General features: G+C 35.2%; 3 protein-coding genes across 4 annotated transcripts; all 3 read right to left on the bottom strand.

Annotated features, from left to right (window-relative positions):
- Positions 1–27,129: 27,129 nt before the first annotated feature.
- Positions 27,130–28,327, bottom strand: LOC107829019 (ethylene-responsive transcription factor RAP2-12-like). The gene has a single exon (XM_016656435.2). It carries the CDS (start codon positions 28,016–28,018, stop codon positions 27,263–27,265), a length of 756 nt encoding a protein of 251 aa, XP_016511921.2. The 5' UTR covers positions 28,019–28,327; the 3' UTR covers positions 27,130–27,262.
- A 1,204-nt stretch (positions 28,328–29,531) lies between these two features.
- LOC107829028 (putative GTP-binding protein OBGC2) lies at positions 29,532–38,863 on the bottom strand. Its single transcript, XM_016656443.2, has 10 exons — positions 38,641–38,863; positions 37,699–38,174; positions 37,373–37,464; positions 37,014–37,097; positions 36,115–36,192; positions 33,385–33,585; positions 33,151–33,258; positions 32,068–32,142; positions 31,699–31,919; positions 29,532–30,141 (listed from the first exon to the last, which is right to left on the bottom strand). Exons 1-10 carry the CDS (start codon positions 38,742–38,744, stop codon positions 30,078–30,080), a joined length of 1,503 nt encoding a protein of 500 aa, XP_016511929.2. The 5' UTR covers positions 38,745–38,863; the 3' UTR covers positions 29,532–30,077.
- An 8,256-nt stretch (positions 38,864–47,119) lies between these two features.
- On the bottom strand, positions 47,120–51,514 carry LOC107823188 (uncharacterized). Of its 2 annotated transcripts, XM_016649794.2 has the most exons (8): positions 51,225–51,514; positions 50,672–50,753; positions 49,749–49,890; positions 48,588–48,735; positions 48,431–48,506; positions 48,237–48,348; positions 48,056–48,147; positions 47,120–47,608 (listed from the first exon to the last, which is right to left on the bottom strand). In XM_016649794.2, the coding sequence occupies exons 3-8, from the start codon at positions 49,855–49,857 to the stop codon at positions 47,564–47,566; spliced, it is 582 nt and encodes a 193-aa protein (XP_016505280.1). In that variant the 5' UTR covers positions 49,858–49,890; positions 50,672–50,753; positions 51,225–51,514; the 3' UTR covers positions 47,120–47,563. The 2 variants fall into 2 exon arrangements, with proteins under 2 accessions (XP_016505280.1, XP_016505273.1); XM_016649787.2 differs by lacking the exon at positions 50,672–50,753 and having other exon boundaries at positions 51,225–51,513.
- Between the last annotated feature and the right edge of the window lie 20,575 nt (positions 51,515–72,089).

Consider the following 72,089-nt stretch of genomic DNA (forward strand, 5'->3'; position numbering starts at 1 on the left):
CCGGCCTTATCTTGACTCAATCATCATTGTGTTTATTGACGACATTCTGGTATACTCCCAGAGTTGGGAGGATCATCAACAGCACCTGAGGTCTGCACTTCAGACCTTGAGGGAAAAGAAGTTATATGCAAAATTTTCAAAGTGTGAGTTTTGGCTAGACTCAGTGGCATTCTTGGGCCATATAGTATCGAGTGAGGGGATCCAGGTGGATCCGAAGAAGATTGAAGCAGTACAGAGTTGGCCCAGACCGTCCTCATCTACATAGATCAGAAGTTTTCTTGGTTTGGCAGGGTATTACTGTCGCTTTGTAGAGGGATTCTCATATATTGCAGCACTTATGACCAGGCTAACCTAGAAGGGTACTCTGTTCAGGTGGACAGAGGAATGTGAGGAGAGCTTTCAGAAGCTCAAGACAACTTTGACTACAACCCCAGTATTGGTATTACCTACAGGTTCGGGGTCTTATACTGTATATTGTGATGCATCGCGGATTGGTCTCAGCGCGGTGTTGATGTAGGACGGTAGGGTGATTGCCTACACGTCCAGACAGCTGAAGGTGCACGAAAAGAACTATCATGTCCACGACCTTGAGCTAGCAACTATTGTTCATGCCTTGAAGATATGGAGGCATTATTTGTACGGTGTTCCTTGTGAGATGAGTTGATTCTCCAGGAGGCTCACAGTTCTTGGTACTTTATTCATCCGGGTGCCGCAAAGATGTATCAGGACTTGAAACAGCATTACTGGTGGAGGAGAATTAAGAAGAACATAGTAGAGTATGTGGATCGATGTCTGAATTGCCAGCAAGTAAAATATGAGCATCATCGACCAGGTGGATTGCTTCAAAGGTTAGATATTCCAGAGTGGAAATGGGAGAGGATCACTATGGATTTCATTGTTGGACTCCCACGGACTCAGCGGAGGTTTGATGCAGTTTGGGTGATTGTGGATAGGCTGACCAAGTGGGCTCATTTCATTCCTGTGATGACTACATACTCTTCCGAGCAGCTAGCTCGAATCTACATCCGTGAGATCGTCAGGCTTCATGGAGTACCAGTATCTATTATCTCCGACCGGGGTACGCAGTTTACATCACGGTTCTGGAGAGTTGTACAACATGAGTTGGGACCAGTTCTTGCCACTTCCTGAGTTTGCTCACAACAACAGTTATCAGTCCAGCATTCAGATGGCACCATATGAGGCTCTGCATGGTAGGCAGTGTCGGTCCCCAGTGGGTTGGTTCTAGCCCGGCGAGGCCAGATTATTGGGTACGGACTTGGTTCAAGATGCCTTGGAAAAGGTGAAGGTGATTCAGGATAGACTTCACTCAGCCCAGTCCAGACAGAAGAGTTATGCTGACCGGAAGGTTCATAATGTGGCATTCATGGTTCAAAAGTGAGTCTTGCTCCGGGTTTCGCCTATGAAGGGCGTTATGAGGTTTGGAAAGAAAGACAAGCTGAGCCCAAGGTTCATTGGTCCATTTGAGGTGTTGCGTCGAGTTGGGGAGGTTGCTTATGAGCTTGCCTTGCCTCCCGGTCTAGCAGGAGTTCATCCGGTATTCCATGTTTCTATGCTCCAGAAGTATCACGGCGATCCGTCTCATGTGTTGGATTTCAGCTCAGTCCAGTTGGACAAGGATCTATCTTATGTTGAGGAGTCAGTGGCTATTTTAGGCAGACAAGTCAGAAAGCTAAGGTTAAAGAACATTGCTTCTGTGAAGGTTCAATGGAGGGGACAACCGGTCGAGGAGGCGACTTGGGAGACCGAGCATGTTATGTGCAACCGTTACCCTCACCTTTTCACCACTTCAGGTGTGTCTTTATGCTCGTTCGATGACGAACGATTATTTTTAGAGGGGAAGGATGTAACGACCCGGCCGGTCGTTTTGAGAGTAATAACCCTGATCCCCTATTTACTGCTTCTCCCATATCTATTTCTGCTATTGTGACTTGCCGGGAGGATTCGTTTTGGCTTTTTTAGAGTGATTTGGGACACTTAGTCCCTAAACGAAAGCTTAAGTCTTAAGATTGTGATCGTAGTCGGAACTATCTGAAGACAACTCCGAAGTAGAATTTCATTAGTTCCGTTAGCTTCGTTGGGTAGTTTTGGACTTAGGAGCGTGTCCGGATTGTGTTTTGGAGGTCCGTGGCTCATTTAGGCTGGAAATGGCGAAAGTCGAATTTTTGGAGTTTTGGGCCGGTAGTGGAATTTTTGATATCGGGGTAGGTCTCCGATTCTGAAAGTTGGAGTAGGTTTGTAATGTTGAATATGACTTGTGTGCAAAATTTGAGGTCATTCGGACGTGGTTTGATAGGTTTCGGCATCGGTTGTAGGAATTTGAAGTTTCAAGTTCTTTAAGTTTGAATTGGAGTGTAATTCATAATTTTAGCATTAGTTGATGTGATTTGAGGGCTCGACTAAGTTCGTATGGTGTTTTAGAATTGGTTGGTATATTTGGTTGAGGTCCTGGGGGCCTCGGGTGTGTTTCGAGTGCTTCATAGCCTGTCCTGCTACTCTCTGCACATGTTTGGTTCAGGATAGCTCTTTTCGTGCACATAGCCTGCCCTGCTACTCTCTGCACATATTTTTCGTGTGCAGATCCAGGTGCACCTTATCAACTGCACTATCAGTGAGCCGGGACAGCTTTGGAGACTTCAAGGTATATCTGCCGCGTCCGCAGACCTCAGAGTCCCCTTCTACTCTTTCTCATGTCCATTATCTTCTGTATTTTTCCTTGTTAGACTCTGATGTATATAGACACTAGATTTTTCCTTCTGTAGTTTGTGATTCATGATGTTCCGGGTTTTGAGATTTTTGTATATTTTTGAATAGTTGGTTAAATTTATATTTTTATTTCATTATTCCGCAAAAATATTAGGCTAACCTAGTTGTAGAGACTAGGTGCCGTCACGACATCACACGAAGGGGAAATTGGGTCGTGACACAAGTGCTCAAATATTACAACATATCACAAATTGCACATCAAGTGCTCAAATTTTATAACATATCACAAATTGCACATCAAGTGCTCAAATATTACAACATATCACAAATTGCACATCAAGTGCTCAAATATTACAACATATCACAAATTGCACATCAAGTGCTCAAATATTTCAACTTGCCACAGAAATCAACAACACATTATTTTTCCACAATAAAGAGCCATGACTCGATCATAATGTGCACAACATCTTAACAAAATGTTCGGGAGTGAACAACTCAACCGACTAATATTTCACAATTTGTCACTTTGCCTCAATATGATTCATGGCCTTTATAATTCAATTCCAAATTTTCAACAACGTGAACAGAAAAGTAATTCATCTTATTAACTAAATTTTCCATTTAAATTATTTGTAGGTAAAATCAATAATGAAAGTGTTTTCCATAAAAATGGCAACTCAAACAAACACAAAGTTCACATAAAAGTCAAGTGACAATCACACCAAATTATCATATAAAAACAACCTCGGCAAACAAAGAATGAGGCATGATAAATAAGGGATTTAATAAGTTACAATAATTTTCCAACTTAATACTTAAGGGTGTATACGAATTTCAACCAATATAATTTGCACGTACAAACCAAGTACGTACTCGTCATCTCGCGTACATTGTTTTAAATTATACAATTTCCACATAAGACTCAATGCCTAAGGGGTAATTCCCCCACTCGGGGTTAGGCAGGATACTTACCTCGTTTCACAACCAATTTCAAGATTTCAATAAACCTTTGCGTCGCGAATTTGTGTCCGAAAGCTTTAAATCTAGTTACAAACAATTCAATATACTCAACAAGAATCGTAGGAATTAATTCCATATGAAAATACAAATTTTTCAACAAAATCTGAAATTTAACTCAAAAATTACATGTGGGACCCACATCTCGGAATCTGACGAAAAGCACAAAATCCGGCAACCCATTCAATTACGAGTTCACCCATACCAATTTTATCAAATTCCGATATCGGATTGACCCTCAAATTTTTATTTTACATTTTTGGAAGATTTTACAAAAAATCTGATTTTTCTTCCATAAATTCACGGATTCATGATGTAAATGAGTATGGAATCATGAAATATAATCAATATAGGATAAGGAACACCTACCCCAATATTTACCCATGAAAATCGCCCAAATCGAGCTCCCCAACTCTATTTTTGTCAAAAATGGTAGAAAATCCCCGTTTATAGAGCCTCAGCTGTTTCGGGCGTCACGGGTAGCGTGGGACGCTGCCTGTGGCGCTATTTACAGTACCTTTAAACATCCCAGTGCTAGGGCTAGCGCCAGGTAAGAAACAGACAATTTATTTACTTGGATATCTTATAGTGATGTGTTTCTTATTGTTTTATTTCTCCAAAGCTTTGTGGTGCAGATACGGTTCCTAAAATGCGTTCTCGCGCGCTCAACTGCTTGTGGCCTCTATCATTCTATGTGAACTTTGACAAATTCAGTCCAACTTCTGGCGCTCTACAGTTAATTAAGAGTCTCCCCATATTGAGTGAACTTGATATTACGGTAAGTAAGGAAACATTATGTGGTCATACACTAGATACATGTGTGAGTTTGATTCATTTTTGCAACTTCATATATGTGAAACTCAGAAGCTCAAATATTTTACACCATTAGGTCCGTTCTACCAGCGACAATGCTGAAGCAGTTTCAAAATATTTGAACACACCAGCCTGCTTGGACCGATCGCTCAACAAGCTCAAACATGTGGTCATACGTTGTTTTAAGGGTTCAAAAACTGAACTGCTTTTTATAAAGTTATTCCTTGCTCGCACTCCATCTTTGGTAAGGATCATAATTAAGCCATTGAGAGACTTTTGTTCCTGCGAAGAAAGTAATATCACCACAAAGTTGACGAGTTTCCCGCGTGTATCTCCAAAGGCTGAGATTTTTTATTCGGATGCATGTCTTAACATACCAATCTCAAGTTCCAGCCAACAATTAGGGTAATGTTTTTGGACCCTTTTCTTTCCTAAAATATGGTCATATATGCAGGAAACTGTAAAAATAATTTATTTGCCTACATTGGTTATGAAAAGATTTCCAAATTGTTTATAATAGTCGTGAACTACTTTGCTTGTTACTGTAAAGTTTTAAGTTGTTTGCTTGAAGTCTTCCCCAGTACAAGTTTAGTCATTCATGCTTTGCTTCGATTATAGCCAAAGATTCAAAATTGTTGTAACCAAATTGAATCTATTTACATTTTTATGTAGAGGTTTGTCTTCCTTACTATGTCATCACTATGTTTAAGATTATGGCTTTACAATATGTAGCAAACTAGTAGAGCTTGACTAACATTGCCCATGATCTCAGTTATAGATTCTTGGTTTGATTCAAGATTTATTAAAAGCTTCCATGAGTAAATCTTGCCGAGTCAGTAAACATCATTATTAAGTTAAACTAATTTTCTGATTTACTATAAAATGCACTGGTTCTTTAGCAAAAAATAAATCATGTATCATTGCAAAAAGGTACCCCAAATATACAAATCTTATCTTTGATGGTGATTCTGCTATAGCTCTCCACCTGCATTGCACAAGAGGACCAATTTTATTAAGCTAACTTATTTTTAAGTATTCTTTATTAGCAAAAAAATGATTTTCTAGTATTCAAGTAATGGATTTGTTGTTACCTGAAGCTTCAGGTCTTCTTTTTCATTTTATGAGTTCATTGATCTACCATGTTATTACTTCTAGTAGAATAGTTCCCAACTGATAGATGTCTTCCTTCTCTACTTCTTTCTTGCTAAATAGAGTTCCCTCCATTACAATTTATGTGAACCTATTTGATTTGGGCACTGAGGTTATGAAATAGTGGAAGACTTTTGAAACTTGTAGTCTAAATAACTCATAGGTATTTGTGAAAATAAGTTCATATAAATTGGAAAGGACGAAGTAGTTTACATTATGAGTGTGTAATTCAGACCAAGGGATACGCTGCTAGTTTGTCTGACGGAGTGATGTTTTATACGTCAATGCCACACAAGAAGGGGGGTGATTTGTGTGGTGTCCAATTTTTCGCGTGCACAGATCATATAAGGACCTGGCTATGTGTTCCAACTGCTACCGTTGCGGAATAATAAGTATAAAAAATAAAGAACACATAGATTTTTACGTGGAAAATACCTGGCTCAAAAGGTGAAAAAACCACGACCTACTTTCCAATAGGATTTTTCCAAAACTCTTTACTAAATCAGTGAGCCAAAACATCATTTACAAAACTCTTTTGTAAACGTAGGATTACCTCTAACCCCTTGTAGCAAACTAGCCTCTAACTATTTGCGACAAACTTCAAGTTAACTCTAACTTGAAAACACAAAGAACCTATTACAGACGGTTCTAGAAAAAGCTAAAAAGGTACAAGTTAAACCACCTACTACAAATAACTAGACTAAAAGACAACAGTTAGAACTGGTTCTTCTAGCTAGTTCAAGTAACATCAGATTCGTACACTCAAATATCACTCGAACTGCTTGCAAAATTGCCTCGCTATTTTTCTCTCAATTCTTGCTTAACTTATGCTTTTGTGTTTTCCTGTACAATAAGAACATTCTGCAATATATAGGAGTTAGTAGATAAAGAGTTAACTAGACTCCTAATGCTACTCTTCCTTGGTGGAAGAGTTCTAGTTAAATTCAACTCCTAAATCCTTCCTTATCTTAGATACTGTTCTTACTGAATAAGGAGTCCTTCTCCTTATCGATTTTGCAATATTTTCGATCAGGAGATATCTCATTCTACCAGAATACGCTTATCTCCTGCATGTGCAACTCACGTGCCTTGACTCTGCCAGTGTCTATGTCTGCTAGTGATGGACCTGGTTCATATCTGAGTTCTTTTGTCAATCTTCAAAACTATTCTCTTTCTTGGGCCAACAAATTCCCAATTTTTGATGATGACAAACTTTGTGCATCCATAAGCTTAGGCCTGTTTCAACTTAATCCAATATTGACATATATTAGAGTATTAAGCACTTATCATAAAGAACCAGGGTCATTTAGATTATAAATATCACTTGTTCAGAGCACATCTTCCCCCTTTTGGCATCATCAAAAAGTTGCAAAAAGATGTGTGAGTCCCAGATTTCATAAAAATTACTCATGGCAACTGGGGCAACTGCAAATGTATTCATGGATCAATCATCAGTAATCAACTAAGAATTAAAACTATCAAAGAAATATAGATAGTGCATGAGAACAAGAGCAACAAATTTCATTGATAGAAAGTACGGTTCTTCCACAATCCACAAAATGAAACAAAAACATTTAAAGCATGAGCAACAAAAAGAAAAAGTCCCGAATCTGGGTCACTGAATTTCTAGGCAGGCTAGGCAACTAAGGCTTGGAAGAACTAGGGGCTTGGGTTTTGTCTTGGAGAAGATTCAACATATCGTGAAGAATTCCCTCATTCTTCTCCCTTTCCTTTGTAAGCTCAACTCTTAGAACATCCCTCTCAGATTCAACCTCAGCCAAATGAGTCTTCAGCTTTGCTATCTCAGCATCCTTTTCCCCACTCTCCTGCACTAGGGCTCTGACCTTGCTGTTTACATGTGTCCTTTTCGATGAACCAGGTTCATTAGGGACGGCATGGATCTCATAATCACAAGCAAGAAGAGTATTGATCCCAAAATGGTCTTTGCTTGTGGCCATCTCCGCCTTCTTCAATGGAACCTTATAATGAGCAAGAACAGAAGTGAGGATGAAACCATAAGGAATGGCATGGGCTTTGGAGCCATTGACAACTCTGTGCAAAAGTTGAATGATGAACCCAGGCCAGTTTATCTACCTCTCACTGTCCATACACTCTATCAAGACCAAGTCCATGTAATTTGCAATATGTCTCCTTTCCTGCCTTGGCAACACGCACTTGTTGATGAATTCAAAGATCGCCTTGTGGGGTGGCTTCATTTCACTCTTATAGACTGCTTTGGTCTCACTCTCTTCTTCATTATCACAAAATTTCCTTGTGATAGCCAGGGAAGTTGGAAGAGAATTCAGACTGGGCCATTTCTGTCTAGTATAGTCATCATAGCCTTCAGAGGATATGCCAAGGATTTCACCCAGTTCTTTAGCATCAAAAGAGATTTGGACCCCTTTCACTAGGCAGGTGACTCTTCCTTCCTTGACCTCAGCATTGGCCATGAATTCCACAATCTCATTCCTAGCCATTCTCCCATCCAACTGAAGGACCATGTCCTTCCATCCCTGTATCTCAAGCTTCTCCAGCAGCAAAATCATTCCTTCTTCTTCCAAGTCCTTCAACAATCTCCCCTTCAGAATTGTTCTTTTACCAAACTTTGACAGCTTGTCCTTCTCACCATCAGACACATCCTCCTCTTCACCACTCCAATCATCGTCTTCAGTAATTTTTACTTACTTGGCTTTCACTGCAGACCTGGTTCGCTTAGCCAAGATAGAGGGTTCAGTAGACTTAGAAACAGATGAAGACTTCTTTGAGGAAGTCTTGGCTTTCTTTGTCTTAGGGGTATGAACCTCTACCTCTGCCACCTTTTCACTTTGATGGACCAGGTCCATCTCATCCAACTCAACAGCCTCAACAGGCTCAACCACTTTTTCTTTCCCTTGATCCACTATTTTCTTCTTACTCTCCTCTAAAGCTCTCTGCAACTCCTCCTCACTCTGCTTTAGCTTGCTCCTTATAGTTCTTCCTCTTGGAAGAGGAATATCAGAGGTCTCAGAAGGAGCAGCTTTCCATTTCTGGTTGGATCTTACTGTCCCAGAGGTTGTAGCTTTAGGAGTTCTTTTCTTCTTGGGTTGGTAACTGTCACTTAACCTTTTCAAGAGATCAGCCAGGTTTCCTCAGCAGATGAACCAGGTTCTTCTGCTTGCTTGCCAAGATTTACTAGCCCTTTAGCGGTTTCTCCTGATCCACTTCCCCCTATGTGCCTGCCACCTTCTTCCTCCTTCTCTGGTTCAGCTCCACAAACATCCATTCTAACAGATTCAAAGGTGGGTGAAGAATCAACTACTTCTTTCCCTTTTCCCCTCTTTTCACTCTGTACTCCCTCTCTCTCTCTTTTTCTTTTTCAATTTTATTTTTACCACCTCTCCTTCTTGTCTCAGGCATTTCCACATCTTTTACAGACCCAACCAGGATGAACCTAGTTTCTAAATTTTTAGCATTCTCAGAAATAACCTCAGATGAAGGATTTGGGACATAAGTTACCTGTTCAGAATCGAAAGACCCGGTTTCTTCCCCCTCAGTCACTGATTTAAAGGAATCACTCAAATTTTGTGAGTGTTGGGCTTGGCTTGCTTGAAGCTGGACATTTAATTATCGAGATAAAGCACCGCTGGCCACTATTTTTCTAGCAAGCATTTTGACTCTCCTTTTTCTAGGTTGGGGGATAGAACTAGGTTGAGGGGTTATTGAGGAAGAGGAAGGAGTAGGGGGTGGAGGAGTACCAGGGTTATTCCAAGGGTTAGACATTTTTGTTATGGTTTTGTGATGAAGGAAAAAGCTTGGATCGAATTCGAAGGCAAGGAGAGATGAAAGGGTTTTGACGGTTTTTTCAGAAATAATGAAGAGTTTGCAGAGTTGATGAGGGATTTAAAGGAGAAGTGTATTTAATACACAACTTCAGCTTTTTGTGGCCAATTAGAAGTCTAATCACTCTGCAGTTTTTCAGTTTGGAATGACGGTTACAGCTCCCCTAGAATCTAGGTGTTTTAATTCAGTGAGGATTCTTTAGTTGAACCGGAACTGGTTCAAATTTTTATTGGATAAGCTTTGGAAGATTTTGGACTTGGGTAGAGTTATACTCATGATTTGAATATTAGTATTTAAAAATATGCATAGTGTAGAACACATACCTCATTTTTCAGATAACCAGCACTGATAAACCAGGTTCTTCACTAAGAATCCTCTCAACCATGTCTCAAATTGCAAAAATAGAGAAAATTTCATTAGAGACCAGTGATTCATATTAAAACATGGAATATGAGTATACTTTTTACAGTATGAGACTGAGCAACAATTAATCTGGTTATTTAAACAAGTTCCAGATTTTCTAACCAAATTTATTTTTTTTCATTTCTTTTTTTTTTTCATGTACAATCTGAACTGGTTCACTTAGGTGATCTTAATCATCTCTAATTCTAACATGTTCCTTTCAAAGTGCTCTCTACTTAGTTCTTTTGTAAAGATGTCAGTAATCTGTTTATCAATAGCACAAAACTCTATAGTGATCAATCCCTTCTCATAATTGTCCCTTAAAAAGTGATGTCTAACATCTATGTGCTTTGTTCTTTTATGATGAACGGGGCTCTTTGTCATACTAATAGCACTAGTGTTATCACAAAATATAGGGATACATCCCACATCGATTCCAAAATCCCTCAATTGTTGTTTAATCCACAATAGTTGAGCACAACATGAGGCAGCAACAACATACTCAGCTTCAACAGTAGATAAGGCCACTGAATTTTGCTTTTGGGTGGCCCAAGACATGAGCCAAGGAAGTGTGCCATACCTTAGGTGCTCTTTCTATCCACAAGACAAACTGCATAATCAGCATCATCATATCCCACAAGATTGAAATTACTACCTTTTGGATACCAAAGACAAAGATCAGTGGTGCCTTTTAGATATCTCAAAATTTTCTTGACAACCGTCAAGTGAGACTCCTTCGGATTTGCCTAAAATCTTGCACAAAGGCCTACACTGAAAACAATGCCAGGTCTACTAGGAGTGAGATACAACAATGAGACAATCATTCCCCTATACAACTTCTGATCAACAGATGAACCAGGTTCATCTATATCCAACTTTGTAGATGTTGCAATAGGAGTGTCGATTTCTTTGGAATCTTCCATTTTAAACCTTTTAAGCAACTCTTTTACATACTTCTGCTGATAAATCATAGTTCCATTTGAATTTTGTTTAATTTGTAAGACTAAAAAGAAATTAAGCTCACCCATCGTGCTCATTTCAAATTCACTCCCAATTAATTTAGCAAAATTTTTACTTAACTTATCAGTAGTTGCTCCAAAGATTATATCATCAACATATATCTGAACTACCAAGAGATCTTTACCTTTTTCTTTCAAGAACAAAGTATTGTCAATTTTACCTCTCTTGTAGTCATGCTCAAGCAAAAACTTTGATAATCTTTCATACCATGCTCTTGGCGCCTGCTTGAGCCCATAAATTGCTTTGTCAAGTTTGTACACATGATCAGGACTTTCCTTGCTTTCAAACCCCGGAGGTTGATTGACAAACACTTTTTCCTTTAGATAGCCATTAAGGAAAGCACTCTTGACATCCATCTGGTGAAGGGTGAATTCCATGTAAGCAGCAAAGGCTATGAGGAGTCTTATTGCTTCCAAACTTGTGACTGGAGCAAAGGTTTCATCATAGTCTATGCCCTCCTCTTGGCTATATCCTTGAACCACCAATCTTGCCTTGTTCCTTGTAACTGTTCCATCTTCACCAAGTTTATTTCTGAAGACCCATTTTGTATCAATTACTGATCTATCCTTGGGTCTTGGTACCAGATGCCAAAATTGACTCCTTTCAAATTGGTTGAGTTCATCTTGCATTGCATTTACCCACTCTGCATCCTGCAAAGCCTCAGCAACATTATTAGGTTCAATAAGAGATAAAAAGGCATCAAAAGCACAGAGATTCTTTAATGAAGATCTGGTTTTGATTCCAAAGGTTGGATCAGTAATTATGTTCTCAATGGGATGAGAACTTTGATACTTGTAAGGTTTCACAACCAACTGGTTTCCCCTTGATATTCCCTCAATGTTTTGTTGTTGTGGAATAGGTTCAGGTACAGGTTCCATTGAAGTTTGAGAATTGTTTTGTTCTATTCCCCCTGTCATGTTGCCGGGGATAGATGAACCCGTTCCATCACTTGTTCCTTCCTCCAGAGTTGCCTTAGTCTGGGCTGTGGTTTCATTTAAGTGTTTAACCAGTCCAATTGCTTCATCATCCTATTCATGTCTCTCAGAAAGAATGTTAGTTTCATCAAATACCACATGTACACTTTCTTCAACACACATAATTCTTTTGTTATACACTTTATAAGCTTTACTATGTGAAGAATACTCCCTCATCACTTCTGGGATCAAACTTACCTAGGGAGTCCTTACCATTGTTGTGCACAAAACACTTGCATCCAAATGCCCTAAGATGGGATATGTTTGGTTTTCTCCCTTTAAGTAACTCATAGGGATTCTTCTCTACTAGAGGTCTTATCATGCACCTATTTATTATATAGCATGCAGTATTTATAGCTTCTGCCCAGAAGCTATGGGACAACTTACTAGAAAGAAACATAGTCCTAGCCATATCTTCAAGAGTCCTATTCTTTCTTTCAACTACTCCATTTTGTTGTGGAGTTCTAGGGGCAGAAATATTATGATCTATACCATGCACATCACAAAATTCAGCAAATTTAGCATTTTCAAATTCAGTACCATGATCAGACCTAATTGATACAAGTTGATTTCCTTATTGTTTCTGAGTTTTTCTAACAAAGAAAGTGAACATGTCAAATGCTTCATATTTAGATGTTAAAAATAGTGTCTGGGTAAACCTAGAATAATCATCAACAAGCACCATTAAATATCTCTTACCACCTCTACTTAATGTTCTCATTGGACCACAGAGATCCATATGAACCAGTTCCATCGTTCTGGTGATACTTACCACTTTCTTGCATTTAAAAGAGGATCGTACCTGCTTCTCCCTTGGACAAGCCTCACAAACTTTGTCTTCCTTAACCTTAATGTTAGGCAGTCCTATCACCAAGTACTTGGAGACTAATTTGTTGAGTTGACTTAGACTTTCATGTCCAAGCCTCTTATGCCAAAGGAGAGGATCATTATCTAGCACACTTAAGCAAGTTAGTTCATTCTCTGAGAGTGTCGACATATCTATAATATATATATTATTCACTCTTTTACCCCTGCAAAACAATCTTTTCAGTGATAAGATTTATCACAAAATATTTAGTAGAGGTGAATGCTACCAAGTTACCTCTATCACACAATTGTGACACACTGATTAGGCTATACTTCAAGCCGTCTATCAAGTAGACATTCTCAATGGAATGAGAGTCATCCTTACCTACCTTACCAACCCCAATGATTTCACCTTTCTTTCCATTTCCAAAGGAGACATTTCCTCCTTTGAGGTCCTCAAGTGAAAGGAACTGGTCCTTGTTTCCTGTCATATGCTTTGAGCAGCCACTATCCATGTATCATATTTGGTTGCTTCCCTTCACTTGAACCTAAAAAAGGAAATCAAGGGTTAGTCTTAGGAATCCAAACTAGTTTGGGTCCCTTTCTATAAGCAAAATGATGAATTAAATTCTTTTTAGCCCAACTTGGTAACCAATTCTTCCCTTGAACAAAAATTTTGTTCTTTTGACTGGCCATTTCTTTTGCGTTACATTCACTTTTATAGTGACCAGTCTTACCACAATGAGTACAAATCTTGTTCTCAGGAAGAGTGAGGTACTTGCTTTTAGGATCCCACTTAGGTATCTGATTCCCAAAGCCAAGTCATCTTCTACTGCTACTGTGATATTCCTGTAGCCATGACAAAGCATCGGAGGACCTGTTCCATTTACTAGTTATGTCTAGTTCATGCTTGACCTTGACTAGATCCTCCTTTAGCACTCTTACATGCTCATCCTTCCTATACAACTCATCTTTTAGTTTGCCTACATTTTCTTCTAAAGTGAGTTGTGTGCAATCAGTTGTCTTCTTACTGGTTCCTAGTTTCAGTTTTAGATTTTTAGATTTTAACTCAAGAATATTTGCTTCAAGTGTATGAACCTGGTTCTTCAGAGCAGTATTTTCACTCATAGTCTCACTAACTTTGAGTTCCAGGTTCTTACACTTTGCTTTTAAAATCACACAATCCTTAGACAGTCGTTCTTTTTCTTTATTTATTACCTCAGATTCGTCAATGAAATCTAGCAATAACTCAGAGAGTGTTTCTTTAGACAAAAACTTAATCTTGTCTTTGAGATGAATTATACTTGCCTCAGATTCCTCATGAGATTCCCCATCTGATTCTCCAATTGCCATAAGTGCTTGTTCGTCTCCATCTTCATCATCTAATTCATCATCTGAACTTTCTCCCAAGAAGCAACCATAGCCTTTGTTGATCCTTTGTTCTTCTTGGGATGAACTTGTTCCTTCGTTAATATCCTTCCTTCTTCCATTAAATTTCCCATTGAGGGCAGTTCTTGATGTCATGATCAGTCTTCCCACACTTGTAGCAACCCTCATTGGTCATTTTTTCAGGAACCCTTGTTTTGTTGTAATTTTTACCTCTTGAAGAACCTTTTCCTCTCATAAGGTATTTCTTGAAGTCCTTGTTGATCATAGCCATTTCATCTTCCTCCAGATCAGCACCTTCAGTGATTCTGAGTGCCAGACTCATTTCCTTCTTGGGTACATTCATCTTCATGGTTTGCCTTCTAAGTTCATAAGCAGTGAGATTTCCAATTAAATTATCCAACCTAAGAATGAAAATGTTCTTTGATTCCTGAATGGCAGTGATTTTGCTCTCCCAAATAACTGGTAGAACCCTAGTCAGAATCTTCTCAACTTTGTCTTCTTCAAGAAGAGTCCTTCCAAGAGACTTCAGTTCATTAGTCAGTGTGGTGAACCTTGTATACATCTCTTGGATAGTCTCTCCTTCCTTAATAGAGAAATTCTCATATTGAGAATATAGTAAAGTACCTCTAGACCTCTTCACCTGAGCAGTTCCTTCATGAGCCACTTGCAAGGTGTCCCAAATTTTCTTAGTAGTAGTACAGCTTTGAATTCTGCTGTACTCGTCTAGACCAAGTCCACACACAAGTCATTTCCTGGCCTTAGCATTCTTCTCCCACTTTCTCAAGTCCTCAGCAGTGCAGTCAGCTCTTGTCTTTGGCGCCTCTTCTCCTTCGGCATTTATCTTCATGGTAGCCAATGGACCATCTGTGACAATATCCCATAACTCATAGTCTTCTCCTATGATATGGTCTCTCATTCTGTTTTTCCACCAGGAGTAGTACTGGCCATTGAAGATGTGGCCAAGCAGTGGATTGCTCTTCCCAGTTTCCAGGTGGTGCACTCATCTTGATCTTCTCTTAAGGTGTTAGCCTCTTCAAGGATAACCTGCTCTGATACCAATTGATGTTTTATACGTCAATTCCACACAAGAGGGGGGGAGGTGATTTGTGTGGTGTCTAATTTTTCGCGTGCACAGATTACAGAAGGACATGGTTCTTCTATGTGTTGCAACTGCTACTGTTATGGAATAATAAGTATAGAAAATAAAGAACACAGAGATTTTTACGTGGAAAACACATGGCTCAAAAGGTGAAAAAATCACGACTTACTTCCCAGTAGGATTTTTTCAAAACTTTTTACCAAATCAGTGAGCCAAAATAGCATTAACAAAACTCTTTTGTAAACCTAGGATTACCTCTAACCCCTTGTAGCAAACTAGCCTCTAGCTATTTGCGACAAACTTCAAGTTAACTCTAACTTGAAAGTACCTATTACAGACGCTTCTAGATAAAGCTAAAAAGGTATAAGTTAAAACCACCTACTACAAATAACTAGACTAAAAGACAATAGTTAGAACTGGTTCTTCTAGCTGGTTCAAGTAGCATCAGATTCTCACACTCAAATATCACTCGAACTGCTTGCAAAATTGCCTCGCTATTTTTCTCTCAATTCTTGCTTAACTTATGCTTTTGTGTGTCCCTGTACAATAAGAACATTCTGCAATATATAGGAGTTAGTAGATAAAGAGTTAACTAGAATCCTAATGCTACTCTTTCTTGGTGGAAGAGTTCTAGTTAAACTCAACTCATAAATCCTTCCTTATCTTAGATAGTGTTCTTACTGAATAAGGAGTCCTTCTCCTTATCGTTTTTTGCAATCTTTTCGATCAGGAGATATCTCAATCTGCCAGAATACTCTTATCTTCTGCATGTGCAACTCACGTGCCTTGACTCTGCCGGTGTCTATATTTGCCAGTGATGGGCCTGGTTCATATCTGAGTTCCTTTGTCAATCTTCAAAACTATTCACTTTCTTGGGCCAACACGGAGCAAGCTAGAAATTAAGAAGTTAAAAAATTAAACAAATTGTTCAATTTACTGTAGGTGATTACCAGGTTTAAAGCATGTGTATGATTAAGGCTTCCATTTTTTATAGCATATATACTTTACTTGCTGCTGCAAGTTTGCTTGGTCTGATATGATATCAAGTTTTTTTAAACCTTACAGGCTGATCTCCAGTACAAAGTTTGTATTTTGACGCCCCATGCATTGACGCTGTGGGAAAATAGTCAAGTAAATGCATCAGTGGTTGTTTTCATGAAAAACGACTGCCAAATATATATATGTTAGGATCGGAACCCGGGTAGTGCGGAATATAGCCAAACAACGGTATAATGGCAATAACAAAGACAATGAAAGTTGATAACAACGACAATTAAAGTAGATAAAGAAGACACAAATTTAACGTGGTTCGGTCAAAGTGACCTACGTCCACAAGCGGAGAGGAGCAATTTACTATAACAATAAGAGTACAAAAGAGAGTACAAAATTAGAGTAAACACTCTAATTAATCCCAAATACCCTAAGAGAATAACCTCACAAGATCACTCCAAAGAAAGGGTTCACACAAGTGCTTCCCAACACTAACTCTCATACAAAATACTCTATAATGAAATAAATGAGGAGAAAGAAAGACAAGAGTGAAAAGCTCTTGAATTGGTGTGTTTACAAATGAGGAGAAACTCCTCTATTTATAGCAAGAAATCCTTGGCCTAATAATGGATATTATGTCATGGCAAATATCATGATCCACAAATTTATTATAATGGATATTATGTCATGACAAATGTCATGAAAATTTGGCCATATTACAATATAGCTCATCAAAAGTAAGAGATTTTATCTATGTTACAAAGTGGAACTTACCTTTGATTTGGCTCTGCCACTTTAAGGTTCTGCTTGTCCGCTTTTTGGTAAATAGAATTTATCTCACTTTGACTTGGTAAGAAATGGAAGTCTGTATTGCTTAAGGTGAAACTGCTGCTTTTGAAGTCTAAGTGGAGTCACAAGTTACTTGCTGTATCTTTTTATTTTCTTATTTCTCTTTCATTATATTTACACTGATTATTAGCAGATTGTGTCATATATTTTGCACAGTATCAAAGTTTGATGTCATACTAAATTAATACGATCGGCCCTGTCAAATCAAGGCAAATATGGTGGAAGACAGACTAGTTTAGTTAATCAAAATTTTGGTATTATCAAATGGTTAGAGAAGAGTAATAACAGCCCCGCTTTGCGACGCTGAGCTGCCCGACAGAAGACACAGGACTACAAAATGGTACACTCTAATGCTAATAATCAGGTATGGGTAAGGTTTGCATAGATACTATCCTTCTCAGACCTCACTTGTGTGATTAAATTGGAGTTGTTGTTAATCTGCTAATAATTGTACAGTATTATTTTATAAATCTGTACAACTTCGAAGACTTCAGAAATTTGATTTGATATTCATATTTCAAGCTTTGATGATGTTTAAAGCTGCTGATGGTATATACCCACGCAATCACTTGTCATAGAACGAATCCATATTTTCTACTAATCAAATATGAAAACATAAAACATGCATAACGGCATAATTCAAATGCTTACTTGATAGGGTAAACCGTCTGTTGCTTAACTTTACTGTATTACCTCAATTCCTTGAATTTGACAATCACAAAATCGCGATAAGATAGTATTAATATGTGTGGGAATTAATTGATAACGAGGACCTGGAAATTGCTTGGGAGATTTTCTTGTGAAAATAGCACGGGCTAGCAGTTTTCGGACTGGTAATTGAAAAATAGTCAGCGTTTGTAAAGTCATTGAAAAATAGTCAGCGTTTGTAAAGTCATTGAAAAATAGCCACTATTTTGCTGCAACACGAAAAGTTCCAGCATAACATACTGGAGATTGATGCACTTGTGTATGAACTTCCAACATATTATGCTGGAACTTCAACACATAGAAAGTTCCAGCATAATATACTGGAGATTGGAGCACTTGTGTATAAGTCCAGTATATTATGCTGAAATATTTTATGAATTTTAAACAGTATTTTTGTTCAAATTTATCTTTACAGGCTAAATTTCGATTACTTTTGAAATTGTGACTATTTTTTAATTATCACTTGTAAATCTGACTATTTTTGAATTTCACAGTTGACCTTTTTTCCGCAGAAAGATGGACATTTTAGAAAATAGGACTGATTAATTTGAGAAAACAATTGAGTTTTACTTTGGTATGATTAAGAGGGAGTACTTTGTGAGAAGCATCATAATTCACAGATCTTTTCTACTTTGGTATAAGGAGATTGTAGAAAATTATGAATAATACTTCTCTGGAAAGTATGCATAAAAGATCTCCCAACTTGTAATGTAAAATATCTTTCGCAATGTGCGTTAGCTAGCAAATTGAATATATATTCTGATTGATGTTATAGAGATTGAGAACATTATTTATATCAAGAAAGCAAAAAAAACAAAAAAGAGAACTCTTTCTATAACGAGCAAGAAAACATGTTTATTAGAAAAGGCAAGTTATACAATAAACACTTGAATAAGAAATAAAAATGATGCCAATGGATGATGTCATAATGATTGACACATATGTTGTACGTACACATATCTTATTATTAATCAACTGCTATTGAGCAAGAAAATATGTTTTTTAGAAGAATCAGTTATACAATAAACACTAGAGCAAGAAATAAAAAAGATGTCAACACAAATGATGCCCTAAGTTATGTTATAACTGGTTGACATGTATGTCGCACGTACATTAAATAGTGTAAATGCTATATAATAAACTTCACGAACCAAAGATTAATGCATGTAAAATATTTTTTTAAACCCGTTTGAAAAGTAAATTGATGATATGTAATAAACGAAAATGGAACAAACTATAAAAAAGTAGAGTCATCCTTGAGGTATGGACACAATTATCAACTTACAATTTTTAAGATATGTTAACAAGAATTAAAAATCTAACTAATTTGTTTCTAAATTTTTCTGAGTCGAGATTCATTGAACACGTAAGTTGCACGTATATTACAGTTTGGTCAGTGGTTATGAAATTCATATTAGAAATAATAAAGAGTATGTAAATAAACAACAAAGTCGTTATGAAATTTATATTGGCTTATTTTCCTTAATTAGCATCCCTTGAATTTTGAACAAAGAAATAAAAGTGTAGGAAAAAGTGTAGGAAATTACATTAGAAACGAGAAAAACTAATGGTATAAATGACGTAATAAATAAGTAAGCGGTAGGTGAGTGAAAAAATGAGTAAAAGTATGATTTGTATCGATCAAAATAAATATATTAATGAAGAGGGGAGTTGGCGGTGTCGTCCGTGTCAGAAGAAGAACCACTACTAGAAATTCGGCAAAAATTCGACCGCGATCGACCAACCAAAAAACTGATGAAGTCGATCGATTTTAACTGATGAAGTCGACCCAAAAGCACTAATGGTCTAATGGTAGAATAGTATCTTGTCACAGCACAAACCCTAGTTCGATTCCCAAATAATGCATTTTTAATTTCATAACTTAAAAAAATCGGGTGAAGTCGGCCAGTTTGTTTTTGGCCGATTGTGGAATTTAATTGGCCAACCAAAATCGGTCGGTCACAACCTACCAAAGTCAATCGGTTGGCTCTACTGACTGCCATGAGCCGGTCGATTTTTGGTCGATTTTGCCAATTATCGACCAAGATATAAACTGGCTTGTCATGCCCACGAGAGATGATGTCACAAGTTATAAATTGAGTTTCTTTTTTTTTTATTAGAAAAGAAAATGAAAGTTAACGTTTCATGTCATTAATCATGATCATTTACGTCTCAATTTCAAATCAAGTTGGCATTAATTAATTGAGACCAAACTTTCATCAAATTGAATTTTCTACAACTTAATTTGTTACGGTCTTGCGTATAAAATGGATAGCATTGTAAATTCTATATAATAAACTACACGAACCAAAAATGTGGAAAAATATTTTACCCTTTTAATGAAAAGTGAATCGATAATATGCACGTAATAAGGGGGGGGGGGGTAGAGCAAACTATAAAAAATAAAATGACTATTGAGATAGGGACACAATTATCAACTTGTCATTTTTAAGATTTGCTAACAATATTACAAAATCCAACTACTTAGTCTCTCAATTTATCTGAGTCGAGATCATTGGACACGAAAGTTGTACGTGTATTACATTTAGGTTAGCCGTTATGAAATTCATATTAAAAATAATAATGAGTATATGAATAAACAATAAAGCTATTATGAAGTTCATATTGATTTATTAGCATCCCTTACGCAAGAAATCTTTCTATCTTATTAGTCAAAGTTCTAATGAACAAGATCAAGACGTATCATACGTTTTAGAAGACACATTTAGGTAGAAGATATTTACTGCGTTAGAAATAAGAAGACGACTTGTATAAATGACATAATAAATAAAAAGTCGATAACAAAATGATTAAAAAGAATAAGAGTATGATTTGCATTAGTCTTGATATCTATACCTTTTTTTTTTTACGTAACTAAGTAGTGTAAGGGCATGCATGTGAACACTGCACAAAAGGATTAGCCTTAAATGTCTTTAAAGATAATCCGAAAAGAAATAAATCAAACGTGACTCGTGTAACGCGTCTTGTAAAAAAAAAAAGGTAATGCGTCATGCCCACGAGAGATAATGTCACAAGCTAAAAATTGAGTTTCTATTTTTTCCTTTTTAGAAAAGAAAATAAAAGTTACCGCTTCATTTTATTGATCATGATCATTTTGTCTCAATTCCAAATCAAGGTAGCATCAGTTAACTGAGATCAAATTTTCATCAAATTAAATTTTCTGACTGTTATGGTCTTGTGTATAAAATGGTTAACATTGTAAATACTATATATTAAACTACACGAACCAAAGATTAATGCATGAAAAAATTTTCTTAACCCTTTTAGTGAAAAGTAAATGGATGATATGTAATAAAGGGGGGAAAAGAGCAAACTATAAAAAGCAAAGTGACTCTTGAGATAGGGACACAATTATCAACTTGCCACTTTTAAGATTTGCTAACAAGAATAAAAAAATCTAACTAATTACTTTCAATTTATCTGAGTCGAGATAATTGGACACGTAAGTTGCACGTATATTACATTATATTAAAAATAATAATAAGTATATGAATAAATAATAAAGTCATTATGAAGTTCATATTGGCTTATTAGCATCCCTCACGCAAGAAATCTTTCTAATCTTATTAGTGAAAAAGATTCTAATGAACAAGATCAAGATGTGTCGTACGTTTTAGAAGAGACATTTATGTAGAAGGCACTTACTGTATTAGAAATAAGAAAATGACATAATAAATAAGAAGTCGATAACAAAATGATAAAAAAGAATAAGAGTATGATTTGAATTAGTCTCGATATCTATACTATTTTTACGTAACTAAGTAGTGTGAGAGCATGCATGTGAACACTTCACAAAAGAATTAGCCTTAAATGTCTTTAAAGATAATCCTAAAAGAAATAAATCAAAAAACGTGACTCGTGTAACGCGTCTTGTAAAAAAAAAACGTGACTCGTGTAACGCGTTTTGTAAAAAAAAGGTGACATGTCATGCCCACGAGAGATGATGTCACAAGCTATAAATTGAGTTTTTTTTTTCCCTTCTTAGAAAAGAAAATGAAAGTTAGCACTTCATGTTTACGTCTCAATTTCAAATCAAGTTAGTATCAATTAACTGAGACCAAACTTCCATCAAATTAAATTTTCTGCAGCTTAATCTATTATAGTCTTGCGCTTAAAATGGTTAACATTGTAAATTCTATATAATAAACTGTACGAACCAAATATTAATGCATGAAAAATATGTTTTTAACCCTTTTAATGAAAAGTAAATCGTAGATATTTAATAAAGGAAAAAAGGAGCAAACTATAAAAAACTATAATGATTCTTGAGATAGGGACACAATTATCAACTTGCCACATTTAAGATTTGCTAACAAGAATAAAAAATCTAACTAATTAGTCTCTCAATTTATCTGAGTCGAGATCATTGGACACGTAAGTTGCACGTATAGTACATTCAGGTCAGTTGTTATGAAATTCAAATTAAAAATAATAATGAGTATATGAATAAACAATAAAGTCATTATGAAGTTCATATTGGCTTATTAGCATCCCTCGCGCAAGAATTCTTTCTATCTTATTATTCAAAGTTCTAACGAACAAGGCCAAGACGTGTCATACGTTTTAGAAGAGACATTTATATATGTAGAAGACACTTACTGCATTAGAAATAAGAAAACGACTTGTATAAATGACATAATAAATAATTAAGAAGTCGATAACAGAATGATAAAAAAGAATAAGAGTATGATTTGCATTAGTCTCGATATTTATACCATTTTTATGTAACTAATTAAGTAGTGTAAGAGCATGCATGCGAACACTTCACAAAAAGATTAGCCTAAAATGTCTTTAAAGATAATCCAAAAAGAAATAAATCAAAAGCGCGACTCATGTAATGTGTCTTGTAAAAAAAAAAAAATGTAATGCGTCATGCCCACGTGAGATGATGTTACAAGCTATAAAGTGAGTTTCTTTTTTTTTCTTTTTAGAAAAGAAAATGAAAGTTACCGCTTCATGTCATTGATCATGATCATTTATATTTCAATTCCAAATCAAGTTAGCATCAATTAACTGAGACCAAACTTCCATCAAATTAAATTTTGTGCAACTTAATCTGTTACGGTCTTGCGCAAAAATAATAATGAGTATATGAATAAACAATAAAGTCATTATGAAGTTCATATTGGCTTATTAGCATCCTTCGCACAAGAAATCTTTCTATCTTATTAATCAAAGTTCTAACGATTAAGGCCAAGACGTGTCGTACGTTTTAGAAGAGACATTTATATATGTAGAAGACACTTACTGTGTTAGAAATAAGAAAATGACTTGTATAAATGACATAGGAATAAATAAGAAGTCGATAACAGAATAATAAAAAAGAATAAGAGTATGATTTGCATTAGTCTCGATATTTATACCATTTTTACGTAACTAAGTAGTGTAAGAGCATGCATGCGAACGCTTTACAAAAAGATTAGCCTTAAATGTCTTTAAAGATAATCCGAAAAGAAATAAATCAAAAAACGCGACTCATGTAACACGTCTTTAAAAAAAAGGTAATGTGTCATGCCCACGTGAGATGATGTCACAAGCTATAAAGTAAGTTTCTTTTTTTTTTCCTTTTTAGAAAAGAAAATGAAAGTTACCGCTTCATGCATATGCATATGTCATTGATCATGATCATTTACGTTTCAATTCCAAATCAAGTTAGGATCAATTAACTGAGACCAAACTTCCATCAAATTAAATTTTGTGCAACTTAATCTGTTACGGTCATGCGCATAAAATGGTTAACATTGTAAATTCTATATAATAAACTACATGAACCAAAGATTAATGCATGAAAAATATTTTTTTAACCCTTTTAATGAAAAGTAAATCGATGATATGTAATAAAGAAAAAAAAAAGAGAGATAAAAAAGTAAAGTGACTCCTGAGATAGGGACGGAATTATCAACTTGCCACTTTTAAGATTTGCTAACAAGAATAAAAAATCTAACTAATTAGTCTCTCAATTTAATTATCTGATTATTGGACACGTAAGTTGCACGTATATTACATTCAGGTCGATCGTTATGAAATTCATATTAAAAATAATAATGAGTATATGAATAAACAATAAAGTCATTATGAAGTTCATATTTGCTTATTAGTATCCCTTAAATTTTTAATAAAGATTTAAAAATTTAGAAAAGGCGGTAATTATAGGAGGCGTCTATATATGAAACACTTACACGAAAAACAAAAGAAATTAATGATATAAATAACGTAATAAATGAGTAAGCGGTAGGTAAGTAGGAAAAAGAGTAAAAATATGATTTGTATTGTTAAAGACAAATACATTCATAGAGGAGAAATTGATGGCTTCCCACTACAAAAGAAAAAAAAACTAGAATTAGCAACGAACGTCGTCGCTAATCTGTCGCTAAAACGCTTGTAACTAGCAGAATTTCTCGATAATCCGTTGCTAGTTAAGATTAGCGACAGATTTTTCTGTTTAGCTACAGAATCTGTCCGTCGCTAAAACCTGATTTTTTAGTAGTGTCCAAATCTGAAGAAAAAAGGAGAATGTACTGTTAGTGATGGTCGGATTCGAAGAAGAAGAAGAAGAAAAAAGATGACATGATGGTATTAAAATGTATAATTTTAACTTTAGCTTATGCATTTTTTGATATTTTTTTCATGGTAAAAATTGCCATGTGGAATATCTTAGAGTATTTTATAAAGATTACGTAATAGACTTCACTTGTTCTTATTTAAGAATTTGTACTGTCCATTATGATAATGAACTTGTCATTTTGAAAACTTACTGTATATCGAATATGAGATTAATAGAGCTTCTCAATTTACCTAAGTCGCAAGTTACCATTTATACTTAATAGGAGAGAAAATTGAATATTTATTCTGAATGACGTTATAGAGATCGATAATATTTATATCGAGAACGCAAAGAAAGAAAACTCTTTCTATCTTATTATTAGTCAACTGCTATTGAGCAAGAAAATATGTTTGTCAGGAAGAAACAATTATATGTACAATAAATACTAGAACAAGAAATTAAAAAGATGCCAACACAAATGATGCCCTAAATTATGTTATGATAGTTGGCATGTGTGTTGCACGTACATTAAACAATGTAAATGCTACACAATAAACTTTACGAACCAAAGATTAATGCATGTAAAATGTATTTTTTAACCCTTTTGGAAACCAAATTGATGATATGTAATAAAGGAAAAGGGAGCAAACTATGAAAAAGTAGAGTTTCTTGAGATAGGGACAAAAATATCAACTTGCCACTTTTCAAATATGTTAACAAGAATAAAAAATCTAACTAAATAGTTTCTAAATTTATCTTCGACTCATTTAACACGTAAGTTGCACGTATATTACATTCTGGTTATTCGTTATCAAATTCATATTAACAAATAATAAAGAGTATGTAAATAAACAACAACGTCGTTATAAAGTTTATATTGGCTTGTTTTCCTTATTAGCATCCCTTGAATTATGATTAAAGTGTTGAAGTGTAGAAAAAAAATGTAGGAAATACTTATTAGACACGAGAAAAACCAATGGTATAAATGACGTAATAAATGAGTAAGCGGTAGGTGAATTAAAAAAGGAGTAAAAGTATGATTTGTATCGATCAAACATACATTAATGAATGGGGAAGCTGGTGGTGGTGTCTGTGTCAAAAGAAGAAGCACGACTAGAAATTCGGCCAAAATCGATAGCAATCGATCGGCCGAAAAACCGACCTAAGTCGGTCGGCTTAAAAAATATATTTTTTTATTATTTTTTTTACCAAACCGAGTGAATTCGGTCATGTTCTTTTGGCGCCAAATGCGAAAAATTATTTTTGCGTTCCAAAAAATTTAATTTTTAAGAATCGACCAACTTCGGTTAGTTTTTCATTATAAAATTATTATTCAAACAACCGACCAAAATTGGTCAGTTATTTTAGTTGGTAATTTTAAAAAAATCGATCGATTTCGGTCGGTAAATTCTTTTGTAAAAAATAGTCCGATTAATCGGTTATTTTCGCGCAAAAATATAATTAAATAGTATAAATAAAATAAAATAAAGTCTTAAACCACACTAATAGTCTAGTAGTAGAATAGTATTTTATCACGTCATTGACACCGGTTCAATTCCCAAATGGTACATTTTAATTACATAATAATTTAAAAAACGTTACCGAAGTCGGACCATTATATATACATATTTTTGGCCGATTGTGAAATTTAATTGACCGTCGGTCGGTCACAATCGGTTGTCTCTACCGACCGCCACGAATCGGTCAGTTTTTGATTGATTTTTGCCAATTATCGACCAACATCGGTTGATTTTGGTGGTCGGTTTTTGCCTTGTTTTTAGTAGTGAATGAGGAGGATGTACTAATGGTGGTGGCCGGATATCAAGAAGAATAAAGATGACGTGGTGGCGGACGAATCTGAAGAATAAAAATGAGGAGGAGGTGCTAGTGGTAATAGGCGACTTTGGAGAAGGAAATGGTGGTGATGATGGTTGAGGCTGAATCTAAAATAGGAGCAGGTGATAGCAGTGGCGGCTATGATAACGACGATGGAAATTGGATCTAATGAAGGAGGAGGAGGAGGAGGAGAGATGGTGGTTGCGGTCAAATCTGAGAAGAAGGAGAAGGTGCCAAAGATCAAGACGTGTCGTACGTTTCAGAAGAGACATTTATTAGAAGATACTTGCTGTATTAGAAATTTAAAAAAATGAATTGTATAAATGACATAATAAATAAGAAGTTGATAACTGAATGATAAAAAATAATAAGAGTATGATTTACATTAGTCTCGATATTTATACCATTTTAACTAAGTAGTACTTTTACTACGTAGTACGTAAAATAATCAATGTGATAATTCATAAGTTCCCGAACCCACCCCAGAAGAAGAAGAAAAGGAAAAGGAAAAGATAAAGATAAAAAGAAACAGTCAAAAACTCAAAATAGTGACATACTGACATGAAGGCTTTTAAAAGACACAGCTAGTGAATGCATGTCAATATTTTAGACTTCCAATCTCAACCAAAAGTTAAACTTAAAAAACAAAAATTCTAGTAACTAAGCACAAATCAATTTGTTTTCCGACATAGACATGCACACATATATATATATTAAGTAATAACATTCCACATATTAGCTTTGTGAATGTTAATACTTTTATTTAGGTTTTCTATGATTATTTTAAGAAAGAATGTGCTTAGCACATGCTTGAGCCAAATATTCCAAGAAAAAGGATGAAGAAAAAGACACAATGACAAACCACTAAGTTTATTTATACATAGAGAGCTATAAAAAAAAAAAAAAAATTGTTAATTTTGTTTAATACAATAACTGAACATTTTGCAGTCCATATACTCTATCAACACACCATAGTACACATTAGCTCTATACATGCTAATTATACCTTTACAAGTTTACATGCATGCATGTTTTCTATTTCTTTACCATATAAAAAGAGCTAATTAAACAACAACAAAATAATAATTAAGTAATTAATTAACCACACCATGGAGGATAATTAATCCCATCATCTAAGTTGCATGCATATATTCCTGGATCACTCACTGCTTCCTGAAATGAAGTTGTTGCTTTTGCTTCCTCCCATATTGAAGAATCATCAATTTCTGGCAAATTCATATTCAAATCTCTCCACATTTCTCCACCAATTCCTTCATTCTGATTAATATTGTTTTCATCAAACTCTTCAGCTGTTTGATTAATGTCCAGAAACTGAAACGAAACTAGATCTTGATCCCCAGTAGAAAAATTGTTGTTACCAAAATCATTGTTGAAATAGAAAGATGTGTGATCATTTCCCATACTCCAAGTTGAGGGTGATGCCACATCGTAAACAGCAGCTGGATTGCATGTGGGAGGAGCTGAAACTGGGCCTCCAGCATTGTCTAGGCCCATGGTATTGGGCCTAGAATTCTGGGCCTGGGATTGGGCCTGGGCCTGTTTGTTGTAGAGATGAGGTAAGTTGAGTTTAGCATCGGCTCCGTAGAGTTTACGGGCCGCGGCATCGTATGCCACGGCCGCGTCATAAGAATTCTCAAAAGTGCCGAGCCACAAGCGGGCTCCGCGATTGGGCTCGCGGATTTCCGCGACCCATTTACCCCAAGTACGCTGACGGACACCTTTATAAGTGCAGCTAGCATTTTCAGGCCCGCCTTTACCTCTCATACAGCCTTTTCTTGAAGTAGCTTGAGTTATTTTTTTGGTTTTTCTTTCAACAGAGTAAGTTGATGACATTGTAAGGGAAAATGGGACTGAGTTTTTCAGAAGAGAAAATGAGTTTTTGGGTAGATTGACATTGGTTTTAGATGAGAGTATTTATAGTTGAGGAAAGGTGAAAATGGGTTTGCTTTAATGGAGGAAACTGGTATAAGATACGTGTCTGTTTACATGGTTAGCTTGTTGATACTTGTCAAGTGAAACTTTTGATCATGTTTGAATTTTTTTGTATTTTTTTACGTTTTCAGAAGATCATGTTTTGTGTCTCTAGTTAATACAAATGCTTATGCGTTTTTTTTGTTCTGAAGCAAAGGTGTCGAAGAGAAGAGTGTTACACCTCAGAATGCTGTTTTAGGTTTTCTTCTTCTTATTCTTTTTCCTTTTAAAGTTTTCCCATTTCAACCTGCGTTTCATATTAAGAGTGTATGAGTAGACAGTGTTAAGTGAACTCCGAGTACAAGGAGAACAAAACTTTTAATTTGTTGCCTTCCAAAAGTATTATCGAAATTTATAATATTAAACATGCCTTAATATTTTTATAGTTGTGAAAATATCTAATCAAGGGCAAAAATAAGTTCTAATTTTTTTTTAAAATATATGAAAATGTTTCATGTTTTTTAAACAAATTAAAAATGAATGAGTATCATATAAAATTGAAGAAAAAGTGAGGTTTTTTTCCTTGTTTTGAAACTGGCAAGTAGAAAACCAAATTAAAAAATAGGATGAAGTAAATCCTTACGTCAAATCCGGGAAAAAATTGAGTGTGGATAAGTACGGAATCACTCCAAAAACATAGCAGGGGAGATATAGACAATTAAGAAGAGGTAGCTTTTTATATACGTGGCTGTTTAAAGTCTGATGGATAACAGTTGTGTAGAATTGGAAGTTAGTCCAGATTCATTTGTGGTATTCATGGCAAAGTAGAAAAGAGGAAAACTAATGAATGGGCCAAATAGAGAAGATTAGAAAGCTTTGAAGAATTAACAAACTGAAGTCTGTGGGTATAGTAAGTGCAGTTTTCCAAAGAGTTTCTTTTTATTCACACGAGTCTTGTGAGTCCGAGGAAAATATGTCCTCCTGTCGGAACCTTCCTGTCGCTAAGTACAAAATCTCGTACTACTGTCCCCCCCCCCCCCCCACCCCCCAAGCAAAATAACAGCACTGTGTGAATCATGGAAAATGTAGTATGAGATTGGCCACTAGTCATAATAGGAAAACACTGACTAATTCGGATTTGCATCGTGTAAGAATATGCATGTGAACACTATTCACAAAAGGAGCCTTAAATGGCTGTAAAGATCATCGGAAGAGGGAAAAAAACAAAAACGTAACGCGTCATTTAAAAAAAAAAAATTAATGCGTCATGCCTACGACATATGATGTCACAAGCTAAAAAATAAGTTTCTGTTTTCCTTTTTGAGAAAAGAAAATGAAAGTTACATACCGGGTCATGTCCTGATCATTTACGCTTCAATCCCTAACAAAGTTGGCATCAATTAACTGAGACTAAACTTTCATCAAACTAAATTGCTGAGACGTAATGTGTCACGCTCTTGCCTATAAAAATAGTTGACATCGTACAAGGTTTGCATGGTTTGAGGCTTTTCATACGCCTGAATTTTATCACAAGATAAAAGATGCATACACCTTCATAAGTCGTGAGAGAATCTAAAACGCAAAACTATGCATTCCTTTTACCTTTATAATACACTAGAGAAAAGATCATATCATAACAGACAACTTCTTCTTCTTCTTGCCTAAGGAGCTGGAGGTGTTTGAATATTAAACTGAACAAATGAGCGGCAAGGATCAAGGTGGGTCTCAAGAATATTCGCGCGCGCACAGCCGCTAATTTCCAGCATGAGATGGCCGAGGTACAGATCCCAAAGACTGCAGTGTAATAGTATAATCTTTGATAACTTGAAGAGTAGGCTGACAAATTTTGCCTCTATATAGTCCTTAATGCATCCAAAACCCAGGCAACAACAGCATATGATATGTCAAGGCAGCCAATCATTTTAACGGTTTAAAACTTCATCAATCCTGACAAAATACTTTGACAGTAGCAAATGCTGCATCACAGGGATTTGCGAAGCGCCGTCCGTATCTCCTTCAACATCTCATTGACTTTAATCCCTTTCCTACAAGCAACGACATAAGAGAACTTTCACCATTTGCCCCCCAAAGTAACATATAACTATATATAGGCTGAAGAGGTTTGGCTGAAACCAGCGCCGTTCTTTTGTCTTGGAGAATAACATAATTTATTTATCAAATATGGGATCCATAAAATATGCAAAGTATATGTGATGAGCACAAAATAAAATATAACAATGAAGTGTCTTTTTTTCTTTTTTCCTTCTTTTTCTTCTGTGTTATGGAGTAGATTAATTCCTGAAAACTTGGTTGTGACATGACATAATTACAGATATGACAGCGTCAACCATATAAATGGAAATAATGAACCTGACATATTATTTGGACAGTCAAGACTTCTCTTAAACACAGAAAGGTATGTAGGGATATCTAAAGTTCCAAACTGGAGGGTCATATTAGTGTCTTCCTAAATACTTCTCCTATGACAGCAACATCAGATATATCTTGGAATTAAGTGCCTGACAAATAATTTGGAGGAAGAAACTTATTTTACCGGCCAAAAGTCACACACGCATGTCTAAATTTCCAAAATGAAGGGACATCTGTGTGTCTGTTACAGACCATTCTAGTTACGCCGTATTCCAGGGGTTTATACTTTTTAGTAAGGCATATAAGATTCATACACTTCCTAGTTACATATTATGCAAGGGGTTTATAAGTATTAGGAAAGAAGCGAAAGCTTTACCATTACTCCATGAATTCTTTATGTGTTACTAGCTTTGACAACTGAGCTACCAAGCTCTTTTAAGGAACTGCAGACATTCTTTTTCTTCCTTTGCAAATGTAAAAACTAAAAAGAATATCTTTCAATTAGCAACATGAAGACCATTTATTCACGTCTCAACCAGGATTGAGAAAAGTCACAGGGCATATCAAAAACATCTTTCTCTGTGTTAAGAAGAAACACCAGAAATAAGCAGCACAAATCTGCGTTTCTAGATGTAATATTCCTAATACGTATTATCGCATAAAATTTCAAGGAAAAACATGAGGGAGTTTGAGAATAGCTTTAACAGTTTCCAAACGGGTTGCTATGCTAGATTTTAACTCTTAGTAAGAAAAACTACTTCGTAAAAATAAACAGGAAAACTAAAGTTATCATATGGGCTCTTTACAAGGATCTTTATCAACAGAAAAGACAATTCTTACCAGGATATGTTTGTAAAGACTACTTCATACATTTATACAGGAAAACCTCAGAATTTGGAGGACAGGTTTAGGTGAGCTCTCTACGAACTTTCCTTTAAAGTTAAAACCCAAGTAAGACACCAGTCACACCGCCTAAAAATCATACTGAGAGTGTATGATCTTTGAGGCTTGAATTTCTGAAAACCGCTACTGACTAAAAGGTGCTTAAAAGTTAAAACCAGCTTAACATACATCACGAGAAACAATACCACCTATTGCAATTCACTGATGCAGCATAGAAGTTGACTGAAATAATGTGTTACTCAAGGAAAGCCTGATGCATAGAAATACTGTAACATTGAGGTCATCGAGTACAGTAAACCTGGAAAAGGAGAGATAACAGAGGAACTTACAGTACACTAACACCAACAACAGCAAGAGGGCATGGATACTCTTCAAGTTCTTTAACCTTCTGATCCCTAGCAGATAACCCAGAAGAAAGCTCACTGTTTTGGCTCCCGTCAACAGAAATGGACTCAGCCACAGCTCCAGAGCTTGAGTCGGGCTCGGTAGATATTCTTTCACACCCAATTCTCCATATTTCTTCAGTCAAGGTAGGGAGCCTGTCTATTGCCTGTCAACAGCATAATCATATCCTTCATATGTAACCAACTTGATAATCCTCGACAAGATGCATATTAAGATACAACAATTTTTGCAGGTGAAAGTAAGTTGTTGAGAAGGAACCTGACAGCAAAACAGAGAAGATAAGAGCCAGATACCTCAGGTTTGTCAATCTTGTTAAGCACTACAAGGTATGGTCTGTCAAGGTACTCAGGATTGTACATCCGCAGTTCCTGCAAAATCAGAGGTCATTTTCCTCAGCAGAATGTTAAGGAAAGAAGACACCAGGGTATAGATAGGTCAGACGACTTATTCAGAAAGGTGACCCACCCCCCTACAGAAAAAAAAAACCTCCGGCATTTGGGAATTAACCATAAAACACAGAGACTGGATTAGCAGAGTAAGCAATTTTTGCTACAACAGAAGTAGCTTTGAAACAACTTATTCTCCAGCAAAATTATACTATAACAACTAGGCAAACTACAAAACGATCACGTGATACAAGCAACTTTATGGTGTTGTAAACAGACCAAGGTAAAAACTACTCAAGTGCTAAGCCCAAAGCAATTAGGCAAGACATTAATGAATGACATGAGTTAGAGAACATAAAAATTGGATCTCTCTATGATGAGGCATTAAATATTACCCAGTAAGACAAACACATCACATGGATCTATCTGTAAAGAAGGGAATTTAACAAAGAAAAAGGTTATTATACCTGCAATGTAAAATGTTTCTTAGTTGGAAAAACAGATAAAATAGCAGCTCGGTAACCAATACCAAGATGGACATATGAATTCATGTAACACGTAACTTCCACAGACTTTATTCGTTGTCCACCTTAGCGCTTAATCAGTCCAAAACGATTAACAAAAATCATGTTGCAATCCAAAAATGAAGATGAAGGAACTTGCATGGTGAAATAATTCTAAGGAAATAAGTAGGAAAAAGTTGCACATAAGGTAAGTTGATCTTTCAATCGTCCCACCTATGATCTTCGGAAGCCATAATACTACAATAGTAATCAAGAGTTGCTTTAGCCTTTAGATGCATCTGTGGTAAACTGGTCAAATTAAGAGATCCTTAAAAGTTATTATTTTCTTGTCAGACCAAACCGGGTCAATGAAGATGAAACTTACAACTGTGTGATTCCAGACTCATTTTCTTTTGTTAAGAAGCAATTAAGGTGTTATAACTATCTCGAGCAAAAAAATATGTTCGGTGATTGGGGTTAGACTTACTTCTTTCACAGTTCTGTAATCACTGACTGGGTCCTCGGAAGCTGCATCAACAACATGGACCAACAATCTTGTTCTCCTCAAGTGCCTCAAGAAATTACGCCCTAGACCCTGAAAGATAATTAGGACAACATGCATAGCTAGATTTCATTTTTGAGAGCGAAATAAGTAAAAGAGAAAACCACAAGGTTTGAGACCTCAAATTATTAGAGTGACTGCTGAATATAGTACAAGTACCTTCCCCAAATGTGCACCTTCTATGAGACCAGGCAGGTCCGCTAGAGTTGCTTCAGATGAATATTTGTCTGCCCCTAAACTTGGGTCGCCATCAAGACGTCCAAGGTTTGGCATCAACGTAGTGAATGGATAATCAGCAATATCGGGCTTTGCATGTGTAATGGCAGCCAATAGGGTCGATTTTCCAGCATTTGGAAGTCCCTGAGGAAAATTGAAAGAGCAAAGTCAAAGAAGGGTATCGGAAGGAGAAAGAAGAATCTGGGAGATCATTCCTTCTTGCACATGGTGGGAGATTTGGAAGGAAAGGAATCAACGATGTTCTGAAAGCAAATATGAAAGTATACATACATTGAAATATAGATGTATATCTTTTTTGGCTTTTTGGTGTAGACTAGATGATGTTAATAGGATGTTAGACTTTCTCAGCTTCCTACAGTGATTTAAAGGAACCAATTTGCGTGTATTTTGGCACAAACTGTGTGCTTATGTTATAAAATTTTACCATTCTCAAAATAAAACTCAAAGAGCCTAAAGATAACTGAAGAATAATAGACAGAATTGCATCGGTATTTGATCATTTAATGTGATGAACCAATCAGGTTATAGCATCTAGATCTATCACTACAGACAAATTCTACGATCGACCATTATAATCCACATATTACATAAAAAAAAGGGTAGCTCGGTGCACTAAGCTCCCGCTATGCACTGGTCTAGGAAAGAGCCGGACCACATTGGGTCTTATGAATGTAGCCTTACTTTGCATTTCTGCAAGAAATTGTTTCCACCGCTTGAACCCATGATCTCCTAGTCATACGGCGACAACTTTTACCATTGTGCCAAGGTTTTCCTTCATAATCCACATATTACATGTGAGTTTTTGACCAATATTGTCCCTTATCTTTGAGGGTAGGCGTATTTTGATCCCTCAAATATAACCCTGAGCATATTTAGTCCCTTGAGTATGCTAAAGTGGAGCACCTTTAGTCTCACTGATACAATATGTTCAAAAACTAACAGTGTTACCCAACTCCGATTCATGAATCAAAACGTTTCCTCTCCTTTTATTGGATAACGCAAATTTTCACTTTAATTCCTCATTTTTAGATAATGTCTTCTAAAATTTTGACGTTGAAAATATCTCCTTCTGTGCCAGTTTTCAATGAGAAAATGACACTGTATAGTTGCTGTAAAAATAATAGCCGAAAAAATGATAGCCAATTTTTGTATATATATACATTTAAAAATTTTGATTGATTTTTCCAAAAAGAAAAGTTAAAATTTGAAAAAAATAGAGTTGTCAGGATCACTTCTAGGCATATTATTGAAGCAAACGAATAACCAGGTTGTATTATCACTTTTAACCCGTGCCAGACACTATTTACATGAGGAAAAAGTATTTAAAATTTATATAATTTTTGTATATTAACATACGAAGTGTGTGTAAAATATAGAAATTTTATACATTTTTCGGCTATTATTTTTAGAGCGGCTATACAGTGTCATTTTCTCATTGAAAATTGGCACATAAAGGGATATTTTCAAGGTCAAAATTTTAGAAGACATTATCTAAAAATGAGGAATTAAAGTGATAATTTACGTTATCCAATAAAAGAAGAGAAAACGTTTTGCTTCAGAGCAGAAGATTTGCTCCATGAATCAGAGTTGGGTAACACCGTTAGTTTTTGAACACATTGTGTCAGTGAGACTAAAGGTGATCCACTTTAGCATACTTAAGGGACTAAATATGCTCAGGGCTATATTTGTAGGACCAAAATAGACCTACCTTCAAAGATAAGGGACAATATTGGCCAAAAACTCTATTACATGTTATTACTTATTTGTACTTGTCCCAATGACAATATATGTTGTTGGGGATCTAAAAGCTAAAAAGTCATCGAAAAAACTAACATCATGCCATCCTCGCACTTAAGCAAAACAGACATGCGTAATTAAGGAAATGAAGAAGGTCAAACGGGTAAGAGCTAAAAAGCAAAATGAGTGTTTTTCTTACAGCCTCCGTTTCAGAGATCATTTCACTTCTAAAAATAGCAAAGACGCATAGACATCTAAGCATACACAACATCCATGAATATAGTTCACAAATAGCAATAACGAATGCTTAAATTGATTAAGGGGTTAAGGTTTCTAGAATTACTCTCTTTTTTTCTCAAGATTTCTTTTCGATAGTGATGGGTGTCCGAGCTAACTTGTGGCACCTCGACTATGTCATTGGGTACCTGCTACCTCCCACCCAAACAGGTACCGGATATCATTTAGCATTTTCTACCTGTGTTGGGATTTGAACCATGGCCTCTTATGGTTTTCATTCCACTTCATCGATAGCTTAGCTACACCCTTAGGTGCTCTCAACAATTATTTAAAAGTTTCTAAAAGATATGCCACAAACATTGCAAAATCCCTTCCTTACAACAAAGAAGCCAATTTTGACTGAAAGCAGTTCAAATTCTGCCATACAGCATTCAGAAGGTACATAATTTCATTTTACAATGTGACGAACCAAGTTATAGGAGATTTCGCAGACTAATTGAGTAAACGACCTAGCTAAATGTGTAAATGGTTGAAATGAAATATCAATTTGAATATGCATCAGAGTATACCAGCATATATTAGTACATGTCAAGTGAATCATGGATATCAGAATGCTAGTAAAGCTTATGCACATATCTGCAAATCACAAAAAGTTTCAAGTTTAATAATGATACTCACAACAAGACCCACATCAGCAACAACTCTCAGTATCAACTGCAGGCTAACTTCCTCTCCAGGCTGGCCAATAGCTAAAACCTGCGAGAAAGTGAAACAAATCAATACATGCCAACTGCGAACATGCAGGAAGGCTGCTATTTGCTTAAGAAAGCTACAGCGTATTAAGACCAAAAACCACTACCAATATTCATACTGGGTTCTCAGCCCACTTCTTTCTGTTCACCAAGTAAGTTTAGCATGTTAGCTCATCCAGTGTTGTCAAAGGCGCGCTTAAGCCCTAAAGCGAGGCTCAAAACATGTTGAGCGCTTCGCCTTGCTTTGCGGGCACTTCAGTATCGCATCAAGGCTCTAAGGCATACTTTCCTTGCCCATGAGTGTAATCCTGAAAATGCGACACTGAACAATTGATATTTCACTTTATCGTTATTTTTTCTTCAACTTTTTTTGTCCATATATTTGTTATTCATGCTTATAATTATTGGTCTTGGACTACATATACATATTTTTACTTTTTCCTCCGGTTGCGCCTTTTTTTATTAAAGCCCATGCTTTATTTGCCCTTTGCGCTTAAAGCCCCAACGGGCCTTAGAGCTTTTTTGCGCTTTTCGCCTTTGATAACACTGAGCTCATCCAGATACAGTCACTTGAAAGGAGACCTTTTGCCAGCAAAACTGACACTAAGTGCAGTAAGCTGTCAGTAGCAGCAGCATAGCATATAGCATGACAGTCTACAGGATTCCCCTAGCGGGATTACATGAAACTAACACTAGAAAGCTAGTATCAGCTGAGTATATAAAATTAATTTTCCCTAATCTCCTCACCATGCATCATAAGGTTCAGACACGACGAAAGGATTATATCAAAATCAGATGTCTCTTAAAGATTAGGCTTACACAAACCTTATCGCTGTCATCTCTCATCATATTTGTGGTTAAACTCGTCATTTGTTTCTTTTTGTGCTCCGGAACTTCCAACAAGCTAATCTGCCACAACCACATAATACAGAATTAAAGACCAGGCATGCAGTTCCAAATAAGTGATACAGTATCTATTACTTGCAATGAAATACTTGAAGCACCAAAGAGCACATCCGAGAAAAAGTTAAATAATTCACTCCTTTTTTCTTTTCATTTTTTTTCCTTTTTCCTATATTTGATTGCGGACAATGTAGAAGTAAGATACCGACTACTAAAAAAAATAGATAGAAGCATGAAATGCCAAGCATGGTAATTATATTTAAGACCCAAAGATTTCTTACCCCTCCTTGTCCTCCCCTTGCAACAAGAACTTCATCACCTGGATTAGCTAGATCTGCCAAAAACTTTCCTCTTTTATGTTTCACAACAGTACCTGGAAAATATGGAAAAGCATGAGATGAAAACAGTTGGCATCACACAGCTATATGCCTTTCAAAGTACCAAAATCACCATTCTTAAACAGCTCCAAATGATGTGTCTAAGTAGAGAAAATAGATGATATCGATGCATAATCTCAGGGTAACCATCCATAAGTCTAAATTGTCGTTGGAGTTTCCCATGTGCGTTAGAGCTATTAAACTAGAGAAGAGCCAGAGAAAGAACAAACCTAGTGGAACAGGAATTCGCAATGTTGGTGCAGCAAGTCCATTTTGCAAGTAAGATGTTAACACACCCATGGCATCAACATTCCCCCCACGCTTCGCCTTGTGCTTGCTCTTGTTGTGAAACTCCAATAGTGTATCTTTGCTCTCATCTGCATAAATTACAACGTCGCCACCATGTCCCCCCATTGGAAGGATTAATGAGCCATCAAAGTCCCTTTTATAAGAGGGTTTCCTCTTAGTCTTTTCTCTGTCGAATTTTCCTTGTGACTTAGATGGAGCTTTAATGTTGGGCATATTAAGAACGGCACCATGCCCTCCATCTCCAGCACGAACTGTGATAACCACCTCATCGAAATATTTGTGGGGTTCTCTTATGAATGCATCAGAAGCGGGCGAAGGAGGCGTTCTGGCTTTTGCAAGTGCACAATTTACAGTATAGCTTCTATAATTTTCATAACTGTTCCATTTTCGAGAAGCGCTGTAGAAAAAGGACCAATATACATTATAGCAACAAGAACACAAAAAAATGTAAAAATATATCAGAACACGAGCTAACCAAAACAAATGACAAAAACAATCAAATCCATGAAATGATTGAGCGGTAATAGCAAAATGTCAAAAGAATATTCATATCTCAGCAGAAGTTCACGGTATAAATTAACAAAATTGAAGCATAATTTTTACTTTTCTTGACAAGTATTTCATTTATTTGCACAAAGAAGGTGCTAATATGTACAAAGGACTAAAGATTCCTTTTAAATATGGAGGGAATTCTAAAAATTCTCAAAGGTATTATTTACATCATGATTCAGCTTAAAATTACACGCTTACACCAAGAGTACAAAAGCGGCAAATCCTTAAATAAGCATTTAAATAAGCATCATTTATATTACACTTTTTTTTATCAAATGTGGAATAGTCCAAGATAAAGCTAAAAATCGTACCTTTTTGGGAGTTGTGGCAAAGGAGGGGAGAAGGAGAGCGATAAATCATTAGTAAAGTTAAGGTTCAGAAAGGAAGAAGAAGAGTGAGAGAGCATAGACGCCATAGTAGTGGTAAAATGGGTTGGGCGCCAGAATATAGAGGATAGAAGAAAGAGGATTAACTTCCGCTTTTTATTTTCGTGAGCTTCTACTCTACTTTTTCTTTTTCCCTTTCCGCGACTACTCAGCAATTTGTTTTTAAAAAAAAACATAAATATAGTTTGCAGTATCAATATTTTTTGCATTTATACAGCATCATTTGAACTTTAGACCGAATAAATTATAATTAGGCTATGTTATAAGAAAAATTAAATTATGGTGAATGTCTACTATTCTTCCATAATCTTCTCAAATGATTAATGACATATTTTTCTTCACTTTTCATGCCTATATAAATATCTTGTAATATAAATAGGAAAATACACACAATTGAAAAAGAAATAAGAATCTCTATCTCTTTCTCTATATATCTCTTAGCTTATTTTTCTTTATTCTATATTGTTACTTTGAGGCTTTGAGCTATATTTTATAACACGTTATCAGCACGAAGTTTCTAACCTCAAGGTTGAATTCCACTTCTTGTAAGGCATATATCGATGATCTATTGTCAAAATTATCCAGATTTTATTCAGAAAGGTATGTAGTGTTACAGACACGTCTTTCTGCTACAACTACAAGTCCGAGCTTTAAACCAAATAAATTTGTACCCCTATTTAGAATAAACAATGGTCTGGTTATTAGAAAATTAGTATTTATGTGGCTGTTAAGGATGTCACATTATTAAATTTTCATGAACTTATTAATAGGTGGCATGCGGTATACTAAATAATCTACAAAATTAAAGTTATACTTTATTATGTATGCTTATAGGTTTTACCTTATAATACGATTTTAGTATGCCTAGTATAATGATTATACATTAGTTTACTGTCAAATATAATATAATATAATATAATAATAATAATAATAATAATAATAATAATAATAATAATAATAATAATAATAATAATAATAATAATAATATTCGTAACTATTTTATTTTGATAAGATAAAATATTAGTACAAGAAGTATGTACTACACCAAATTTCTCTTTGATGATAGTTCTTATCAAATTAACATGTTGAATCATTTCTATATAGAAAGCATATAGTAGTAGATAGTAGATAGAGATTTGTCCACTATTTTTTTGATTCCCTGATTGACTTAAAGATTCTGCTATATCTTTTTAATTTTCTAGAGAGCATAATACTTAGTCCCCACAAAAGTGCATGGTAACTAGTAGTACTATTATTCTGTTTGATACATAATTTTTCCTTAATGTTCTGGTCATATCATTTTCATCTTGAAGTAAGCTTATTGCAGCAAAAACCACATGTGAATTTTCAATACTATTTTGTATTTTCATATATATGTTTGACACTAAGGTATGTAGTGTTACAGACACGTCTTTCTGCTACAACTACAAGTCCGAGCTTTAAACCAGATAAATTTGTACCCCTATTTAGAATAAGCAATGGTCTGGTTATTAAAAAATTAGTATTTATGTAGCTGCTAAGGATGTCACCTTATTAAATTTTCATGAACTTAATAATAGGTGGCATGCGGTATACTAAATAATCTACAAAATTAAAATTATACTTTATTATCTATGCTTATGGTTTTTACCTTATAATACGATTTTAGTATGCCTAGTATAATGATTATACATTAGTTTACTGTTAAATAATAATAATAATAATAATAATAATAATAATAATAATAATAATAATAATAATAATAATAATAATAATAATAATATTCGTAACTATTTTATTTTGATAAGATAAAATATTAGTACAAGAAGTATGTACTACACCAAATTTCTCTTTGATGATAGTTCTTATCAAATTAACATGTTGAATCATTTCTATATAGAAAGCATATAGTAGTAGATAGTAGATAGAGATTTGTCCACTATTTTTTTGATTCCCTGATTGACTTAAAGATTCTGCTATATCTTTTTAATTTTCTAGAGAGCATAATACTTAGTCCCCACAAAAGTGCATGGTAACTAGTAGTACTATTATTCTGTTTGATACATAATTTTTCCTTAATGTTCTGGTCATATCATTTTCATCTTGAAGTAAGCTTATTGCAGCAAAAACCACATGTGAATTTTCAATACTATTTTGTATTTTCATATATATGTTTGACACTAATTACTTAGCTGATTTGAGTAAACGAAAGTCTATTGTTGAGAATTATATCCAAATAATATTATGAAGAGTTTAACTCAAGAGGTAAGCATTTCCTTCGTATTTGAAATTATTTTTGTCCTTTGCTATTAATGATATCAACTTCAATGAGTTCAAGTCGCAATGCACCATGAGGTTAAGACATCAAGATCAAGTCTTGATGCTCCATGATGATAAGAGTTGGGTTTGAGTCCCGATTCATTATGGCCCAACATGCCTTTATATTGGTAAGACATTGGATTTGAGTCTCACTATACCATATTGATGATATAATGATAACTAAAGAAAAATAATATATTTTTCATGAAAAGGTATGAATATTGTCCCACTTGATTTGCTCCATTCTTGAAGTGAATATGGTAGCGGCGCATAATAAGTCTAAATGAAGACAAGTGGCTGAACAATGAACGTGGGCGTTCCAAAGATCAAAATAATAATAATAATCACTATGATTATAAAAGGAGAACAATAAGGGTTCTCAAAATAGTCCTTCAAAATGTGAAGGGAATGCTTAGCATCAAATTGGTATGAAAAATAATAAAGCACGCTGTTGATTATGATCCATTCCTTGAAGAGAATGTGACTTGTGATAAACATTGAGAATGCAGACCCATTCCTAAAGGTGAATGTGGCAATATGTGATAAAAGGAATGAATAAAGACATGCAATGCATGATTAGATGAATACTACACAACTCACCTCTAAGGGAGGTTTGAATGAAATAAAGAGAATAAATATTATTATGTAGTTACATGAATATGTCATTGGTCGCGCACATGTGATACGCCAAAAAAAATATTTTGTTGTACTTTATAAAAAGTTATTAAAGGCAAAATTAAAGCAAGAAATGATTTTGCTTATGATGATTTTGACAATGACAATTTATTATGATATAATTTCCTCCTTGAAGGAGACATTTATCATATGAATGGTGTGACAAAAGATCTTGTAGTACAAAAGTTATTAAGAGCTCCGGAAAAATTAATTTGTTACTATCCAGATGAATAAAATTATTCACGATATTGATATTGTAAAGTCTCAAAAGAAACTTTTTGAGTTTCAAATGTATAAGTCAAAGTGGTTGGCATATTGAGACTATAAATGAAAGGAATATTGAATATCTTCATATTTCTATAATCATACCAGGTAAATATGAAAGGTTACCCGATTTTCTTTCTATTTGTACTACACAAATATAAGTATGATGATGGAATCATATGGCACAAGTAAACTAGAGGTTTACTGAAACAAATATTAGTTGGCATGACCGGTTGACCATCCCGATTCAATTATGATGCAAAAAATTAATTGAGAATTACATTGGCATATATTGAAGAAATAGAAGATTTTTCAAGAATTCTCTTGTGCTGCTTATTCTCATGATATACCAGTTAAGGTTGGGATTGAATCCCTTAATTTCTGGAACAAATAAAAGGTGATAAATATATGGGGCCAGTTACATGTCATGTAGACCGTTTACTATTATATAATTTTAATAGATGCATCTATTCTATGGTCACATGTGCATTTGTTATCAACTTGCAGTTTAGCTTTTGCAAGATTAATTGCTCAAATTATTAGAGCACAGTTCCAGAATATAAATTATGATGATTTATCTTGATAATACTGGTTTAAATCTAAATTGGTTTAGCAGAAATTTTATGCCTCCAATTATATCTAAACCATTGGTTATGAGAACAAAACTGTCAAAATAAAATTTGGTACGTGATGTATTATTTAATATACAACAGCACTTGTACGCATCTAGCCAAGTTATAATAAGTTCTCCCTATCACAATCGGTTAAGGGTCAGGAACCGAATAATTTACATCTAGAAATATGAATGTGCTATATGATTTAATTGTTCCATCACAATGCACAAAGATGGATCCCCAAATAATGTTAGGGATATGTGTTGGTGATCCCAACAATAGGGGGAGAAAATGGACAGCTGAAAAAGTAATGCATGTAATAATTTATTATTATGAGTACATCTAGATCCTCGTACGAGAAAATGTGAATTTGAAGTTCAAGTGATAATTCATTTACAAAATATTGTCAGGCGTATTTGCTGACCCAAAGCTAAATGTCATATTCAGCTGCTAATGCTCCAAATAAAATAAAGTTCATAATGAATAGAGTTTATGGCATGCATGAAGCATAATAGACTAATCGGTTCTAAAGATAAAACTCTTTGAAGAAGGAGAGGAACAAATGTTCAAGATAGTCATAATAAGGAGGCAAGTGCTCTAGAAGAGCACCACTACATAACACTTCATAAGACCTCATGGGAGAGGTTCAGGTACCTGAAAATAATAAGATAAAGAGATCTCAATAAGTTAAGTCTTTATTGGGTAATAGTAGAACCGATATAAAATGATCGTCGACGATATTGTTTATATAATGTAGCGCTCAATATTATTAATATTGACGAGGATCTTGAGCTCAAATCTGTCATGAAATTTGGACAGATAAATGATTGGCCAAATGAAAAATACGCAATGAAAATTGATTTTACCTGAAAAATATGAAGTTGGACGGATAGTCCCAACACCTGAAAGTATAAAGCCAGTGGAGGTATAAATATGTTCTTGTGCGAAAAAAAAGTCAACTCGATAGACATAAAGAAGACTTGTGTCACAAGAAGATTTGTAAATATCATGGCATTGATTATATAGAGACATGTTCTCCTGTGGTGAATGTCGCCATTTTAGGTTTTAATCTGGCAATACAAGAAAAACGTGATATGCGTATAATGAAAATCATCGAAGGATTTAAATTGTTCTGAAGTATATTAAGGTTTCCAAGAAATTTATTAAATAAAGCTTCAAAAATCCTTATACGGATTGAAACAATCATGGCGCATGTGGTATAATCGCCTGAGTGAGTACCTGTTGAAAAAAGGGTACAAGAATGATTCAATTTGTCCTTGTGTCTTTATAAAAAGATCTGGATCTAAATTTGTTATAATCGCCGTGTATATTGATGATTTAAATCTCATTGGAACTCCTAAGGAGCTTTCTAAAGCAATAGACTATTTAAAAAAAGAATTTGAAATGAAAGATCTTGGAAATACAAAATTTTGTCTTGGTCTACAAATTGAGTATATGAAAGATGGAATTTTTGTCTATCAATCAGCATACACTAAAAATATTTTAAAGCGATTCTATATGGATAAAACACATCCATTGAGTACCCCGATGGTTGTGAGATCACTCGATATAAATAAAGATCTATTCCGACCTCATGAAAATAATGAAGAGTTTCTTGGTCCCGAAGTACCATATCTTAGTGCAATTGGTGCACTAATGTATCTTTCTAACATTACTAGGTCTGACATAACTTTTTCAGTTAATGTCTTAACAAGATATAGCTCTGCTCCTACAAGGAGACATTGGAATGAAATCAAACACATATTGCGGTATCTAAAAGGGACTACTGATATGAGATTATTTTATGAAAATTATTGCAGTCCCGATCTTGTTGGTTATGCCGATGCTGGGTATTTACCTGACCCACACAAGGCTCGATCTCAAACAAGCTATGTGTTTACATATGGAGGCACTGCCATATCTTGGCGATCGACTAAGCAATCAATCGTGGCTACTTCATCTAATCATGCTGAGATAATTGCTATTCATGAAGCAAGTCGAGAATGTGTATGGTTGAGATCTATAATACACCTTATTCGAGACAAATGTGGTTTGAAGTGTGACAAACTACCTACAATTTTGTATGAAGACAATGCAGCATGCATAGCCCAATTGAAAAGAGGATTCATAAAAGGGGATAGGACAAAGCACATTTCACCAAAGTTATTTTTCACACATGATCTTCAAAAGAATGGTGATATCAATGTGCAACAGATCTGTTCGAGTGATAATATGGTTGATTTGTTCACCAAATCTCTACCGACGTCAACCTTCAAGAAATTAGGGTACAAGATTGGGATGCGAAGGCTCAAGGATGTGAATTGTTACTCTCATCGGGGAGAGTTAATATGCGTTGTACTCTTTTTCCCTTATAAGGTTTTGTCCCACTGGGTTTTCCTTGCAAGGTTTTTAACGAGGCAACCAAAAGGCGTATTTCTAAACATGTGTACTCTTTTTCCTTCACTAGGATTTTTTTCCCATAGGGTTTTTTCCTAATAAGGTTTTAACGAGGCACATTATCTATGGACATCCAAGGGGGAGTGTTATAAGAAAAATCAAATTATGGTGGATGTCTACTCTTCCTCCATGATCTTCTCAAATGCTTAATGACATATTCAATGACATATTTCTATGCTTAATGACATATTCAATGACATATTTTTCTTCACTTTTCATGCCTATATAAAGGCCTTGTAATAGATAGGAAAATACACACAATTGAAGAAGAAAATCTCTTCCTTCTCTCTATCTCCATTTCTTGTTCATGTTTTACTAAATTGCTTTTATTTCATAACAACATGTCTTGTTCATGTTTTACTAAGTTGCTTTTATTTTATAACACGTTATCAGCACGAATTGCTCATTTCATAATCTTCTATGTCAAGACTATGTAAGTTATAAGCAGGCAATGAGATCAAGTACAATGAAAAATGTCTTGGATGATAATACAAAGATAAGTTTTACATCCATCTAAACCCATTCATATTTTCATATCTTTGCATTAACTTTATGTGCAGTGTTTAGTAAAAATATTTTTTTCAATTGTATCTAGTGAAATAAAGAACTGAATATATCTCATGTATGTAATATAAAAAATAATTATTTAAGATAAAAAAATATTTATAAAACATATTATATCTGCTTCAGAACTTTGCTTAATTATTTTATTCCAACATCATATATGTTTGAAAACCGTTTTTTTTCTTTTTTTCTTTATATAAAAAAATTATTTATTCTACATGTAAGTCCATAATATAGAGTAAAAAGTGAAAAAATTATAATATTAAAAAATATAAAACAGATAAAGGTTTATTATTTATAGCTTGTTTGGCCAAGCTTCTCATCATGCCAAAAGTGTTTTTTTCCTCAATTTGAGGTGTTTGGCCAAGCATTTTTTTGAAAAAAAAGTGCTTTTGGCTAGAAGCTAAAGCAGTTTTGAAGAAGCAGAAAAAAGTAGCTTCTCCCCAGAAGCAGAAGCAGTTTTGACTTTTCTTCCTACCAAAAATACCCTTTGCAAAATATTATATATATATATATATATATATATATATATATATATATATATATATATATATATATATATCAAAATAACCTTACTTAGTTTAAACTATTAAGTAATATAAAATGACTTTTGGGATGAACTTTCATATTTATTGGATGATTTTTGATATATTTAAATTATCTTGAAAGAATAAAGTACTTTTCAATTTTATTTTTATATTTTACTTAAATAAAATAAAAAACTTAATTATTATCTTTAATAATAAAAATTTATAATTATTTATCTACTTATATAATATTAACTATTAAGCAAATCTGTTCATGTCCTTATTTGTAATTTGACACATAAAAGCACTTTTTGAGAAAGCTTGGCCAAACACAAATTATTGTTCAAAAAGTATTTCTCAAATTGATTAGCCATGCTTTTCTCCAGAAGTACTTTTTTGAAAAGCACTTTTGAAAAAAATATTTATCAAAATAAGCTGATTTTTTCAGCTTGGCCAAATATGCTATTAGAGGGTAAAATTGATATTTAGTCGGTGAAAGTTTATGAAATCTAGTTGAATGACCGTGTTATAGAAATAGCTATATCACTTTTCTGTTACAAAAAAAAAAATAACTTTACTAGATAATTTTAAATAGTTGAGTGACCATTTAAATGATAGACTAAATTATATCATTTAAAAAGAATAGCCCGGTGCACAAAGCTCCCGCTATGCGCAGGGTCCCGGAAAGGGCCGCATCACAAGGGTCTATTGTACACAGTCTTACCCTGCATTTCGAGACTATTTCCACGGCTTGAACCCGTGACCTCCTGGTCACATGGCAGCAGCTTTACCAGTTACGCCAAGACTCCCCTTCATTACTCATGGTACTATGTACACACCCAAAACTTACTACAGCCTGAAAAAGGAAAGAAAATCTTCTCTAGAAAAGAGAGAGATCAGAGATGAAGGCTTGAGGAGCAGCCCCAAAAATGGAAAGTCGTGGAGACGGCAAACCACCAGTTAGCCACAATTTGGATTTTCTTGTGATTATTTGATGGTCAAGAGTTAGTGTCACTTCAGTTTGATTACGAGAAACAACTTGTTTTGATCACTCATGTAAAGAAGGAATGGCTAAAAGAAGTCACTAAAGACATACAGCTATCCTTCTATTTGATCAAAGACATTTTCTCCCTGATCTAATCTTCTTCTAATGTCGAGAGCATAAGAATTTTCATTTGAACAGAGAATTTGACTAACACATTCACTTATGACCTTTTAAGTAAATATAAACAAATGGCGTAACTGGTATCGTGGTATTTAGTAAAACTTAATGTCTCACAGTTGCCCTAAGGCTGACTCGCGAGGTCTTAAAAACGTCATAGAATCCATGATCCGCCGTTCCGTTTTTTGCTTTCTGAAAGTAGACAATGCGAATCTAGCTGCCAGTGGAATTCAAGATGCAGTAATTGCTCCTGTGAGTGGTGGAAACATGTTCCAAAATTGGCTCACCTAGCTCTTCATAAAGTCTTTCAAAGAAAATGGTGGATGCCCTTCCTGCAAACATTACGGTCATCAAAAAGTTAGTATAGCAACTCGATCAGACATCAAGAATCTTGGAACTGCTAAATTTTCAAGTGAGGCAGTTTGGAGCAAGTAGATGGTCCTTGTGGAAAAAAATGATTTAGCGTAAGTAACACGACAAAGAAGTGTTACTTCTTGATAATTGGAGGTTACTGTCCGAGAAGTGTACTGAGGCGGGGAAAAAAATCAAATTTCTACCAAGATAATTGGAGGCTCCAACTGATAAGAAGCCAAATGAACCTAAAGGACAAACAAAAAAGGGACCGGGGGGGGGGGGAGGGGAGAATGTAAGGCCCCAGGGATGGATCATCTGTTGCTATATCAAAATTTTCCCTTTTTAACACTTATTTTCACTCCTCTATACTCCCTGTCCGCAGAATGCTAAGCAACAGATCATGAAATAAAGTTCTAAGATCAAACCTTAGTGGATTCTTGACTTAAGCATTGTCTTACAACAGTTGTCTGCTGTATCAACCTTTCGACTGCAGAATAGCTGGGGAGGTTGGAATTTGCTGCCAGCAGCATGACATAGAAAATGAGTGAGAGGACAGAATGTAGCCATAAGAAATCATAACACCAAGAAAGACCCGTTAAAACACACCAAGTATTGCTCTATTCAAACTATCGGAAACTTGCTGCCTGTACTCCAAGCTTAATAGATGAAACATGGGCGACTTTTCTGGCTCATTGTAAGCTAATAAAGCCATGAAGTCCTGCCACAAAATTCCAATACTTAGACAAGTTCAAGGTAATAAAAAGAGAATATCTGAGAGATTCGCTACGGAAGAAACGTACTTCAAGTTTTTCAACATATTTCTGCACCTTTCCAAAAGGAGCCAACTTCCTCTGTGCAAATTCCAGAGCTTCTGTGCTGCCACAGGAAGATAGTAAAAAATTGTCAGAAAATGTAAGTTCATCTCTGCCAAAGAAGCCATTGGCCTACCGTGCTCACCATTTTCTTGAGCAGACAAGTCCAACAAAATGAAGGCTCAAGAGATCAAAATGCAGATCCTTATTTTTTTCCAATAAGTCAGGAGCGAGCTGCTCTGTAAGTTCAATGGCCTTCAGTACATTCCCCTCTAGTGCCAAATGATAAATCCCTGGAGATAACTCTATGGTTAGGACTATCAATCAAACACGTCTAAAAGACAAAAATTAATAAGTGGAAAACCAGAATCCAAACGACTTCATCTTACAGCATGCCAACGCTTACCGCGGACTGGATAAACTGAATTATAAAGAGGAAAAGGAAAAAAGGAAATAAAACAGCCTCTTGTTAACATATTCAAATCTGCCCCTTCTTTATTGAAATAGGTAAAACCATCTGCAATTCCTATACATTGAAGGTGAACACAACAACACTTCGTCTCAATCCCCAAGCTAGTAGGGTTGGTTATCTGAGTTCTATACATTCATTCTGCTCACTAGGGCTCATTTCATAATTAGGGCTTTTAAATCTCGCGCTTATCCTGATATTGACACATCATTCTTTAACCAAGGTGAAAATATACCTGGTACATACTAGACTTACCATACGTGTACCAACAAAGACCAAACCTTATTCCCGACTAACCAATATTGCCTATTTGGATATTTTCTTCTAATTTGTTCTATCGTTTGCTAAGCCAACATGGACTTTAGAGATTGTAGTTCTTTTGAGACAGCTTCCTTCCATGTTATTTTAGGTCTATCTCGTCCCCTTTTAACACCTTCAATTATTGTGTTAATACATTCAATCGTCAAGCATTGGAGGATAACGATGAAGTAAAATTTGTGCCCCAAGTTTACAGTCTTTTGACATATCAAAATGAGTATGATATGCACAAAAAACAGTAGGATGCAAAATTTGTGTTGGAAAATCAACAGAAAAGCAGCATGGGCATCAAAATGAAGCAAGCTATTACAAACAAGGCTATTTCTCAAATAAAAAATGCTCATTAGGAAAAAAAAGGGGGGTTTAATTATCAAGGAAAACTTTTATCAATGCTCAGAAGCAAACCAATACTATATGGGCTTACGGAAATGTTAATGCCATTACCTGTAACACAATGAAAAGAATGAGAATAAACAAGCTTCAAGAAGCAATCTGAGCCTGATGAAAACTATCACTTACTTTTTCTCTTCTCCATATCCTCCAGATGATTTGCATTCTGCTTCATGCCAGTGGAGGCATTAAATGATTCCAACGTGTCTGTGAAGCAATTATGCTCAAGGTATGACATGACAATGTTGTGAACATCACCATCATTGACAGCCTATTGACGAAGCACGCCAGCAAAAACTAAAAGTTAGACATGATACAAGATTCATCTAAATCATAGATCTTTAATTTTTGAAAGTTTTCCAAGACAGAACAATGAAAGAGAGTCCACAAACAAGAACAAACATCTCTGGCAATAGGTTATTTTCAAAAATTTTCTTAATATTGATCTTAAAGTCAACTTTTTAAAACTTTATCAATCAACTAACTATTATTCAATCCCAAACCAGTCGGAGTTGGCTATATCCCAAACCAGTCAATCCTCATTCAGATCGAGCACATTCCATTGTTAATACTAAATCATTTTTCTTTAAGGATGAACTAGAGGTCCTTTAAAACAACAAGTTCTTTAAATCTCCCACTTATCCCTATACTAACAAACAAACAACACTCCTAGTGAACACCACACCTAATATAAGTGCAACAATAACTAATTCTTAATCCTAACTAATATCGTCTATATATCATTCGATCCCATTGTATTCTTAAGTAAGTCTACATTGGTTATGAGAGACTATAGGTCTCCTGAGACAACACCTCGTGTTTTAGGTCTATCTTGCCCTCTTTTAGCATCTTCAAACATCATAATACCAAACATGTGGACTGGTGCATATTATACTCTCCCTTTACTCGCTTCTCAATTCAAATAGTCATACAAAACAATAGTGATATACGTTTTGTTACAGACTGTTATGATATATGCTTACCACTATAAGTATAATATAATAGTGGCTCATTATTTTGAAATTGGATAAAGGTAGCAACTTGTAGTTTACTTTTTTGCGTCATCTTTCTTTTATGATGGTAGTGTCCGAACCAGCTTACACGCACCTCGACTATTCCACCGAGTACCTGTTACTGCCCACAAGTACAGGTACTTAGTAACTCGCCCACTAAAACTTAGGCATATGGCAAAAAATCACCCAGTATTTTCTTTTTACAGAAACTCAATCTCTAATTTTCAACAAACACAATACCCATGCCTTGGATGACTTCAACAATTGGTCAAATTGATCCTCCAAAAGCAAAATATGATTAAGGAAGGGTAAAAGACGATAAGGTTTCCCCAATTTCCCTAATAAGAAAAAATTATATGAATAAAAAAAAACTAAACAACCCCATATATACATATGACCACAATGTCACATATACAAGTAGCCAATTATCAAAAAGAACTGTCGAAGTCAATTATTAACAAATTACAGATTCAAAAGATTTGAACAAAAGGTCAATTGTACTTATCAAATAACTAAAACTTCGAACGGTAATAGAACATGAAAACGAACCAACTTTATATTGAAATTGCGGAATAAGAGAAAATTAACTTACAATGTGTTCGTATTGTCGGGGATCAATATCCATTCGTCCACCACACCCTTAAAATTATTCGATTATTACTGCGTTGCTGGTACACAATTTTTGGTCGGTTGGAAGAAGAACAAATTTTTTTGCAAAGTAACCCTTGCACTGCTATGCAACGTTTTGATGGCTGCGTTCTCTCTCTGTGTGTGTGTGTGTTTAATAAGACTTTGAAGCAGAGGGAAAGACTGCGGATTTTCGTTGGATACGTTATTTTTCTTGGTTTAGGAATTAGGACACGGCGCCGGGCAGTGGGATCTATCTTTATACGGAAAACTTTATATTAGTGGATTAATTTGAATTTGATACTTTAGCATAAGTTAAAAAGTTTACTGAAATTATAATAAATAATTAGATATGAACCTATTAAGCTATTAGCAGTGGTTGCTTACATACGGACATGTAAGCCTTCTAACTTTAAATATATAATAAGTTTGGTATTAAGAATTTTAAATACTGAACCATAGATCTTAAATGCTAAATTCGTTTATCCAGTTTACTCTCGCACAATCTTTTTCCCTTAAATATGCTCCTTTCACTAAATATTTTCGATCTTTGAAAAATTAGTTTTGTAGGTTTTGATTGTTCCAGAGTATATTTGGATCTTTTCAGTTGTTTAAGGACATGTTACAATATAATCCTATCAGGTGGTGTATCAAGTTAACAAGCAATTTTTCTTTTATGAGGTAAGATAAATTTCACTAAAAATACATCAAGTACATAAAAAGGCTTTAGAAGTGAGCAAAAAGATGTCACCTCCTTCACATAAATTGAAAATAAATGTTGAGGAGGGGAAAGAGAGATGAAACTTGAAACACAAATGAGATGCTTGCCAATGCACTTGAAGTAAGAATTAACCTAAATAGTCGCTCACTCAACTGCTTAACTAAAAATAGTCCACGGATATATAATATATGTATAATCATTGTATAATCTATATACCGATTAAGAAAAGTAACATTAAATTTGACAAGCTATTTGTGTAAAAATTCAAAGTAAATTAAACTTAATATGATCCTCGAGCACATCTTACGCACGTAGGATCGCCATAAATTTAAAACTCAATAATCCAAAGTAAATAGTATTAAGAAACAAATGACAGAACCTAAGAAAATAATACTTTTTTCTATTTTAAAAATATTAATCTGTTAACGAATAAAATTTATTTCATAATATTTAACATTTTAGAAAAATAATACTATTAAGTCATTTAAGAAGTAACGGCCTTATGGAGTTGGAATTAGGAACATCTATAACCTCAAAACAAAATTAGATAAGTGCTTTTCGCCAAACATTACTGTAATCTTTAATACCTATATGAAACAGATTAAATAAATTGCCCAACCCTCTTTTTCTTTTTTTTTTTCTTGTTTAATCATATCTAACATAGTAATTCCATTGTGTAAAAAAGATACACTGTACAAGTATACACAGAAGTATACTAACTGATTATAAAACTAACTAATTACCACTCCACGTGTCGTTTCTTCATTGGTCATATACTAACTGATTATACAACTAACTGACAGAGAGTATTTTATGCAAAAGCTGAAGTATGTGTTTCCACGTGTGAGAATCTTCTGGATATAATATCGGCGAACAGCTGTTCCCATATCAAACGGACGTCCAGGATCGTAAGCTGCATCTCCAGTCTCCAGATATGGGGCTAGGATGATGCCACGCCGTATGTGCACATGGATCGAGATACATTCCAATTTCTCAACACTCGCGAGCCAAAATTCGTTGACTATTTACTTTTTGTTATAAAATAAAAACTATAAAGTAAATAAATCGAATACAAATATAGAGATTGATATATTATTCAAACTTCAAATTTATGTAAATAATGAACTGAAAATTCTTTTATTTATAAAAAAAGGAAGCAGATGCGAGGTTTTTCAGGAAGCAGCTGCAAGACTTTTCTTTAGCTGCTTGTAAGTTGTCTGCATGAGCTGCTTGCAACCTGCCTGTTTAATAAAAATCTACTGCAAATCATTTCATTGGGCTTCTTGCAACCTGCCTGCATCAGCTGCTTGTAGATAAATTTCAACAAAGTACTAAATGGATAATCTTTTTCAGGAAGATTATCTATAGCGGAATAATAAATGGACATTCACAATATAATTATTTTCATAACACTCCCCCTTGGATGTTCATTAAAAGGTATTGTGCCTCGTTAAAACCTTACTAGGAAAAACTCAGTGGGAAAAATTCTAGTGAAGGAAAAAGAGTACACATATTTAGTAATACGCATTTCTAGCTGCCTCATTAAAAACCTTATAAGGAAAACCCTGTGGGAAAAAATCTTAGTAAAGAAAAAAGAATACATCGTGTATTTTATTCCCCCTGATGAAAACCTTGTTTTAAATATTTGAGTCTCTGCATTCCAATCTTGTATACCATCTTCTCAAAAGTTGAAGTTGACAAAGATTTAGTGAATAAATCTGTCGGATTGTCACTTGAACGGATTTGTTGCACATCAATGTCACCATTTTTCTGAAGATCGCGTGTGTAGAATAATTTTGGTGAAATGTGCTTCGTTCTATCTCCTTTTATAAATCCTCCCTTCAATTGGGTTATGCATGCAGCATTGTCTTCGTATAAAATTGTGGGTCTTTTCTCACATTCCAAACCACATTTTTCTCGAATAAAATGAATTATTGATCTCAACATACGCATTCCCTACTTGCTTCATGAATAGCTATTATTTCAGCATGATTTGAAGAAGTAGCAACAATAGATTGCTTTGTGGAGCTTCATGATATGATAGTACCTCCACATATAAACACGTATCCGGTTTGAGATTTAGCTTTATGGGGATCAGATAAATAACTTGCATCTACATAACCAACAAGATCTGCACTATCTTTGTTAGCATAAAACAAACCCATATCAAGAGTTCCCTTTAAATATCGCAATATATGCTTAATCCTCTTCCAATGTCTCCATGTAGGAGAAGAATTATATCTTGCTAGTAAATTAACAGAAAATGCTATGTCAGGCCTTGTAGCATTAGCAAGATACATTAGTGCACCAATTGCACTGAGATAGGGTACTTCGGGACCAAGGAGTTCCCCATCCTCTTCTAGAGGTCGGAACAAATCTTTATTACTTTAAGTGATCGAACAACCATTGGTGTACTCAATGGGTGCGCTTTGTCCATGTAAAAGCGTTTTAAGACCCTTTATGTATAGGCAGATTGATGGATAGAGATCCTGTCTGTTAAATATTCAATTTGCAGGCCAAGACAAAGTTTTGTCTTTCCAAGATCTTTCATCTCAAATTCTTTCTTAAGATATTCAATTGCCTTTTGGAGCTCTTCTGGAGTTCCAACAATGTCACGACCCAAAATCCCACCACAGGCGTCGTGATGACACCTAGTCTCTAAGACTAGGTAAGCCGATTTCTATCACATTTTGAAGCCATTTTTTTTGAATTAAATAAGTAACCAAAACTAACAGCGGAATAAATATGAATATACAACCTCCCAAGACTGGTAGTACTGAGTCACGAACTCTAACTGAATACATGGAATGATCACGAGGACCGAATATACAATACTGTTTGATTAAAAATTAATAGTACAATGAAATGAAAAGACTCCAAGGGACTGCGATGACCAAGCAGCTCTACCTTGAATCCTTACGATCCCGCTTTAACTCTGCTCAAGTCCGATATCTCCAATACCTAGTTCTGCACAAAAATGTGCAGAAGTGTAGTATGAGTACACCACGGTCGGTACCCAGTAAGTATCAAGACTAACCTCAATGGAGTAGAGACGAGGTACAGTCAAGACATTCACTAGTCTAATAACCTATGCAATATAGCATGCAAAAATAATAGAAAACAAATAGCAGTAATAGCAACATCAATCAACTAGTGATTTAAACAGCAAGGTAACAGGAACACCATAAATATTGCTCAAACGAGTAATAAACACAGGTACGGCCAATTAATCGGGTCCTTCAGAATATACATCTTTTATCTAAGTTATTCAATAAAAATCTCTGGAATATAATAATTTTCAATAAATATATTTTCGAATATAATTCTTTCAAGTAAATATCTTTCGAATATAATTCTTTCAAGTAAATATCTTTCAAATATAATTCTTTCAAGTAAATGTCTTTCAAATATAATTCTTTCAAGTAAATACCTTTCGAATATAATTTTTTCAAGTAAATATCTTCAAAAATAATTCTTTCAAGTAAATACTTTTATCTAAGTTATTCAATAAAAATCTCTGGAATATAATCCTTTTCAATAAATATCTTTCGAATATAATTCTTTCAAGTAAATATCTTTCAAATATAATTCTTTCAAGTAAATACCTTTCGAATATAATTCTTTCAAGTAAATATCTTTCAAATATACTTCTTTCAAGTAAATATCTTTATAATATAATTATTTCAAATAAATATCTTTCTAATATAATTCTTTCGAATAAATATCTTTCAAATATACTTCTCTCAAGTAAATATCTTTATAATATCATTCTTTCAAATAAATATCTTTCTAATCTAATTCTTTCGAATAAAAGTCACCATGTGACGCCTCATTTAACTTTCCTGGCGTGAGGAATACAGTCAACATATCACATCAAATGGCACGGCAATACCTTCGTGCACTTAGCTCATTCTCACCCAATATATATATTTGATTCAAATCAATTGGCACGGCAACACCCTTCGTGCATTTATATCTTCCTCACTGTGCATACATATAATAATACCAACTAGGTGGGAGAAATGCCAACAACAATAAAAGAAATAAAGTGGAGGCACACATGAAACAACAACGACTACAAGTCACACAGAATACATATGTGCACAATAACATCTCAAGATAAAGGCATGAATGTATACACAACAAAACGGTATCATAATATAATGTATGTCTCTCGCCCTCGCCTGCACGGAAACACCCTTCGTGCCATGAATATATGATAATATAAAAATAATTGCACGACATCACCCTTCGTGCTTTTACTCTCGTCCTCATCTGATAATATAAATGAAATAGCACGACATCACCCTTCGTGTTTTACACTCTCAATGGCACGACATCATCCTTCGTGCTTTACACTCTCAAATGGCACGTTATCACCCTTCGTGCTTTACACTCTCAAATGACACGGCATCACCCTTCGTGCTTTACACTCTTCCTTACCAAGCACATGTATATCATTAACAAGCAAGGTAGGAAGCATAAATAATATCAAGGAGAGTGTTTAAACCACAACATGATACAATAATTCATATCATAGTTTTCCACTGACCACAACCAAATTCCAAATATGTAGCAGAATCAATAAATTTTTCAACAAATAGCTCAATGCTCCACACAACGTATATAAAACCTCAAAACAATCAACAGAGGTGAAAAATACTCAGTATAGGGCAATACCTTCATTAATCCAAATTCTTGATAATTATATTAACTCCTCAATTTAAACTTATTTAATAAATATTTGCAGATAAGGATTCCTTCATGAATTTAAATTCCATGAAAAATATCAAGTCAACAAACACACAGAATTCACATAAAATCCAAGTGAAAATAACACCAAATTATTATATAAAATACAAATTTGACAATTAAGGAACAAGGCGTGATAATTCAAGGATTTACTAATGCTAACAATTATCTAATTTAATACATAAGAATGCCTAAAACTTTAAACCAATAAAATTTGCACATATAAGCCCGAGTACGTACTCGTCACCTCGCGTACACGGCTTTTCACATTTCACAAATGGCACATAAGACTCGATGCATAAGGGGTAATTCCCTCGCTCGAGGTTAAGCAAGACACTTACCTTATTGAAATTATGCCGATATTCCAAAATCGCCTTCTTGCTTGAATTGACCTCCGGACAGCTCAAATCTATCCAAATTAATTGTACCACTTCATTAAAATTCATCGAAAATAATTTTGAATAATAAAATACCAAATTAAAATTTTATTCTAAAAAGTCAGCGCGGGGCCTGCCCCTCGGAACCCGACAAAATTTTTACGAAATCCGAACACCCATTCCGATAAGAGTTCAACCATACCAAAATTATTAAATTCCGATAACGGATCTCCCTTCAAATCTTAAATTAAAGTCTAGAGAATTTCTACCATTTTCAACCCAATTCACTAATTTAGTGATAAAAACAACAATAGATTCATGTAATTTAACCAAAATCAAGTTAGGATTCTTACCCCAATGTTTTTCTTGAAAAACTCTCGAAAAATCGCCTCACCCGAGCTTCCTTGGTCCAAAAATAGAAGAATAAGGCAAATTTGGACTTTATTCTGCTGCCCAGTTATTTGTTCTTCGCGTTCGCGACCCTTCCCTCGCGTTCGCGATGAACAAATTCTCCAACAACCATTTTCAAACTCTTCTCAAATAGCCTCTAGTATAATGGTCATAACTTTTTGTACAAAATTCCAAATGACAAATGGTTTAACTTTCTGGAAACTAGACTCAAAGAGCTATAACTTTTATTTGTTGATCATCTCCTCATTCCTTATAGATTGCGAGATATAATCTTCCAAAATCAGCCCTGTGCAACAGAGATTTCCAAACTCTTCCCAAATAGCCTGTAGTATATCTACCATAACTTTTGGTACACAACTCCAAATGATAAATGGTTTACTTTTCTGAAAATTAGACACAAAGGCTACAACTTTTATTTTTGGATCATCTCCAAATTCCTTATATATTGCGAGATATGAGCCTCCAAAGTCAGACCATTGCAACAGAGATTTCCTTCTTCGAGAATATGAGAGTCCCTTCGCGAACGCGAAGAACAAAATCCCAGAAGCCAAATCCTTCTTCGCGAACGCGAGAGTCTCCTCGCGAACGTGAAGAACAATACCAGATATCAGAAAATCAGCATCCAAAGTAGCCCAAAATGATCTGAAACACACCTGAAACACACCTGAGGCCCTCGGGACCTCAACCAAACATACCAATGCATCCCATAACATCATACGAACTTAGTCGAACTTTCAAATCACCTTCAACAACACCAAAAACACGAATTACACCTCAAGTTAAAATCTATGAACTTTGAACTTTCAAATTCTATATCTTGTGCCGAAGCACATCAAATCAATTCGGAATGACTTCAAATTTTGCACACAAGTCATAATTGACATAACGAAACTATTCAAATTTCCAGAATCGGATTCCGACTCCGATATCAGAAAGTCAACCCCCCGGTCAAACTTTCCAAAAATTAGATTTCACCATTTCAAGCTTAATTCCACTACAAACCTTCAAATAATTTTTCGGACACACTCCCAAGTCCAAAATCACCCAACGGAGCTAACAGAACTGACGAAACTTCATTCCGGAGTCGTTTTCATACATTTCCAACTATGGACAAAATTGTGATGACCCAACATATCATCTTTAAGTAATTCTATATTCTAAAACCTCAAAAAGTACCATTTATCCTTCCTCGACTTGCGTGCATAGTCCGTAAAATTTTCTGGAAAGTTTTCATGTGAAAAATGAATTAAAATATAAAATAGAGCTTTTAAATTTAAGTGAGTTAACTTTGGTCAATATTTTTAGCAAACTGACCCGGATCAGTGTTTTGACAGTTTCGGTAGCTCCGTATCATGATTTGGGACTTGGGCGTATGCTCGAAATTTAATTTGGAGGTCCCTAGCTCAAGTTATGACCATTTAACGGAACTAGCAATTTAAAGGCTAAATATTCCAAGTTTGACCACGGGGTTGACTTTTTGATATCGGAGCCAGAATCCGATTTTGAAAATTTGAACAGCTTCGTTATGTCATTTATGACTTGTGTGCCAAATTTGAAGTCATTCCGGATTCATTTAATATGTTTTGGCATGCGATTTGCAAATTGAAAGTTTAAAACTCAAAGTTCGAATCGGGGTATGAATTGTAATTTCAGTGTTGTTTTACGTGCCCGAGTCAGTCCGTATTATGTTACGGGACTTGTTGGTATATTCGAACGGGGTCCCGAATACCCCGAGAGTGAAACGGATCGAAATCGGAACAAGAATTGGACTTAAGCAAAAATCTGAAATTTGGGTTCTGGTATAATCGCACCTGCGGAATTTTGACCGCAGGTGCGAGCTCGCAGAAGCGAGACATCCATCACAGATGCGGCCTTTGCAGGTGCGGCCCTTTTGCGCAGAAGCGGACGTCGCAGGTGCGATATTTTGTCCGCAGATGCGGAACCTCGCCTGACAGCCCCTTTTCGCAGATGCGAGCCCAGGCACCGCAGATGCGAAAATGCTGGGTAGAATACATAAAATCGGGTCTTAGCTATTTTTACTCATTTTTGAGTTTTAAGTCTCGGATTTGGGCGATTTCAAGGGGGATTTTCACGACTTTGAACTGGGTAAGTGTTCTTTATCATAAAGTGATTATATTTCACAAATCCATGTCTATATTCATCATTTATTTCGGATTTAGATGGAAGAAATTGGAATTTTTCTAAAACTTTTCAAAAATAAAAATTTAAGATTTGAAGGTCCATTTGATATCGGAATTGGACAAATTTGGTATGGTTGAACTCGTATCGGAATGGGTATTCGAATTTCATGAGTTTTTCCGGGATTTGAGATGTGGGTCCCACTGCCGAATATTTTAATAAATTTTGGATTTTTATCCGGAAAATTTGTGAATAGATTTGAAGCTTTCGGAGGCAAATTTAAAAGAAAAAGCTATGGTTGAATAATTGATTGGAATTTGCAAAGCGAGGTAAGTGTCGGGGTTAACCTTGACTTGAGGGAATAGAACCCTTAAATTGTTTGTTATGTGAATTGCATGTAAACGACGTATAGGCGAGGTGACCAGTGTCTATACGTCGTCAAATTAATTGTTTGCCTGCATACTTGAAAAATCATAAATTATTTTTAATCATAAATTAATTATTATAATAATTATTTCTCTCTTATTCTTTGCAAATATAAATTCTTAAATTCCTGCATTAATTGTTACATGCTATTTGAATTATGTGCCTTAATTCTTATTTGACATTTAGTATAATAAATATTAAACTGCCTATTTGCTCCCTGATTTTCATAATAATTTGCTATTTGTCATTGTTTGCTTCATAATTAAACCATAATTATTGTATGCTTGTTGTCTCGTAATTTTATATTAATTGTTACCTTTATTGGAAAAATTTCTCCTATAAGAATTGGTAAATGAAAATGTTGGAGGAGCGAGTTGCACGCCGCAACATGATTGATTATACTTAATATATTGGAGGATCGAGTTGCACGCCGCAACGGACTTATTAAAAGTCAATGTTGGAGGATCGGGTTGCATGCCACAAAAGACTTATTAAAAGTCAATATTGGAGGATCGAGTTGCACGCCGCAACGGACTTATTAAAAGTCAATATTGGAGGATCGGGTTGCACGCTGCAACAGACTTATTAAAAGTCAATGTTGGAGGATCGGGTTGCACGCCGCAACAGACTTATTAAAAGTCAATATTGGAGGATCGGGTTGCACGCCGCAACAGAACTGAATGTGAATATATTGTGAGAGCGGGTTGCACGCTGCAACAGAATTGAATGTGAATATATTGTGAGAGCGGGTTGCACGCTGCAACAGAATTGGTTGAAATAATAATGGATTATGACTGTTGGGTTGGTTTCAATTATTATAAATGAGATACTTGTTTAATTTATATTATTTGTTGTTATTATCAATATTGCGTAGAGGTTAATGTAAGTGAACCGCCTTAGCCTCGTCACTACTTCGTCGAGGTTAGGCTCAGCACTTACCAGTACATGGGGTTGGTTGTACTGATACTATACTCTGCACTTCTTGTGCAAATTTTGGAGTTGGTCCCAGTGGCGTACCATAGACTTGCTCGGATTTCAGCTACTCGGAGGAGACTTGAGGTATAACTGCAAGGTGTCCGCAGTTCTGAAGTCTCCGTCTATTTTACTTTAGCTGTGTGTTTATTTTCAGACAGCCTTACTTTATTCAAACTTTTATTTGTATTTATTCTAGAAGCTCGTGCACCTGTGACACCAATTCTGGGATGGTATTTAGACATCGTTATTATTATGGATTATTTTAAAATTGCTTCCGCATTTGCTTCCTTGTTATTAATAAATTTAAAAATTATTTTAAAAATAGATAATGTTATTCTAACGTTGGCTTGCCTAGCAAGTGAAATGTTAGGCGCCATCACGGTCTAGAGGTGGGAATTTCGGGTCGTGACAAAAATCCTAAGACTTAAACTTCCGTTTTAGGGACCAAGTGTCTCAAATCACCCCAAATCATTCGGTAACTGAATTCAACTGCGCACGCAAGTCAATATACATAATACGAAGCTTCTCAAGACCTTAAGTCGTTGAACGGGGCGTTAATTCTTAAAACGACAAGTCAGGTCGTTACAAATAAGATTTATGTCATCAATATAAACAACAAGTATAACAAATTCTGAAACCATTTTCTTTATAAAAATACATGGACAAATACCATCATTTATGTAACCCTCTTTCAACAAATATTCACTGAGGCGATTATACCACATGCGCCCGGATTGCTTTAAACCGTACAAAGATCTTTGTAATCTGATTGAGTACATTTTCCGAGATTTTGAATATGCTTCAGGCATTTTAAATCCTTCAGGGATTTTCATATAAATTTCATTATCAAGTGACCCATATAGATAAGCTGTAACCACATCCATTAGATGTATTTCAAGCCTTTCACGTAAGGCTAAACTGATGAGATATCGAAATGTTATGGCATCCATAATGGGTGAATATGTTTCTTCATAATCGACTCCAGGTCGTTGTGAGAATCCTTGTGCAACAAGGCGATCCTTGTATCTTTCAACTTCATTTTTATCATTCCTTTTTCGCACAAAAATCCATTTATGACCAGTTGACTTTATACCAGCAAGTGTTTGGACTACTGGTCCAAAGACCTCTCTTTTAGCAAGTGACTTTAATTCCGATTGAATTGACTCTTGTCATTTTGGCCAATCAGATTTTTGTCGACATTCTTCGACAAATCGGGGTTCAAGATTCTCACTATCTTGCATAATATTAAGTGCAACATTATATGCAAAAATATTATCCACCACTATTTCAGATCGATTTAAATTAATCCCATCACTAGTAGAACTTATTAAAAGTTCCTCACTCACTTGAGTCTCGGGTTCATTGATTTCTTCAGGAATCTCAGAACTAATCAGATCTTGGGTCTCTTCAGGAGATCCCTTCATAATATCATTTTGATCATTTGTCGATTTTCTTTTTCTAGGATTTCGATCCTTAGAACCCAAAGGCCTACCACACTTCAGGCATGCTTTAGGTTCACTAGCTCTCATGCTAGTAGATGGTCCTGCTGGGACATCAATTCGGATAGGCACATTCTCTGCAGGGATATATGACTTAGTTATCCTTTTCAAATCAGTAAATGCGTCTGGCATTTGATTTGCTATATTCTATAAATGGATGATCTTCTGGACCTCCTGATTACATATAGGGGTACGTGGATCAAAGTGAGATAATGATGAAACTTTCCACACAATTTCTCTTTTGTTTTCCTTTTTCTCTCCCCCTAATTGTGGGAAATTTATTTCATCAAATCGACAATCTGCAAATCGAGCAGTAAATAAATCTTCCGTCAATGGTTCAAGATAGCGAATAATAGAAGGTGATTCAAACCCAACATATATTCCTAACCTTCTCTGCGGGCCCATCTTACTGCGCTGTGGTGGTACTACTGGCACATATACAACACAACCAAAAATTCGTAGATGGGCAATATTTGGTTCATGACCAAAAATTAATTGTGACGGAGAATATTTATTATAATGTGTCGATCTGAGACGGATAAGTGATGTTGCGTGCAAGATAGCATGGTCCCAAACAGTATTGGGCAATTTTGTTTTCATAAGTAATGGTCTTGCTATCAATTACAGGCATTTAATAAATGACTCTGCAAGGCCATTTTGAGTATGAACATAAGCTACAAGATGTTCAACTTTTATCCCAACTGATAGACAGTAATCATCAAAAGCTTGAGATGAGAATTCTCTAGCATTATCAAGGCGAATAGCCTTTATAGAATAATCTGAGAATTGTGCCCTTAATCGAATTATTTGGGCTAATAACTTTGCAAACGCCATGTTGCGAGATGATAGTAGGCACACATGAGACCATCTTAAAGATGTATCTATTAGGACCATAAAATATCTGAACAACCCACTTGGTGGGTAAATAAGTCCACATATATCCTCATGTATACGCTCTAGAAAGGCAGGGGACTCAATGCCAACCTTCATTGGTGATGGTCTAGTGATCATTTTTCCTTGATAACAAGCATCACAAGAAAATTTATCATTTGTAAGAATCTTCAGGTTCTTTAATGGATGCCCACTCGAATTTTCAGTAATTCGTCTCATCATTATTGATCCAGAATGACCCAAACGGCCATGCCAAAGCACAAAAGTATTTGAATCAGTAAACTTCTGGTTTATGATAGAGTGTGCTTCAACTGTACTAATCTTTGAATAATATAAGCCAGAAGATAAAGTTGGTAACTTTTCTACAATGCACTTCTGGCCAGAAACATTCTTTGTAATATAATGATATTCCATATTTATTTCATCTATCATCTCAACATGATACCCATTTCGGCGGATATCAATAAAACTCAACAAGTTTCTTCGGGACTTGGAGGAGAATAATGCATTGTCTATAATAAGTTTTGTTCCCTTAGACAGAAATACAATAGCTCTTCCGGAGCCTTCAATCTAACTTATATTACCAGAAATTGTAGAAACATTTGCTTTTTCCTTATGCAAATAAGAAAAGTATTTCTGATCTTTGAATATGGCATGAGTTGTTCCACTATCAATTACACAAATATCTTCATGATTGGTCTTTGATCTAAACATAATTTGAGGATTATCCATATTCTTCAAAATGACATAAACAAAATAAATATGATAGTAAACATCATTGTCAAAGCATAACTTTTATTTATGTACAACTATTACATAACCATACTATTTACTACAAACAACAAAAATTAACATATTTACATCTCTACAGATTCATCACCGATCACATGACTTGTTTCTCCTTCCGGGAGCGTAAAGTAATCAGCTACATCCAAATGCATGAAGTCTAAATTATCTTCAGAAATAAAATTTGCTTCAGCATTTTTCTCAGTTTTCTTCAGGGAGGCTTGATACAGCTCAACCAGGTGCTTTGGCGTATGACATGTACGTGACCGATGCCCTTTTCCTTCACATCTATAGCATGTATTTTCTGCATTTGCTGCTTGCACCGCTTCATACTTTTGTTCCTTCCTTTTCCACTGCTGGTGGTGAGGATGGTTCTTTGGTGCATTATTATTACCATGATTAGTGTTTCTTCCCCGACCACGGCCATGACCACGACTGGGGCCACGTCCTCTTCCACACTTAGCTTGGTGGAAATTCATCTCATTCACTTCAGGGAATGGACAAGAACCAGTAGGTCGGCTTTTATGATTTTTCATTAATAGCCCATTATGTTGCTCGGCTACAAGAAGATGTGAGATAAGTTCAGAATACTTTTTGAATCCCATCTCTCGATATTGCTGCTGCAGGAGCATGTTCGAGGCATGAAAAGTGGTGAAAATTTTCTCCAACATATCATGATCAGTAATATTATCACCACACAATTTTAATTGGGAAATAATTCTGAACATAGCAGAATTATACTCATTAATAGATTTAAAATCTTGTAGCCTTAAATGAGTCTAATCATATTATACCTGTGGAAGAACAACCATCTTCAGGTGGTTATATCCATCTTTCAAATTATCCCACAGTATGACTGGATCTTTAACAGTAAGATATTCCATTTTCAGGCCCTCATTTAGGTGATGGCGTAGGAATATCATTGTTTTGGCACGGTCTTGGTTTGATGCCTGATTTTTGTCCTTGATGGTGTCTGCCAGACCCATCACATCAAGTTGAATTTCGGCATCAAGCACCCAATACATGTAACTTTTGCCCGATATATCAAAGGCTACAAATTCAAGTTTAGAAAGATTTGACATTATTTAGAAAAATAAAGTTCGTACATGTGATACTTTCAAAGTATTTGTTCGAGATGACAGAGTCTCGTGCTGATAACGTGTTATAAAATAAAAACTGTAAAGTAAATAAATCAAAGACAAGTATAGAGAGATTGATATATTATTCAAATTTCAAACTTATGTATATAATGAACTGAAAACTCCTCTATTTATAGAAGAAAGGAAGCAACTGCAAGGCTTTTCTTTAGCTGCTTGTAAGTTGTCCGCATGAGCTGCTTGCAACCTGCCTGTTTAATAAGAAACAGCTGCAAATCATTTCATTGAGCTGCTTGCAACCTGCCTGTATCAGCTGCTTGTAGATAAACTTCAACAGAGTACTAAATGGATAATCTTCTTCAGGAAGATTATCTATGGCGGAGTAATAAATGGACATCCACAATATAATTATTTTCATAACACTTTTCACTGTAATTAATTTTTTTTTAAACTCTGTAATTTTTCCTTCCACTGACATATACAATTTTTTTTTTTTTGGCAATTCCTGTCACAAATCATTATATACACATGAGAATGTGTATTTAATATTTATACTATTAGTGTGTTTTGCTTGTAATAGATTAGGTTGTTTGCTTTGTATTTTAGGTTACTAATTATTGTAGAAGGTTATATATGTTGTTGTAAGTTATTTTAATGATATAAAAAGTGTTGCACTTTAACATCATTTTCTATCAAGAATGAAGGAAAAAACTAAAATTACATGAAATTAAAGGAAAAGTGATCCGACCGATAAATTCCCTTAAACAGTCACTTTGATCTCAAAGTACAAAAACTCTACTGATCATACGGGTGCTAGTATTGACAAAATGATTAAAAAAAATAGTTAACCACCCATATTATTCATCAAAAAATGAATTGGATAATAAATACTTTAAAAACGGGTTAAATATGGATAAGAACCATATTATCCATTTAGAAAATGGATAACTAATGAGTTTAACTTTTATATTTGTAAAGCCTCAAATTTGAGGTTTCTCAAATTTGGAAGACTAGAAATTCTCCCTAAAGTAATAATATTCAAGAAATCATAGATAATATGGTTACCCATATTATTCATCGGTTAATTCATTTTTTATCCGTATTAAATATGGATCGGGTCAAATAATTTATCTATTTTTTATTACCTGCTTTCGACTCGTCCCATATTCGACCCGACCCACGTATTGGACACCCATACGGTTACGTAAAGGTCCCTAAACCCCAGGTTCGTAAAGCGTGAAAAATAGCATGGAAACGGTTGTGTCAGCATAAAGTTGCAAAAATCAAAATTGACTTTTGTATCTGAGAAATCTTTATAACTGAATAACGGATGTAAATTGTTTTCTAAATTCTAACTCCATAAAAAAGTGTAATTAACCACTTATAAATGAAGTGTAGTTCTATGTATTAACGATAAAAATTAATTTACGCAATTATGCTAGTTACATGCACTAATAGTATAAAAATATTTAAACCATCAGGAGACAATTGCAAGTAATTTCTTTAATAAATATTGATTAATAAAAGTAGTTCTATTTAATAAATATTGTTAATAACCTAAAACAGATGATACATAACTAACTATAACAAATTAAATTATGTTGATGGTGTAAAAAATATATTACACCGCCAATTAATGGCCAATCTTCGATCTCAAAAACTCCAACTTTAACATTTACAGCTTGTTTGGATGGTTGTTACCTATTGTATTGTATCGTATTATTACTTTAAATGCGATATTTGTTTTGGTTGTTACTTCAATTTTATTGTATTATATCATTAAATCCGTTAACGACGAAGTGTGCCACTTTATGTAACGACTGATTAGGTGTGGTTGTGTCGTTATCTTGTCTTTTTCTCTCATCTCACCCTTCATTATTATTAAATAATTTTATTTTATTATTTACTCTACCCCTTTTATATAAAAATTTACCCCGTATCATAATTTTTCTTTATAATATTACAAGTTTATTCTTCATATTGCTAGTGTGTGATATCATGAAATAACATCAAACGATACAATTTATAAAAATATTATATTTATCAAACGATACAGTATAATACAATACAATATAATAAGATACATTATGAAACTAGGTGTAACAATCATCCAAACAAGCTGTTACCTAGCAACGAATTCACAAGAAACTCTAATTAAGAAAAAGAGAAAACAAAATGAGAAACGAAAAAGAGGAAACACATGCAATTAATCCTCATTGTTACATTCCACTGAATTCAAAATAACCGCCATTCCCTCCTAAATAAAATTCTGTACGCGATCTCTCTCCCTTCCATTTCCACTGCCATTTATGGAGGAAGCAAAGGAAGATGCAGAAGCTAAGGAGGATACAAAAGCAGAGGAAGATAAAGAAGAAAAGGTAGATACAAAAGCAAAGGAAAAACAATCATTATCGCCATCGCTCCTGCTATATCCCTGTGCAGAACTAGAGGAGGATAACCTATGAGGACTTGAAGTTGGATGCTGAAAGTCCTGCGGTGTACGAAGAAATGCAACGATTTCTCCCATACAAAGTACGAAGTACTGCTTCCCGTGAGGAAAAGGCGGAATACATGAATTCGGTTCTACGCAAGTATCTTCCCGATCAAGGCGACGTAAGTATTACTAGCTAGAATTAACTTTACTTTTAAGTTCAAGTAGATTAATTATCTGTAATATGCCGTCGGAGTAGTCAAGTCAATTAGATGATTTACCGCAAATTAAATTCCGAGTGGCGGCCATAGCTTCATTAGATTAATTTCTCTTAGCTTTATATGTTTCCGGTTCTCTTTTATACTATTCAATGAGTATAAGACCTCAAGAGGATGATTTTCCCAATTTGAGTTATGATAATATAAATACGTAATGAGTAAATGATGAATCTGATTTGGGGTGGGTGCACTAGATCTATGATGTATGTAGGTGCTGATGAATGTTGGTCAATGCTATCCTGATCTGTGTATGTGTTTGGGGTAAAGAATTTAGAGAAAGGCTATACTTAAAACCTAAGAACAGCTTGTAGCATTGGATTGAGTTTGTGATTTAATCAATACATTGATTATCTATGTCACGATCCAATTTCACATATAGGTCGTGATGGCGCCCAACACTACAGCTAGGCAAGTCAAGTTAATAAATTAAGCATAAATTGACAAAATTTAAAACCAAGAAAAATAATAAAATCCAAATTCTACCAATGTGTGTGCCAAGACCTGGTGTCACAAGTGTATGAGCATCTAATAGATTATACAAAACCTCAAATACTGTCTGAAATAAAATAGACAGAATAAAAAAAATATAAGGAGAGACACTAGTAGATGCAGAACGGCTCAGAAAGGCAGCTCACTACTATGCCCTTGGATAGCGTGGGTGTACGATGATAGCCCCCCACTAGTACTTGCCTCAGGTCCTGCACACAAAATGTAGCAAGTGTAGTATGGGTACGAAAACAACTTGTACCCTGTAAGTATCAAGCCTAATCTCGAAGTGGTAGAGACGAGATGACCGACTTTGACACTCACTATGGGTCGATAATAATAATTGAAATACAATTAGGATATTTAAATCAGCATGATTTACAGAATTTAAAATAATTTATTTAATCAGCGGAAATAATCAAATTCTTTCAAATGCAACAATTCTCAATATATTAATTAAATTCCTTCAATTCAAATAATTTCAAATTTATCAATTAAATATCATTTACAGGAATAATAATTAATTCTTTAACAAGCAAGAATAATAATTTATTAAATTCCAAGGATTTTTCAATTTATCAATTAGCTTCATTAAAGTATCGTGTAATTATTATTATTAAGCACGATTTCTACCGAGGACGTACGACCCGATCCAGAGTATCGTGTACACTGCCGAGGGACGTGCGACGCGATCCATAGATGCATCTATCCTGCCGAGGCGTTCGGCCCGCTCCACAAGAAAGGAGGACATTTTCTTATGTACCTCCGGAAGGAGAGTATATTTATTATAAGATAAATTCGGGAGGAAGAACAATTTCTTTTAACAATTAATTAATTTAAACAGAAAATCAAACATATAAATTTTTCATCCTTTAATATTTTTATCTAACAATTCACAACATATATATAAATATATCTAATAATATTAATTTAACAAGGAATACAATTTACACAAGTAATTCATGCTTTGAGTCCTAAACTATCCGAACTTTAGCATTTATAATAGCTACACACGGACTCTCATCACCTCGTGCGTACGTAGCCTCCGTAATTATCAACAATTATTCAATTTAATCCCTGTGGGGTAATTTCCCCTCACAAGATTAGACAAGAGACTTACCTCATCTCAAAGTCCACTTTCCGATTATCGCGTCGCGTAAAATTTTCGATTCAATGCCGAAAAATCCGAAACTATCCAAAAGTTATATAAAATAATTAATATATGTTCAATAATTCAAAATTCATCTATTAAATAAATTACCCTATCCAAAATGGTAAAATTTCTAAAATTCACCCTGGGCCCACGTGCTCGGATTCTGAAAATTTTTGGATGAAAAAGTTACCCATAATCTCAAGAACTTGAATATATAATTTCTACCCAATTCCATAACTATTTTCGTGGTTAAAATCTCATTTTTATAAAAATCTAGGGTTTTCACCTAAACCCTTGCTTTCTAAGATTTACTAGTTATAATCTATCTATAATCTAAGTATTTAACTTAAGGGGTGTGGAATTAACTTACCTCAAAGTTGTTAGTTGAAAACTCCTCTTAAAAAGCTTCAAATTCGCCCAAGAATGGAAGAAAATGGGCTCAAAATGACTGAGCCCCGATTTTTAACATATTTTGCCCAACAGTCATTTTCGCATCTGCGGACAGTGTACCGCATCTGCGACTTTTGCATCTGCGCAAAATCCTCGCATGTGTGAGTTTCACTCGCCTGGGCCAAGGTCGCTTCTGCGTACCCTTCTTCGCACCTGCGCGTTCGCAGGTGCGCAAATTCTCCGCATCTGCGGTCCACTGCCCCTCCCCCTTTTCCGCTTCTGCGAAGAAATCTCGCATCTGCGAGTGCCATGCCTGCGAGCTTCTGTTGCATCTGCGAATGTCGCACCTGCGACTGGCCAAGCGCAGGTGCGATTCTGACAGTAGCTGGGAGCTTCAGTTTTGGCTCCCAACTTCCAATTTTGTCCGAGCCTCGTCCGATTGACACTCGGGGCCCCCGGGACTCCGTCTGAACATACCAACAAGTTTGAAATCATAAAATGGACTAGCTCGAACTCTCGAAATGCGTAAAACAACATCAAATATAAGAATCATACCCTAAACCAAATTGATTCAAATTTAAGAATTTCAAGTTCTTCAAATTACTTCCAATGCGCTGAAATATACTTAAACTACTTGGAATGACACGAAATTTTGCGTGCAAGTCTTAAATCACTATACGAAACTATTCCCAAACTCGAAATTCCAAACGGACTTCAATTACTCAAAATCCTACTCCAAACCAAATTTAAAGAATTTTAAACCTTCAAATAGTTGATTTTTACTATTAAGCGTCAAAACTCTCCTGGGTTATCCAAAACCCGATTCGGACATACGCCCAAGTCCAAAATCATCATACGAATCTTGGACTTTTAAGGCTAACTTAAGGAACCAAGTGTTCCGATTTCAACCCAAACGCTTCCAATTCCCTAACCAACCATCCTCACGAGTCATAAATTAATAAAAGCATGTTCGGGGAGTTTTATTTTAGGGAATGGGTTTCTAAAAGTTAAACTGACCGGTTGGGTCATTACATTCTCCACCTCTTAAACAAAAGTTCGTCCTCGAACGGGTTTAGAATAATACCTGGAGTGCTAAATAAGTGTGGATATTTGCTTCCATGTCCTCATCGGCCTCCCAAGTCACTTCCTCGACTGGTTGGCCCCTCTACTGGACCTTTACTGCAGAAATCCTCTTGGACCTCAACTGGCGAACTTGTTTATCAACAATGGCAAATGGCTCTTTTTCATAACCCAAACTCTTATCTAGCTGAACTGTGCTGAAGTCCAACACATGTGATAGGTCAGTATGATACTTCCGGAGCATAGATACATGGAAAACCGGATGAACTCCCGATAGACTGGGAGGCAATGCAAGCTCATAAGCAACCCCCCCAACTCGTCTCAACACCTCAAATGGGCCTATAAACCTTGGGCTCAACTTGCCCTTCTTCCCGAATCTCATAATTCCCTTCATCGGCGAAACCTTCAAGAGAACTTTTTCACCTATCATAAATGATAAATCACGCGCTTTCTGATCCGCGTAACTCTTCTGTCTGGACTGTGCTGTATAAAGTCACTCCTGAATCAACTTTACCTTTTTCAAGGCATCCCTTACCAAATCAGTACCATATAACTTAGCCTCACCGGGCTCAAACCATCCGATAGGTGAACGGCATCGGCGGCCATTTAAAGCCTCAAATGGAGCCATCTCGATGCTGGATTGGTAACTGTTATTATAAGCAAACTCGGCCAAAGTCAGGAAACGATCCCACTGACCTCCAAAATCAATCACACATGCCCTGAGCATATCCTCCAAAATCTGAACTGTCCGCTCTGACTGCCTGTCGGTCTGCGGATGAAAGGCTGTGCTGAGCTCTACACGGGTCCCTAATTCACTCTGTACTGCTCTTCAGAAATGTGAAGTAAACTGAGGGCCTCTATCTGATATGATGGAAATTGGCACACCGTGCAACCGAACTATCTCCTGAATATAAATCTGGGCCAACCTCTCTGAAGTA

This window comes from Nicotiana tabacum, chromosome 12 (assembly GCF_000715075.1).
Source record: "Nicotiana tabacum cultivar K326 chromosome 12, ASM71507v2, whole genome shotgun sequence".
Classification (NCBI taxonomy): Eukaryota; Viridiplantae; Streptophyta; class Magnoliopsida; order Solanales; family Solanaceae; genus Nicotiana; species Nicotiana tabacum.

Excerpts from the sequence above, each read along its gene's own strand:
- LOC107829019 (XM_016656435.2), bottom strand. The coding sequence starts at position 28,018 with ATGTCATCAACTTACTCTGTTGAAAGAAAAACCAAAAAAATAACTCAA.
- LOC107829028 (XM_016656443.2), bottom strand. The coding sequence starts at position 38,744 with ATGGCGTCTATGCTCTCTCACTCTTCTTCTTCCTTTCTGAACCTTAAC. Across the intron at positions 32,143-33,150 it reads ATTACAGAACTGTGAAAGAA|GAACTGCGGATGTACAATCC; the intron begins GTAAGTCTAACC and ends CTGATTTTGCAG. Across the intron at positions 31,920-32,067 it reads ACAAGATTGACAAACCTGAG|GCAATAGACAGGCTCCCTAC; the intron begins GTATCTGGCTCT and ends TGCTGTTGACAG.
- LOC107823188 (XM_016649787.2), bottom strand. The coding sequence starts at position 51,257 with ATGGATATTGATCCCCGACAATACGAACACATT. Across the intron at positions 48,507-48,587 it reads CTTGTCTGCTCAAGAAAATG|CACAGAAGCTCTGGAATTTG; the intron begins GTGAGCACGGTA and ends TTCCTGTGGCAG. Across the intron at positions 48,148-48,236 it reads TTTGAATAGAGCAATACTTG|CAAATTCCAACCTCCCCAGC; the intron begins GTGTGTTTTAAC and ends TGCTGCTGGCAG.